At 43.7% G+C, this 72,089-nt stretch overlaps 1 protein-coding gene across 1 annotated transcript; it reads left to right on the top strand.

The window, feature by feature from the left end:
• Positions 1-41,238: 41,238 nt before the first annotated feature.
• On the top strand, positions 41,239-46,344 carry LOC119932093 (cystatin-C-like). The gene is made up of 3 exons (XM_038750905.1): positions 41,239-41,652; positions 46,097-46,131; positions 46,254-46,344. The coding sequence occupies exons 1-3, from the start codon at positions 41,239-41,241 to the stop codon at positions 46,342-46,344; spliced, it is 540 nt and encodes a 179-aa protein (XP_038606833.1).
• The last annotated feature ends 25,745 nt before the right edge of the window (positions 46,345-72,089 follow it).

Here is a 72,089-nt window from a genome sequence, read left to right as displayed (position 1 = left end):
GATTGCAATACAATAGAATTGGTAGATGAGATCCCTATCCACAAATAGCTTACAATCTAGAAGGGGGGACAGACATTAAAATAAATTATATATGAAGGAAAATGTCAGAGTGTAAGGATATGGATATAAGTGCTGTGGGACTAAGGGTAGGGAAGACTATCAAGTGCTTGGAGGGTACAGATCCCCAAGTGTATATCCACAGGTTGTTCCTCAGCTTGCAGAAGGACGTAAGAGGAGGTGGTTTTCTTTCCAGTGAATATTTTCCCGCTGTAACATCTCACCTGATGTTTCTTCAGCAGGCATAGTTAGATGGTGATTGCTAACTTGTATAAACTAATATTGCAGAATTATTGCAAACAGAAATGTGAAGCTGAGGAAATGAGAAGCAATTTACAGAAAAGATTGAATTATTATTCAGTGTCAATCAGTGGTATTTATTGAGCTTTGGCATTTACTGTGTGCTTTGACTTCTGTATGATTGACTTTTTCTAAAGCTATTTGGCTTCATGTACACAGATGAAGAACTAGGAAGTATTACAAGCAATAGTTATCTACTTGTTCACTTACCTCATTTGCTGACAAAGTATGATACCATTTATTGTTATCACTGAGCTCCTTGAGGAAAGTACGCCACCGAGTTTAATGTATTTCATTTTATTAGGACATTTGTCACTTTGAGCATGTGTAATGCCAAAGTTTCATGCATGGGTAGTTACACCAAAAGAGTTAGAAATTGAAAAATCTGGATTTACCAGACTCATTTAGATGTTAAAGTGACCAACCTTTTCAATTTCGGAGAGACAGTCATGAAATTCAAGGTACACATTTGGGTCCCACAAAACAGACTTTAGTGGTGCGACTGTGGTCTTAGCAACAAAAATGGATAAGATATTTGGGCATGTCAGTTAGAGGGTAGGAATAAAAAAAGATGGCCAAGATGAGTATTTTATTGAGATTGGGGTGGGAAGGTGGGAACACAGGGAAAATGGGAGAAGGAAGAATGGTAAGTCTTAGGGAGTGGTAGTTTTGGTCTGCTGACGTGGCTAAAAAAAACACTGGGAACAAAAGCAGCCTGGGGCCCAGGCCTCTATAATCACTGGGCCAGGAAAAAAGCAGAAAGTGGGACCCAATCCAATTATGGCTATGTGTGTCTGAGTATATGCTTAAATGTGTGTGTATGATTCCTGTGAGTTTTACCTGCATTTCCGCATTCCATGCCCTCCCTAACCCCACCTTCTTTTTGTTTTTAATGGATTTTGTTAAGCCCTTATTATGTACCAGGCAGTTTCTAAGCGCTGCTGTACATACAAGGAAATTGGTTTGGACACAGTCCCTGTCTCCAATAGGTATGCTGCTCACGGTCTTAATCCCCATTATACAAATTAAGTAACTGAGGCCCAGAGAAGTGAAGTGACTTGCTGAAAGTCACACAGAAGACAAGTGGTAGAGCTGGTATTAGAACTCAGGTCTTCCAACTCCCAGGCCTGTGCTCTTTCCACTAGGCCATGCTCCTTCCCCTTTGTCCCTCTTTGTCCCTCTGCCCTCCTCTTTTGGGGGCCTTCTTTCTTTAGCCCCTCCTTACTCTCCTTATGTCTCCATATGCTTTTGGATATGAATTGTTTTGTCATTTCTGCTTTCAAGGCTCTCCCCTCACCTCTGATCATGCCCCTTGCCTCCTGTTCAGCTTGAAAAATTTGGGTTCCTTTCAATCAGTCAAGTCCAGAGAGCTGAATTTTTTGGATAAGCATACCTGGATGAGCACATATAACGTATCTCAATGGGGCCTGACTATATAATTATAATTATTATTGCTACTATTATTATTGATCATATTATTATATTTCATTCAATCGTATTTGTTGAGCGCTTACTGTGTGCAGAGCACTTTACTAAGCTCTTGGGAAGTACAAGTTGGCAACATAGAGAGATGGTCCCTACCCAACAGTGGGCTCACAGTCTAGAAGGGGGAGACAGAGAACAAAACAAAACATGTTAACAAAATAAAATAAGTAGAATAAATATGTACAAGTAAAATAAATAAATAGAGTAATAAATATGTACAAGTAAAATAAATAAATAAATAGAGTAATAAATATGTACAAACATATATACATATATGCAGGTGCTATGGGGAAGGAAAGGAGGTTAGACGGGGGGATGGAGAAGGGGAGGAGGGGAGAGGAAGGAGGAGGCTTAGTGTGGGAAGGCCTCCTGGAGGAGGTGAGCTCTCAGTAGGACCTTGAAGGGAGGAAGAGAGCTAGCTTGGCGGATGGGCAGAGGGAGGGCATTCCAGGCTCGGGGGATGATGTGGGCCGGGGGTCTACGGCAGCACAGGCGAGAACGAGGCACGGTGAGGAGATTAGCGGCAGAGGAGTAGAGGGTGCGGGCTGGGCTGTAGAAGGAGAGAAGGGAGGTGAGGTAAGGGGGGCGAGGTGATGGAGAGCCTTGAAACCAAGGGTGAGGAGTTTGGTTTTTTTTTTTTTGCTAAACCTTTGCTATACATCAAGCACTGTTCTAAGTTCTGGGGTAGATATGAATTAATCACAATCCCTGTCCCAAATTGGGTTCCCGATCTAAGTAGGAGGGGGAATGGGCATGAAATCTCCATTTTACAGTTGAGGAAACTGAAGCACAGAAACGTAGGTTACTTCCACAAGGTCACACAGCAAGCCATTGCCAGAGCCAGGAATAGGACCCAGATCTTCTGACTCCCAGGCCTGTGCTTTTTCATTCATTCAATTCATTCATTTGATCATATTTATTGAGCGCTTACTGTGTGCAGAGCACTGTACTAAGCACTTGGGAAGTACAACTTGGCAACATATAGAGACAGTCCCTACCCAACAGTAAGCTCACAGTCTAGACATGGGAGACAGACAACAAAACAAAACATATTAACAAAATAAAATAAATAGAATAGTAAATATGTATAAGTAAAATAAATGGAGTAATAAATCTGTACAAACATATACACAGGTGCTGTGGGGAGGGGAAGGAGGTAGGGCGGTGGGGATGGGGAGGAGGTGAGAAAGGAGCGGGCTCAGTCTTCACCGGATCATGCTACTGCTCCCAATTGAGACTAATCCATCCCAATATGATTGATTGAGACTTCCCTTTGAGTGATCATGTCTACCAATTCTGTGGTTTTGTACTTTCCCAAGTATTTACTACAGTGCTGTGCACACATTAAGCACTCAGTGAACATCATTGTTTGAAATACCAAAATGAAACTGTGACAGGATACCTCATTTTTCTTTCTCACCATCTTCACTAACCAACCACCCCCCGATTAGTGCCTGTTGACCCCCTCATTCCAATCCCCGCTTTACATGACACTATTCATTCATTTATTCATTCATTCAATCATATTTATTGAGTGCTGACTGTGTGCAGAGCACTGTGCTAACCATTTGGGAGAATACAACAAAAAACAGACACACTCCCTTCCTGCAACTACACAATTCAGCTCTGCTTTCTTCAGTTCCACCCCTCATTGGTTATACACACTGATGAACATGTTATGATACATCACAACTGCCAGGTACTGGACCAGCTTTGATTTCAAACATTCTGCCTCTTCCACCTCCAATTCAAAAATTCCACTTCCTGGCCAAAAGCTTCTAACCTGTCACCTCACTCACATTCCCTCTCCTTTTAAAACACTCCATTGCCTGCATTGAGACTTCTGGGCTTTTTGACCCTTTCTACCCATCCTAAATGCAAATGCCTCTCCGGGATTCCCTAACAATTCTTCCCTCCAGAGGCACAAAGGTCCACACCTTCAAATCCAGTCATCCCTCTCTTCTAAACTCATCTTCCTCGTTTCCTCACATCCCCACTTATCACCCCTGAATTACCCCCATTGATGATGATGGCATTTGTTAAGCACTTACTATGTGCAAAGAACTATTCTAAGCACTGGGGAGGATACAAGGTGATCAGATTGTCCCACGTGGGGCTCACAGTCTTCATCCCCATTTTACAGATGAAGTAACTGAGGCACAGAGAAGTTAAGTGACTTGCCCAAAATCACACAGCTGACAACTGGCAGAGCTGGGATTTGAACTCATGACCTCTGACTCTCAAGCCCATGCTCTTTCCATTGAGCCATGCTGCTTCTCTGGTTCTCCGTTGTCTTTCAGGGAGTCACTCATTAGCCCTTACTCATCATTTATATTTCCTCCTGAAGCCCCCACAATCACCACCTCTGCTCTCTCTAAACTCTGATGAACATGTTACTTTGTTGGCAAGGTAGCATCAGACTGTGAATACTCGAGGGCTGGAATCCTGTCTATTAATTGTACTATAGTCTACCAAGCACTTGAAGAGTCTTTACACACAGTGAGCATTCAATAAATACCATGGAGTGATTGTTAATTGACTGACTGAGCATCAAAGTGTGGACCCAGGGACTAGAAGTCAGGAGACCTGGGTTCTATTCCTGGATCTACCACATGTCTGCTTCGTGAATTTAGTAGAAATAGAAATGACAACAATTATAATGTTTACTCAGCACTTACTATGTACCAAGCATTAGGGTAGATACAAGATAATCAGGCCAGACAAAAGTCTCTGTCCCACATGGAACTCACAGTCTAAGTAGAAGGGAGAATGTTTTGTGCATGAGGGAACTGAGGCACAGAGAAGTTTACTGACTTGCCCAAAGTAGGCAACTGTCAGAGCTGGGATTAGAGCTCAAGTTCTCTGATGCTGGGGCCAGTGGTTGTCCCACTAGACCACACTGTTATACACCCTGGGAAAGAATACAGAGGTGGGAATTAGACAGTGTCCCTGGCCCACAAGAGGCTCACAATCCAAGCATATAAGTCGGGGAGAAGGGGCTGAAGACGGATAGAACAGGAACAATGAAACAATACGATTATGAAACAGCGTAGAAGACAAGGACAAATACACACAATACACAAAATGTAAACAAATGCTAGGCTAGAGGAGAATAATTTCGGTCTCCTCAGTGCTAAGAGTAATCTCCCCCTCTAGACTGTGAGCCTGTTGTTGGGTAGGGACCCTATATATAGGGTCTCTATATGTTGCCGACTTGTACTTCCCAAGTGCTTAGTACAGTGCTCTGCACACAGTAAGCACTCAATAAGCACTCACAAGCCTGCAACCTTGGTGTCATCCTCGACTCTGCTCTCTCATTCGCCCCTCACATCCAAGCCATCACCAAAACCTGCCGGTCTCAGCTCCACAACATTGCCAAGATCCGCCCTTTCCTCTCCATCCATACCGCTACCCTGCTCATTCAAGCTCTCATCCTATCCCGTCTGGACTACTGCATCAGCCTTCTCTCTGATCTCCCATCCTCGTGTCTCTCCCCACTTCAAACCATACTTCATGCTGCTGCCCGGATTGTCTTTGTCCAGAAACGCTCTGGGCATGTTACTCCCCTCCTCAAAAATCTCCAGTGGCTACCAATCAATCTGCGCATCAGGCAGAAACTCCTCACCCTGGGCTTCAAGGCTGTCCATCACCTCACCCCCTCCTACCTCACCTCCCTTCTCTCCTTTTACAGCCCACCCTGCACCCTCCACTCCTCTGCCGCTAATCTCCTCACCGTACCTCGTTCTCACCTGTCCCGCCATCGACCCCCGGCCCACGTCATCCCCCGAGCCTGGAATGCCCTCCCTCTGCCCTTCCGCCAAGCTAGCTCTCTTCCTCCCTTCAAGGCCCTACTGAGAGCTCACCTCCTCCAGGAGGCCTTCCCAGACTGAGCCCCTTCCTTCCTCTCCCCCTCGTCCCCCTCTCCATCCCCCACATCTTACCTCCTTCCCTTCCCCACAGCACCTGTATATATGTATATATGTTTGTACATATTTATTACTCCATTTATTTATTTATATATTTTACTTGTACATATCTATTCTATTTATTTTATTTTGTTAGTATGTTTGGTTTTGTTCTCTGTCTCCCCCTTTTAGACTGTGAGCCCACTGTTGGGTAGGGACTGTCTCTATATGTTGCCAACTTGTACTTCCCAAGTGCTTAGTACAGTGCTCTGCACACAGCAAGTGCTCAATAAATACGATTGATTGATTGATTGATTGATTGAATAAATACAATTGAATGAATGAATGAACAGTACAAGGCGCAAATGTAGCCACAGCAACTGCTGCAGCAGGCACCAGTCTTTCCAATGTTTTGTGGAGGCAGATACTTTTCTCTTTTCCCCCAGGGTAGAGGAAGTTAGGATGGGATGGCACAGAAGAGGAAAATCAGTGCTAGTTCCCTGAGAGGTATTTTGCCTGTAGCACACTAGCATCTTATATAATAATAATAATTATTATGGTATTTGTTAACTATGTTACTATGTGCCAAGCACTGTTCTAAACACTGGGGTAGATACAAGGTATGGTGAGCAAGAGTGACACCATTTATATTATTTGACCCCTGGAACAACAAGGTAAAAGTGACTCCCATCTTGTATTATTTGACTCCTGAAGCAACAAGACCAAAGGATGATTTAGGGGAGAAACTGTATTATCTCTCTGGGGAGTTTTGAGGGGAGGAACTGAACTGCCTTGCTGAGGGCTTAAGGAGGGTCTGAATTGATCTGCTGGGCAGAAAAGGAACTTTGGGGCTATGCCCATGGGGGCATAAGCCTGGGGGAGCAGTGGCCTTCCTCTTTGGCTTACCAGGTAACAAGCTAATGAGAGGAAGACAACCCACAATCCTGAGCAGCCCCTCTTCTGCAATCCCCCTGAAATCCCAAGAACAATAAATAAAAGGGGGAATGAACTGGCCCTCTTTGCCCCATCTGCTCGTTGGCCCAGTTGTTCTGCTTGGCCCAGTTTGCCCAGCTTGCCCGGCATGGAACCACCTAAGCCATGCACTAAGACACCTACAGCTGCCATGGCCCAGCATCTAAGACTTCAAGCAGAATGTCCAAGAGCTGCAGGTAGTCTGATTCTTTGAAACTCCTCCAACGTGAGATAATCTTCACTAAGACTTGGGACAAATAAATTGGATTGGTAGCTATAGGTGTGCTTTGTGTGTGTTTGTGTGTGTGTGTGTGTGTGCATATGTGCCTAACCCCTGTTTTAGTTTTAAAATAAAGCTTTCCACGGAAACCGTGGTGTTTGGTTTTACTTTTTGACAAGTCATTTGAGCACCTGAAATGATGAGAGTCAAATCCCTGATTAAGGGCTGCTGGGTTGAGCTCCTGATAATGGGGGGGAGTGATCCCCAGGCAGGGTTAGAGACACAAGGTAATCAGGTTGTCCCACGTGGGGCTCACAGTCTTAATCCCCATTTTATAGATGAAGTCACTGAGGCACAGAGAAGTGAAGTGGTTTGCCCAAGGTCACACAGCAGACAAGTGGCTGGGACTAGAACCCATGTCCTCTGAATCTCTAGCTCATGCTCTTTCCTCTAAGCCAAGCTGCTGATCTCTGCAGCACCATAGCCTGGTGAGCACAGAGCATTTCATGAGCAGGGACTTTGGGTAATGAGAGAGAAGGCAGTAGTTACCGCTTGATTTGCTTGGCCATGGTTAGTGATCAAGAATCACCGAGTAGATAGCGTTTATTTTGAGTCCTGTGCTCCAAAGGAAGGCAACAGCTACTGGATTCTTTGCTTGGCCATAGTAGGTGGGTAATCATTTAACTTCTCTGTGCCTCAGTTCTTCATCTATAAAATGGAATTCCAATACTTGTTCTCTCTCCCTCTAAGACTCTGAGCCCATTGTAGAACAGGGACTGCATCTCATCTGCTATTATTGCATTTACCATCTCATCTGCTAATACTGCATCTTCAGCACTTAGAACAGTGCTTTGCACATAGTAAGCGCTTAACAAATACCATCATTATTATCTACTCCAGCACTTGGCATATAGTAAGTACTTGACAAATGCTACTTCTCCTATTGTCTCCATTAACACCATTGCTATTTGTTGAGTCCCAACATAAGCAGAGCCCTGGGCCAGGAATGAAGCCAGTGGATTTTGCAAGTTGTGAAATAGTTGCTTTGCATTAGAGTTTGCTTATGCTTGTGCACTTGAAAACAAACCAGGACAAAATTTAGGTCATTTTACGCAGTCTTTTCTTTTGAACCATGGACATCCCAGTTTAAATAATCACTCAGTCTGTCAATCAGAGAAGCAGCATGGGTCAGTGGAAAGAGCCTGGGCTTGGGAGTCAGAGGTCATGGGTTCAAATCCTGGCTCTGCCAGTTGTCAGCTGTGTGACTTTGGGCAAGTCACTTAACTTCTCTGGGCCTCAGTTACCTCATCTGTAAAATGGGGATTAAGATTGTGAGCCCCCCGTGGGACAACCTGACCACCTTGTAACCTCCCCAGCACTTAGAACAGTACTTTGCACATAGTAAGCGCTTAATAAATGCCATTAAAAATTTTAAAAAATCAGTCAATGGTATTTATTAAGTGCTCACTTTCTGCAGCACATTGTACCAAGTGCTTTGGAGAGCACAATACAGTGGGTACATATGATTCATGCTCTCAAGAAGGTTACAGGTTAAGGAGGAAGACAAGTATCAAAATAAATTACAGGTAAGGGAAGCAACTGAGTATAACTATTGTATTTATTTTATTTTGTTAATATGTTAATATGTTTTGTTTTGTTGTCTGTCTCCCCCTTCTAGACTGTGAGCCCGTTGTTGGGTAGGGACCATCTCTATATGTTGCCAACTTGTAGTTCCCAAGCACTTAGTACAGTGCTCTGCACACAGTAAACACTCAATAAATATGATTGAATGAATGAATGAAGGATATGTAGATAACTGCTCTGGGGGTTGGGGAGAATACCTAGGTGCTTAGTGGGGGGGACTGAGGGCTTGGGAAGGAATATGAGGTGGGGGTGATGAGAGTTTTGTCCTGGAAGGCTTCCTGGGGGACTTAAAATTTCAGTAGGGCTTTGATGATGGGAAGAGTGCTGGTCTGTCAGATATATAGGGGAAGGAATTTCCAAGCAGAAGGGAGGATGTGAGCAAACGGTTGATTGTAGGTGATGCTACAGTGGGGGACAGTGAATAGTTGATATTAAGGGAGCCAAGTATGCAGGCTGGGATGTAATGAGAGAGAAGCAAAGATAATTAAGGAGGAAATAGCCAATTGAGTCCTTTAAATCTGATGATAAGGAATTTCTTCTTGATGCAGAGTTGGATGGGTAACTACTGGAGGTACTTGAAGAATGGGGAGACATGCACAGAATGATTTTTTATAAAAATGTCCCAGGCAGCAGTGTGAAGTATAGACTGGAGAGGGGAGGTACTGTAAACTGGGAGGTTAGTGAGGAGGCTGATGCACTAGTGCTTGATAAGTTTGGTAGCAATTTGGTTGGAGAGGAAGGAGTGGATTTTGTAGCTATTGTGCAGATAGAATTGAGACAATTTAGTGACTGGTTCCCTCACTAAGGAGAGGTAAGAGGAGGCCAGGAGTCATTCCCTGGTGCTCAGCCCTGAAACGTTAAGATGAACAAATCCTAGAGACAGATTGTGTTGGAAAAACAGGGGCCAGGTTGGGGAAGAGGGAGACCATAGACCATCTTGAGGTGAGGGGAAGTGAACTGAGGGTGTGGGAGAAGAAGACACAGGGCACAAGGACGGATTAAAGAGTATTCTGGAGGTTCAGAATCAGAGAGGATCCTTGGAGGATCAGAGTCCAGTGGCTAGGACTCCAGAAGAGCAATGCTCCTGCCCCTAAGGAGAAGAAGAGTTCAAGTCCTGGGACATCAACAGGGAAGTACAGCAGGTCCTGGAGAGTGAAAATATTAGATCAAGGGAAAGGCGGTTTAACCTGGGTTTGCTTTATATAATAAAATAGAATATATATAATAATAATAATTGTACGCCATCATCATCATCATCATCATCATCATCATCATTATTATTGTGGTATTTGTTAAGTGCTTAAAATGTGCTTGGGTAGATACAAGATCATCGGTTTGGACACAGTCCCTGTCCCACATGGGGCTCCCAGCCTTAATCCCCATTTTACAGATGAGGGAACTGAGGCACAGAGAAGTTAAGTGACTTGTTGAAGACAAGGGGCAGAAGCAGGATTATAACCTAGGTCCTTTTGACTCCCAGGGCCATGCTCTATCCACTATGGACTGCAGTCAGATACGGACTGTGTTTTCTATTCAGCTGTATGTACCAAGCACTGTGCTAAACTCTGGGGTAGAAATAAGATAAGCAGAGATGCAGTCATCTGCATTCTCAAGCTGGGCCCCTAGCTCCTCCTCTTTTCCTGCCCGTGATGTACCATTTTGTGATGCCCAGCACCCTTCCCTCCAATCTTTCACCCCTCCAGGGCCACCTGCTTACTTGTTAAGTCCTTACTACATGCCAAGCACTGTACTAAGTGCTAGGATAGATGAAAGATAATCAGGTTGGACATAGTCCCTGTCCCATACAGGGTTCATAGGGTTACAGTCTAAGTATATGATATATTGAAAAGATCCCCAATCTTAATAACAATAATATGGTATTTGTTAAGCACTAGTATGACTATCAGGTCCCACATGGGGGTCACAATCTAAGTAGGAAGGGAGAACAGGTAATTAATCTCCATTTTTCAGAGGAAGGAACTGAGACATACAGAAATTAAGACTTGCCCTAGATCCCACAGCAGGTGTGAAAAGCCTTGAGAAGCAGCATTGCCTAGTGGATACAGCACAGGCCTGAGAGTCAGAAGGACCTGGATTCTAATCCCAGCTCTGCCACATGTCTGCTGTGTGACCTTGAGCAAGTCACCTAACTTCTCCATCCCTCAGTTACATCATCTGAAAAATGGGGATTAAGACTGTGAACCCCAGGTGGAACTTGGACTCTGTTCAACCTAATTATCTTGTACCCACCCCAGTGCTTAGTACAGTGCCTGGCACATATTAAGTGCTTAAAACATCCCCCCAAAAAGATCCCAACAAAAAAGGGCATATGGTGGTTAGAATTAGAACCCAGGTCCTCTGACTCCCAAGCCTGTGCTCTTTCCACTAAGCCATACTGCTTCTCTGAGAAGCATGCTTAGTGGATAGAGCACCAGTCTGGGAGTGAGAAGTATCTGAATTCTAATCCTGGCTCCGCCACATGTCTGCTGTGTGATCCTGGGTAAGTCACTTTACTTCCCTGTGCCTCAGTTAACTCATCTGTAAAATGTGGATTAAGAGTGTGAGCACTTTGTGGGACAGGGACTGTGTCCAACCAGATTAACTTGTATCTACCCCAGCACTTAGAATAGTGCTTGGCACATAGTAAGAGCTTAACAAGTACCAAAATCATTATTATTATTTAGGGCTGGGAGAGTAGCTCTGGTTGCCTAGGAGACACGTGACTGGGGAGACGTAGGCATAAGCATTTTTCAGCAGACTTCCCGCAGCCAGCCCCGGGAAGAGAGTGATGAACTTTACCTCATGGGGAGATGCCTGGACTTCAGTTATAAAGTGATGGCAGCAATAGGGGTATGAGAACCTGTGGAGCAGTGACTAAGTTGCCTCCAAACCTGAGGTAGAAGAATAAGATTTCTGATGGGCTTCAGGATGAAATGGAGGCTGACTAGATCTGGTAGCTCCTAAAGTGACTCCTGGCAGTCTTGTGACTGAGATTTAGAGCTGAAAATCCCCCGGTAATGTTGAAGGAGAGAGGTGAGTCAAGGATAATGACAAAATTGAGGGCTTGGATGGATAATGACGTTGTCCATAATGATGAGAAAGTTTGGTGGAGGAGAGAATTTACCAGGGATGAAAAGAAATGCAGTTTTGGACTTATTGAGTTTGAGGGCACAGTGTCAGTGAAACGAGTGTTTCATTCATTCAAACTTTTTTTATTGAGTGCTTTCTGTGTGCAGAACACTATACTAAGCACTTGGGAAAGTACCCTACAACAATATACACATTCCCTGCCCACAAGGAGCTTACATTCTAGAGTTTCCTGGAGAGAGGGGTGGTCTAGAGTGTCAAAGGCAGCTGTAAGGTCAAAGGAAAATTAGAATGCAATAGAGCTTTTTAGATTTACCAAGGAGAAGATCATTGGAAACTTTAGAAAGAGCAGTTTCATTGGATTGGAGAGGGCAGAAGCCAGATTGCAGGAGGTCTAGAAGAGATTTGGAGGAGATAAAGTGGTGGCAATGGGAGTAAGAGAAAATTGAAGCAGTGTGTAAGCAACTCATTTAAGGAGAATGGAGGAGGGATGGAAGGAGGGCTATGGGGTGGTATCTAGAAGGAGCAGTGGGGTTAAAGGAGGGTATTTTTAGCACATGGAATACTTGCGCATGTTTGAAAGTAGAAGGGAAAGAGCAGTTAGAAATTTTAATGAGGGAGGAAAAAAGGTGGGTACAAGTGCTAAGGGATGAGGTCTGAGGTGCATATCTAGGGGGTAGATTTTGAAAGGAGATGGGAGATCTCCTTCTTGAGAAATGGCTGGGAAAGATGAGAGAATGAATGTGAGGTCATGATGTGGAGGTAAGCGGGACTATCCCCACCTTCAAAGCCTTATTGAAGGCACGTCTCTTCCAAGAGGCCTTCCCTAAGACCTCCTTTCCTCTTCTCCCGCTCCCTTCTGTGTCACCCTGACTTGCTCCCTTCATTCATTCCCCCACCTTCCAGCCCCAAAGCATGTACATACATATCTGTAATTATTTTACTTATATTATTAATAATAATAATAATAATAATGGCATTTTTAAGCACTTATACTCTGTGCCAAGCACTGTTCTAAGTGCTGAGGTAGATACAAGGTAATTGGGTTGTCCTGCGTGGGGCTCACAGTCTTAATCCCCATTTTACAGATGAGGTAACTGAGGCACAGTGAGGTTAAGTGGCTTACCCAAAGTCACACAACGGATAAGTGGTGGAGCCTCTGTTAGAACCCATGACCTCTGACTCCCTGTTCTGTCCTCTAGACCGTAAGCTCACAGGGGGCGGGGAATATGTTAGTTTATTGTTATATAGTACTCTCCCAAATGCTTACTACAGTGCTCAGTAGACAGTAAGCAGTTAATAATTACAATTAAATTAATGAATGTTTATCCCTCCTTCCAGCCCCACAACCCTTAAATACATGTAAATATCTGTCATTTAATTTATTTATTTCATTTGTATACAAACAACCTTCGTTATGCTGATGATACTACCCTACTAGGAGAAAGCGAAGGAGATTTGAAGGGCTTATTATTAAAAGCTAAGGAACAGAGCAAAAAGATGGGCCTACATTTGAATGTCAAGGAAACAAAAATCACTCAGAAGATTAAAGTTAGGAAGACTTGCTATGAAGAGCCTGGAAAAAGTAATGAAATGTGCTGATGTTACAATTGTCACAAAAATACAAACTGTCAATTCTATGGTGTTTCCAGTGATAATGTATGGATCAGAAAGCTGGATGGTGAAAAAACAGGATAGAAAGAATATCAATTATTTTGAAATGTGGTGTTGGAGAAGGCTTTTGCAAACACCATAGATGGCCCAAAAAACGAACAAATGTATGTTGGAGCAAATTAAACCAAAGTGGCCTTTGAAGGCCAAATGACTCAATTTAGACTAGCATATTTTGGACACATAATCAGGAGGACTAATTCTCTGGAGAAGACACTAATGCTAGGAAAAGTCCAGGGAAAAGTGGAAGAGGCAACTAGATGGTAGTGACCATAACAACGATAATGGAAGAAACTTTAGAAAGATTGAAGATTATGGCAAAGGACAGGATGTTCTGGAGAAAGTATATCCATGGAGTAGCTATTAATTTGAAATGACTAGATGATACTTAATAATTATAATTATTCATTTATTTATATTAATATCTGTCTTCCCCTCTAGACTGTAAGCTTGATGTAGGCAGGGAATGTGCCTATTTGTTGTTATAAAGTACTCTCCCAAGCGCTTAGTACATTGGTTTGCACACAGTAAGCGCTCAGTAAATATGACTGAATGAGGAGTTTATATCCTATGAGGTTGATGCCAACTTTGTCAAAGTTACTGGCAAGGTCACTGAGGGTGAAAGAAATAGGAGACAGAGGTACTGGAAGTTGAGGGAGTTGAAAAGTAAGAAATTGTTGGTATGGACAATGGGCATGGGACTCAACAAGAATGGAGAAGTATTGTCACTAGGTGGAGGAGGGGCCAGAGTTGTAGTTAGCGAGGATTAGCTTGAGATGGATAAGATCGGCCTGATGCTTAGATTTCAATCAGCAGTCCTCTGCAACTCAAGCACAGGAGCAGAGGAAGCATACTGTAGAAGTGATCTAGGTCTGTGAATTGGTGGTATGAGATTGATGGATTGACAAGAGCATGAGAAAGTTGCATTCAGAGGAGAGGTCAGCATTGAAAGCCTGGTTTTGCCTGGTGAGCTAGGGTTGGTAACCTGATGCTTTTGGCCGATTGTGGGATGATCTTTGATCAGATTGGCTGGCTTGCTCAAGGCCTCTGATTTTGGTCTGCACTCCTCAAAGCAAAACTGAATTCCTTCTCTCTGTCTTAAAGTTCAGAAAACTCCACTGAAAATTCTAGTGTTATTGAAATTAATATGAAATTGATTTTCATTTATCAGTCACCAGAGGGAGTCAGTGTTCTGTGTAAAATTTAGGAATTTCCTTTCTTTTCTAGTACTTGTCATCCTTCACTAGATCTGGTCCCTCAATGGGGGTAGAGGGCTGGCGTGGGTTGAGGCGGGGGGGGGGGGAATACTGAATCCAAATTCCTCAGATCTATACAAAGTTTATTCATTCCTCAGTCATAAACCCTTAACAAGAAATGAGAAAATATTGGGACTGAGAAGCTGGGTTTGAGCTCAAACCACCCTTATTTCAAAATAGTGTGTCTTACCTAATGACAATAAGAGCAGAAATGGAAGACTAAATAAATGATGGAAATCAGCAGAATCACTAAATTTAAAAAGTGATTGAAACATTATTCACCAGCAGAGTGCTCTAACTGAACTACTCTCAGTTATAGGGAAAGGTCTCTTTAGTGGAAAGTCACCTAGACTTGAAATGAGAAGCAGATGTTATTTCCTTTTGTTTGTATTTAAAAAGAAACCTGAAACTGTCCATCCTCTGAGATTAGGAAAAGCTTGTTTACATCATCACCAAGTATTTGCATTTTCTTAAATGTTTTTTTCCCAAATTGCTATCTGTCAAAGTGAATTCAGTCATTTCGTTTGTTGATATCCTTCAGTCAATTCTGTAGGTATCTGGTGAGTAAGACCACCTCATTCTAGACATTTAGATAGCAGGTCACAGAATGCAAACTTCAGGGGTGGAGTCAGCATGGATAACTTGCAGTGGAGTCCTTGGCTGCTGAGATTCTGCTAAGCCTGCCACTCCTCAGTGCTGTGGATGTGGGATGGAAACAGTTGTCCTGGTCAGGTTAATGGGGGCAGCAGCAATGCAAGAGGTGAGGCTGCATCTGGGGGTGAGGGAATTCCCCTGCCATCCCCCTCCAAGGTCTGCTGCTGCCCACCTTCACCTCCACCTTGTTTCTGCTGTGACCTCCAGTAGTGGCGAGCCTGGTAGTGGTTTGGAAGACTGTACCCCATTAACCATGGCTTCTTCTTACTGTGGTTGCTGCTGCTGCCACTGCCTTGCCCTGCCCTGGTTCTGTTGACTTAATGAAGGAGACCCATGGGCCCTTGGGTGAGACTGAGATAGGACCAAGAGGGCAAGGCCAGAGAGGTAGAGAGGAAGGGAGAGAGGGAGAAGAGATAAGAAGAAATGGGATAAAGAGGATACTCAATCTCTACATCCACTAAACTCAGCCCGCATCTTCCAAATACGACTCCCTAAGAGGCAGTGGCTCTCAGGGCCACCAGTATTGTCTGGCTTTGAAAGGGTTCCAGGGCCATATGGTTCCAGGGAAAGGGAGAGCAGTAACAGGGGGAGGGGATGAGGACGACAAGGGCCAGCTTCAGGGCAACATTCTCCTCCTGTTTGCCCCAGTACACCCCACCTTTTTCTGCTCCTTCTCCTACTCCTCTGTCTGGTCCACCCCAGAGAGGGAGAAATGTATTGGTATGAATGGATCCACATTTCTCTCCATATGGCATCTCTTCTGTTCACTGAAGAGCATGGGTAACCAGGTTTGCATGTGTGTTTATGTGTGTGGGGGCCCATGTGGGTATGGATTTGAGCATAACAGGGTCTGTAAACCTGAAGTGGGAACGAACCTCACTTGTCCCTCTCAAATCAGGCTTTCTGATCACTGCTTGCCATGACTGTGGCCATCAGTGATGACATAATACGAATGAGCAATGAATACTGTATTGCTGATTGTTTATATCTACATGCTGCATATGTGCCGTAGTTGGTGCATCTGCCTTGCCAGTGAATAGGGATATAATGAAAATCAAAATGCTTACTTCCTCCCTTGCTGTACACTCTCTTCAACATTTCCCTTCCCAATGGCTTGATCCCCATAGCTTTTAAACATGTTCATGTATCTCTTATACTAAAGAAACCCTCCTTGATCCCACAGCTTCCTCCAGTTATCAGCCCATCTCCTTATCATTCTCCAAACTCCTTGAGCTACATGTCTACACCAGTTGCCTCCACTTACTTTCCTCCAATTCTCTTCTTCACCTTCTGATTGAAAACCAATCTGATTTTCACCCCTTTAACTCCACAGAAGCCACACTCTCTAAGGCCACCAATGACCTTCTTCTTGACAAACTCCATCTTAATCCTCTTCAACCTCTCAGTTGCCTTTGACACTGTGGATGACCTCCTTCTCTTTGAAACATTTACCAATCTTGGATTCACTGACACTGTCCGTTCCTGGTGCTCCTATCTCTCTGACTGCTCATTTTCAAACTCTTTTGAAGGCTCCTTCTCTGCCTTTTTTTTAAATGGGTATTTTTTTATGTGCTCACTATGCGCCAGGCACTGAACTAAGCACTGTGGTAGATACAGGTTTCATCAAGTTGGACGCAGACCAAGTCCCACATAGCAAGCACAGTATTAATCCCCATTTTACAGATGAGGTAACTAAGGCACAGAGAAGTTAGGTGACTTGCCCAAGGTCATACAGTGGACAAGTGGCAAAGCTGGAATTAGAACTCAGGTCCTCCTGGCTTCCAGGCCCAATAGGCCTCACTGCTTCTTAGTGCCGTTCCACCTTCTAACTGTAGGGATGCCTCAAAGTTTAACTCTGGGTCCACATCTATTCTCCATCTACACTCATTCCCTAGGAAAACAAATTTGTTCCCATGGCTTCAACTACCACATCTATGCAGATGATTCCCAAATTTATCTCTCCAGTTCTGACCTTTCTCCTTCTCACGTTTAGTCTCACATTTGCTCCTGTCTTCAGGACATCTCTATTTAGATGACTCGCTGACACCTCAAACTTAACATGTTCGAAACAAAACTCCTCACCTTCCCACCAAAAACCTGTCCTCCCCCTGTATTTCATACCTCTGTAGACAGCACTGCTAATCCTTCCTGTCACACAAGCTATCCTCCCTGTCTCACAAGCCTGTAACCTGGCATTATCGTTTATTCATCTCTATTATTCAAGTCATATGTTCAATCTGTCTTCAAATCTGTTGGTTCTACCTTCACAGTATCGCTAAAATCCATCCTTTCCTCTCCATCCAAACTACTACTAGCCTTATCCAAACACTAATCATATCCTATCTTGACTACTGCATCAGCCTCCTCACTGATCTTCCTGCCTCTCACCTCTCACTACTCCAGTCAATACCTTATCCTGATGCCCAGATCATTTTTCTTAAAAAAAATTCTGCCCATGTTTCCTCAATCCTAAAGAACCTCCAGTGATGGTCCACCCCCCCACCCCCCATCAATCAGAAACTCCTTACTATTGATTTTAAAGCACTCAATCAACTTGCCCCCGCCTATTTTACCTCTCTCATTTCTTACTACAACCCTGCTTGCACACTTCGCTCCTCTAATGTCAAGCTACTCACTGTACCTCAATCTTGTCCATCTCACCATCCTCTCTATGTCCTGGAACTCCATCTCAGTGCATATATGTCTCACCACTGCATTCCTCACCTTCAAAACCTCATTAAAATCACATTTACTCCAAGAGGCCTCCATGATTATGGCTTCATTTTCCCTGCTGCCTCTCCCTTCAGTATCACTTAAGCACTTTAATCTGTACCCTATGAACACTGGATATTCACCAACACCTTCATACCCACAGCACCTATGTACATATCCATATATTCATTTTAATGTCTCCTTCTCTAATCTGTAAGCTTCTTTCAGGTAGGGAACATGTCTACTACAGTGTTCTTCCAAGTACACTGTGAAGCAGCATGGTGAAGTGGATAGAGCACGGGCCTAGAAATCAGAAGGTCATGAGTTCTAATTCCTGCTCTGCCACTTGTATGCTGTGTGACTTTGGGTAAGTCACTTCACTTCCCTGTTCCTCAGTTACCTCATCTGTAAAATGGAGATTGAGACTGTGAGTCCCATGTGAAACAGGGACTGTGTCGAAACCGATTAACTGGTTTCCACCCCAGCACTTAGTACAGTGCTTGGCATAGCGTAAACACTTAACAAATATCATTATTATTGCTCTGTTCATAGTAAACACTCTATAAATACCATTGACTAATTGATTCTCTTTTTCCTGCTTCCTTTCTCTCACTTATTTTTTCCTTCTCTTTCCCTTACCTTTTCTTCAGTCAGAAAAGTGCTTACTGCATGCAAAGCACAGTATTAAGCCTTTGGGAGAGTACCATACAACCATAATCGGACACATTCCTTGCCCAAGATGAACTTACAGTATAAAGGGGAGGTTACCCTCCCATTTTCCCAATATATTCTTCCTCCATTTTGCTTCACCTTTACACCTGGCACTTTGAAATTCACCTGACCCAACCCTCCAAAGCATTTATATACATACCTATTTTCTTTATTACTTCTCCATCTGTCATTATTTAAATGTCTGTCATTAAGAGGCAGTATGGTCTAGTGGATAAAACACAGGCCTGGGGTTCATTTCATCATGTGTTCTAATTTCGGTTCCATCACTTGTCTTCTGTGTGAACTTGGGCAAGTCACTTAAATTCTTTGTACCTCAGTTTCCTTATATTTAAAATGGAGATTAAGACCATGAGCCCTTTGTGGGAAAAGGGCTGTGTCCAACCAGATTATCTTATATCTACCCCAGCACTTAGAACAGTGCCTGGAACCTAGTAAGTGCTTAACAAATACCATAATTATAATAATAATAATTATTATTATTAACATAATTTTAATGTCTTTCTTACCGCAAGCTCACTGTAGGGAGGGATCATGTGTAGCAACTCAGCTGTACTCTCTCAATTGCTTAGTACGATATTCTGCATAAAGTAAACATGTAAAAAAATCACTGATTGATCAATTACTGTATCAGCCTCTTTGCTGACCTCCCAACCTCCTGTCTCTCCCCACTTCAGCCCATACTTGACTCTGCTGCCCGGATCATTTTTCTACAAAAACATACAAACCATGTTTTCCCACTCTTCAAGAACCTTAAGTGGTTACCATCAACCTCCTCATCGAGCAGAAACTTCTCACCATTAGCTTTAAAGAACTCAGTCATCTTGCCCCCTCCTACCTCACCTCACTACTCTCCTACTACAACCCAGACTGCACATTTACTTTTCTTCAGCTTCTTCCTACATCATCCTGATTTTCTCCCTTTATTCATCCCCACCACCAGCCCCACAACACTTATATACATATCTGTAATTTGTTTATTTATATTAATGTCTGCCTCCCCCTCTAGACTGTAAACTCAATGTGGGCAGGAATTGTATCTGTTATAGAGTTATATTGTACTCTCCCAAGTGCTTAGTACAGTGCTCTGCACAAAGAGAAGGTTCTATTCCTGGCACCACCATTTGTCTGCTGTGGGACCTTGGGCAAATCACTTAACTTCTCTGTGCCTCAGTTACCTCATCTGTAAAAATTGGGACTAAGAGTGTGAGCCCAGTCTGGGTCATGGACTGTGTCCAGCCTGATTAACTTGTATCTACCTCAGTGCTTAGAACAGTGCTTGGCACATAGTAAGTGCCTAGCAAGTACCCTTATCATTATTATTATTATTACAGTAAGTGCTTGATAAATGCAATTGACTGACTGACTGACCGACTGACTTTTCTCTCTTTCTCTTTTCCTCTCCTTGCCTCCTTTCAACTCTCTCTCTTCTCTCGCTTCCCTCAACTTCACCTCCCCAGAGCCCCTGCTATCTATTTCTTTCTACCTTGCCTTCTTGGGTCCCTTCCCTTACCCATTTTAAACCCTGAAAAATATGATCACCTTAACTTAGTCCATATGATTCCTTTAATTGGAGAAATCCCTGAGGGTTGTCTCTAGGAGAGGGGGTTATGAGGTTTTTTTTTATAATTCCCATGTGAAAAGAGTTCTTCTCATGGAAGCTTATTTATTTTTTGAAGAACTTCATGTGATTTAATGTCAGGAAAGAAACATTTAGGATGCTTTTTACAAAATGCAACTACTGTACCCTCATTTCTCTGACTTTAAAGACAGTAGTTTCATTTATTGTGATATTTCTTCCCCCCCTTACCTAAGTTTTCAAGATTAGAAAATTGAATAACAAATTGAAATAAAGTTAAAGAAACAAAAATTAAATACAACATTAAGTTATTTAATAGATGTTATTTTATGTTGGTTAGTGTCGATATTTTAATGCCTTTCAAAATCCGCATTTGAATGTGGTCTATTATTTGTAGTAGTTAAATACCAAAGGAAGTGCTTATTTTTAAAATGCTGCAGTGGTTACATGTTCCAACTCCTTTCATCCTGGTTTCTGGGAATTCTGGAAAAAGCTCAACAAATTTCTGACCCCACCCCCTGGATTTTCCCATACTTTTGCTTAGTTGAATTTGCTTTTACATATTAAAAATACAAAGCCATTTGTCATTTCTTAAAATTCAAAAGAAATGGCTTTTAATAAATCAAATCACTTGTGCTTATATGTTGATGGTAAGGCATTACTTTATTGCTTTGGTCTTTAATACCTCAGTTTGTTTCAAATCACAAATAAAATCTGTTTCTGTTTATTACATCAGTTATTGCTCTGGAAGTTATTACATGATTGGAATGTCTCTCTGAAAATATTGTCATGTCTTTTATTTCTAGCATTATCTGTATTCATGACCCAATGAACTTTCCTGATAAACAATTAATTTATTTAGCATTTACTAAGTGCTAAGCCTTTGGAAGAGTACAATAGAGTTGGTAAACACAATTCCTGCCCACAAGGAATTTACGATTTAGTTGGGAAAACAGACAATAAAATACATTAAGGGTAGGGGGAGCAACACAGTAGAAGTACTGGTACATGAGTGTTCTGGAGTTATAGGTGGGGTGAGAATCAAAATACTTGGGGGGCATGGAACAAATCTAAGTATTTTGATTCTCACCCCACCTATAACTCCAGAACACTCATGTACCAATACTTCTACTGTTTTGCATGGAACAAATGCAAAGGTGATGCAGAAAGGAAGGAAAATAAGGGTGTGGGGATGTGCTAAGATTATGAAGAGTATTTTAAAGCAACAATCTCAAATCAGCTCTGTATTGTAGTGTTACATTTTCTCTATTAACTCTATGGAAAATGAATAGATTCTAAATACTGAATGAATACTATTAAATACTATCAGAACACATTCTCTGATCTGGTTACTGTAATGTCCATCCACCTATACTACTTCGGGATGGACCATCCAACACTCCAAATTTTCTTTCTGTTAACTCAGCCCAGATTAGTTGTCTTTGGCTGCACAATTTCCTTTTTTTGATAAATGCATGCTAACTGCAAATAATTTCCTTTCATTTGGTGTACACCTGCACCCTTGAGATTTCATGGGTGCTGCTTGGTTGTGGCAGAATGTTATCTACATCCTGTATTGGTTCCACACATGCCAATCAAAACCTGCCCATCTAAGACATCTTGTTAAATAAAGAATTATCTGTCTTTCAGTCTCCCCTCAGAAACAAGGCAAAATTTCAATTGAAAAACAATAGAATATTTAATTTAATTGTAAATTTATCTATGAAATGAGGCAATTCAGAATTTCCACACTTTTTTTCAAACTTTTAAAATTCTGCCAGTAAAATGTGTTTCTAGGTCATAGAATTCCCATCCTGAACTCTCCTGTGCTTTTCCTCAACTGGTCAAATAATGCAGTTTGCCCTTTAATCTCTCTGCTGAGAAGCCATTTTTCATGTTTAAAGATGCAGATACTGTATTTTTCCTTGAAAGTTTCTCTCCCCTTGATTGATTGAGGGATCCATGGTGATGATCATGACTACTTTTGTTTTCAGCAGGAGCTACTGTCTGCAAACTGTCTCAAGAGGGTTATGTCAGCAGTGGCATCAGGCCCCTTTCAAATTAAACAATAATGGGGAGCAACTGGGGGGAAAGAGAAGCTGAATTCAGGATGGAGGTGGCCAGATTACTGATATATATATATATATATATATATATATATATATGTGTGTGTGTGTGTGTGTGTGTGTGTGTGTGTGTGTGTGTATATATGTGTGTATATATATAGTGTGTATATATATATACACACATATATATACACATATATATACACACACACACATATATATATGTGTGTGTGTGTGTATATATGTGTATATATATATGTATATATATGTGTGTATATATATATGTGTATATATATATACACACATATATATATATACACACATATATACACACACACACACACACACACACACACATATATATATATATATATATATATATATATATATATATATATATATATATATAAAGTGCTGTGGGACTCAGGGTGAGGTGAATATCAATTGCTTAAGGGTACAGATCCAAGTACATAGGTGACACAGAAGAGAGAGGGAGTAAGAGAAATGAGCACTTAATCAGGGAAGGCTTCTGATTTTAATGTAGCTTTGAAGGGAGACTGGTGATGAAGGGGGAGGGAGTTACAAGCCAGAGGGAGTAGGTGGACAAGGGGTCAGTGGTGAGACAGACAAGATTGAGGAACAGTGAATAAGTTGGTGTAAGAGGGATGAAATGTGTGGGATGGGATGTAGTAAGAAATCAGCGAGATAAGGCAGACAGGGTGAGCCGATTGAGTGTTTAAAACTGATAGTTAAGAATGTCTTTTGTGGAGGTGGATGGGCAATCACTGGAGGTTCTTGATGGGTGGGGGAACACATGGGCAGAATGTTTTCACAGAAAAATGATCCAGGTAGCAGAGTGAACTATGGACTAGAGCAGGGAGAGATTGTAGCCAGGGAAATGAACAAGGAGGTTAATGCAGTAATCTAGACAAGGAGGGATAGCAGTAGCATGTTAGTAGTTTGGATGGAGAGAAAATGGTGGATTTTAATGATGCTGTGAAGGTAGAGCTGGCAGGATTTGGTGGCAGATTGAATATGAGGGCTGAATGAGAGAGATTAATCTAGGATAATGCCGAGGTGATGGGCTAGTGTGTAAGGGAGGAGAGTGGTGATGAGAGGCCATCTCTACTTGGATGTCCTCCCATCATCTCAAGCTTAACATTTCCAAAACAGAACTACTTATCTTCCCACACAAACCCTGTCCTCCCCCTGACTTTCCCATCACTGTAGACAGCATAACCATTCTTTCTGTCTTATGAGCCCATAACCTTGGCATTATCCTTGAGTCATCTCTCTCATTCAACCCACACATTCAATTCATCACTAAATCCTGTCAGTCCCACCCTAACAAAATCACTAAAATCTTCCCTTTACTCTCCATCCAAACTGCTAGCGCATAAATACAATCACTCATCCTATCGTATCTGGATTACTGCATCAGCCTTCTTGCTGACCTCCCAGCCTTCTATCTCTTCCCACTCCAGTCCATACTTTACTCTGCAGACTGGATCATTTTTCTATAGTGATTTATGCTCAGGACATGTTTCCCCACTTCTCAAGAAACTCTAGTGGTTGCACATCCATCTCCACATCAAACAAAAACTCCTCACCATTGGCTTTAAAGCATTCAATTACCTTGTCCTTTTCTACCTCATCTCAGTACTCGCCTACTACAACCCAGACCTACACTTCACTCCTCTACTGCTAACCTTCTCACTATGCCTTAATCTTGTCTATCTCACTGCTGACCCCTCTCTCACATTCTGCCTCTGGTCTGGAACACCCTCCCTCCTCAAATACAATGGATAAGTACTATCTCCCCCAATTCAAAGCCTTATTGAGGGCACATCTCCTCCAATAGACTTCCCCTGATTAAGCCCCCCTTTCCTCTTCTCCCACTTCCTCCCTCCCATATTTAAAGGGTGGGAGGCAGATGAATAGCCTGAAAAAGAGACAGAAAAGGAGCATTCAGAGATCTAGAAGGAGAAACAGGCATGGACAGTGTAATTGAAGCCAAAGTTGTATAATGTTTCCAGTAGAAAGTGGTGCTCCACAGTGTCTAAGGCAACTGAGAAGTCAAGGAGGATGAGGATGGAGTAAAGGCCATTGTATCTGACAAGAAGAAGGTTGTTTGTGACTTTAGAGAGGGCAGTTTTTGTGGAGGGAAGGGGAGTGGGAACCAGAATGAAGGGGGTCAAGGAGAGAATCAAAGAAGAGGAAATGAAGACAGTAGATGTACACAATTCGCTTGTAAAGAAATAGTTAGAGGGAGATGGGAAGATAACTGGAGGGAACTGTGGGACTAGGGAAAGTTTTTTTTTGGGGGGAGGGGGTACATGAGAAGCAGCATGACTTAATGGAAAGAGTCCAGGCTGGGGCGTCAGATGACCTGGGTTCTAATCCCAGCCCCGCCACTTCCTTGCTGTGTGACCTTGGGCAAGTCACTTAATAATAATAATAATGGTATTTGTTAAGTGCTTACTATGTGCAAAGCACTGTTCTGAGTACTGGGGAGGATACAAGGTGATCAAATTGTCCCACGTGGGGCTCACAGTCTTAATGCCCATTTAACAGATGAGGTAACCAAGGCACAGAGAAGTTAAGTGACTTGCCCAAAGTCACACAGCTGAAAAGCGGCAGAGCTGGGATTTGAACCCATGACCTCTGACTTCCACGCCCGTGCTCTTTCCACTGAGCCACGCTGCTTCTCTGTGCCTCAGTTACCTCAACTGCAAAATGGGGATTATAACTGTGGGCCCCACATGGAACAACCTGATAACCTTGAATCTTCCCCAGCACTTAGAACAGTGCTGGCATGTAGTAAGTGCTTAACAAATACCATAATTATCGTTATTATTATTATTATGAGCATGCTGAAATCAGTGAGGAAGAAGTGTTTGAAAAGTGAGTGGTAGAAGATGGCTGTAAGGGAGGGAAGAAATAAAGGGGAAAGTGTTTTGCTAAGATGTGAAGGGATGGGGTCAGAAGTGTGGGTGGGGATGTTGATTTTTAGAAGTGGGGGAGCTCTTCTCTGGTGATACTGTTGGGAAAGACTTGAGAATCAAAGACTGGGCAGAGGAGAGAGGGGCTGGAGAGGAGCACATGGTGCAATGGATAGAGCACAGGCCTGGGAGTTGGAAGGTCATGGGTTCTAATCTCAGGTCCACCACTTGTCTGCTCTGTGACTTTTGGCAAGTCACTCTACTTCTCTGGGATCCAGTTCCCTCAAATGTAAAATGGGACTTAAACCTGTGAGCCCTATGTGGGTCAGGGACTGTGTCCAATCCGACTATCAGCTCAGCACTTAGTACAGTGCCCAGCACCTAGGGAAACAGCATGGGATAGTGTCTAGAGCCCAGGCCTGGGAATCAGAAGATCATGGGTTCTAATCCCAGCTCTGCCACTTATCAGCTATGTGACATTGGGCAAGTCACTTCATTTCTCTCGGCCTCAGTTACCTCAACTGGAAAATTGGGATTGAGACTGTGAGCCCTACATGGGACAGGGACTGTGTCCAACCCGATTTCTTCTAGACTGTGAGCCTGTTGTGAACAGGGATTGTCTCTGTTGCTGAATTATACTTTCCAAGCATTTAGTACAGTGCTCTGCACATAGTAAGCACTTAATAAATATGATTGAATGAATGAATGTTAAATACCATTATTGATATTATTGATTTATTATTAATTTTTGGGAGATCACGTCTTAAGGTTTCAACTTTATCAAAAAGTATGTGGGTAGGTCATTAAGGGAAAGGTGATGTAGTTTAAGGAGGGAGTTAAACATGATGCCGATAGAGAGTATGGGAGTTAATAAGGATGGTGTAATAATATTGTCAGGCAGAGGATAAGGCAGAATTAAAGCAGGTGAGGATAAATTGGAGGTTGACATGGTCAGTTTAGTGTCTGGATTTCCAGCAGTTCAAGCACAGGAACAAATGAAGTCTATTGTGGAGGTGATCCTGGGTTGTGGGTTAGTGGTATGAGATTGGTGGAGGGACAATGGAGAAAGGGAGTAGAGTTCCTGGAGATGATGATGTTGAAGTGTTAAGAGAAGATAGGTTGGGTTTAGAGAGCAGATGGGGCATGATGTCTTTAGGGAATTGGAGGGGGTCAAAAGACTAGAGGACTTTGTCAGGGTTCAGGACAGGTTTGTGGGGAATGGGTGTATGTGAGAGAGAAGGCAGGTGAGGGGGTTGTGGTTGTGGGGTTGTGGTTACAACTTCTCCAAGAGGCCTTCACTGATTAAGCCCTCTTTTCCCTGGCTCCCTCTCCCTCCTGAATCATCTATGCACGTGGATCTGTGATATTTGGACATCAGATATTTGCCCCACCCTCAACCCCACAGCACTTAGGTATATATCTTTCCATTGTATATTATAAATGATTCATTTTCATTAATGTCTGTCTCCCCTTCTAGACTGTAAGCTTACTGTGGGCAGGAGACATATCTGCCAACTCTATTGTATTGTACCCTCCCAAGTGCTTAGAAAAGTGTTCTTGGCATAGTTAGTGACAGATAAAAACCATTGATGATGAGAGTTGGTTGGAGTAGAGATTAGAGAGTAGAGAGTAGAGATGGTTAGATCAGGGTTGGTTGGAGGGGGAATGAGGGTGGTGCTGGGCCGGAAGGACAAGGATGCGATGATTAGAAGGAAGGGATTGAGGGGACATGGTGAGATCAGATAAACTGAGGGTTATAGGTGACATTTAAAACAGCATTAACTGCTTAACTGGATGGTTTGTTGACAAACTACTGACTTGAATGCAGGTACTTGGGTCACTGAAAGCGTAGGTTCAGATGAAAACAGGCCATTAAGATGATGTGAAAGTAGGTACTTGCTGACATGTCCTCACATTCTTAGCTTGCCCAGGCCTTGGCCTAGCCCCTTGGCCCCTTCATAGGTTTTAAGAAGTGAAAAACAAGGTGGAAGGTACAACCTCTTTCCCTCAATAAGAATATTCAATTATTTTCTCTTTCACATTCTTTTTATCAGCACCTTTATTTTGAACCTTCTCTCAGGTAAACGCCAAGGAAGCTTGGCTTCAAACAGATCTGGGAGATTTTGTTCAGAGGCAGCATCACGAGGAATTGGGGAGTTGGTCCAGGGAGCTTCTCTTGGCACGCAGCTGGGTGGGCAGAAGAGACCCTGAGTAAAGGACTGCCAGAACCCCATCTGTGGAATGCTCCCCTCCCCTTGTCATGTAGAGAACAGTCATATAGGGATTGGGAAGCAGTGGGGAACAGCTATCCCTGCTCCAGGATGAAGTGAGATGGGAAGGGGCCAAGGGTGGGAGAAAGTTTCTCTGCTTTTCCCTCTCACCCTACTTCTCTCTCACCCCCCATTCTCAACATCCACAACCCACCACATTGTGGCAGCCTCCAACTCCACATGAAACCAAGCAACTACTCAATGAAATTTGACCCTCCTAAAGAAACTCACCAAGATCTTTAGGCCATCCTGTGAAGGAATGATTGCTTGAGGTAGACCTCAAAGAATCCTAAGCAGCTTGTCCCCACCACTGTCGGAGTGAAGCAGGGTTGGTTGGTAGGTCTAAGGTGTTCAACCTGTTCTATGCTGCTATTCTTAAGGGTGTGATGAAGAGCCTGGAAGGTGGTGTCAGTATCCTCATTCAATCTACCAGGAAACTTTTCCAATAGAAAAGGATTCAGAGTCTCAGTGCAGATGGTTGTCTTTTGAGGGTCCACTCACCCTCACAAATACACACCTTGTCTTGTCTTATGCACCGGAATCATCTCCAACCCATAGTGATGCCATGGACACATCTCTCCCAGAATGCCCCACGCCCATCTGCAATCATTCTGGTAGTGTATCCATATAGTTTTCTTGGTAGAAAATACAGAAGTGGTTTACCATTGCCTCCTTCTGCATAGTTCATTCATTCAATCATATTTATTGAGTGCTTACTGTGTGCAGAGCACTGTACTAAGCACTTGGGAAGTACAAGTTGGCAAAATATAGAGACGGTCCCTACCCAACAGCGGGCTCACAGGCTAGAAGGGGGAGGCAGACAACAAAACAAAACATATTAACAAAATAAAATAAATAGAATAAATATGTACAAGTAAAATAAATAAATAAATAGAGTAATAAATATGTACAAACATATATACATATATACAGGTGCTGTGGGGAGGGGAAGGGGGTAAGGCAAGGGATGGGGAGGGGGAGGAGCGGGAAAGGAAGGAGGGGGCTCAGTCTGGGAAGGCCTCCTGGGGGAGGTGAGCTCTCAGTAGGGGTTTGAAGGGAGGAAGAGAGCTAGCTTGGCAGATGTGCGGAGGGAGGGCATTCCAGGCCAGGGGGAGGACATGGGCCGGGGGTCGATGGTGGGACAGGTGAGAACAAGGCACAGTGAGGAGGTTAGCAGCAGAGGAGCAGAGGGTGTGGGCTGGGCTGTAGAAGGAAAGAAGGGAGGTGAGGTAGGAGGGGGCGAGGTAATGGAGAGTCTTGAAGCTGAGAGTGAGGAGTTTTTGCCTGATGTGTAGGTTGATTGGTAGCCACTGGAGATTTTTGAGGAGGGGAGTAACATGCCCAGAGTGTTTCTGCACAAAGACGGTCTGGGCAGCAGCATGAAGTATAGATTGAAGTGGGGAGAGACAGGAGGATGGGAGATCAGAGAGGAGGCTGATGCAGTAATCCAGTAGGGATAGGATGAGCGACTGAATGAGCAGGGTAGCGGTTTGGATGGGGAGGAAGGGGCAGATCTTGGCGATGTTGCAGAGGTGAGACTGGCAGGTTTTGGTTACAGATTCGATGTGAGGGGTGAAAGAGAGAGCAGAGTCAAGGATGACACCAAGGTTGTGGGCTTGCGAGATGGGAAGGATGGTAGTGCCATCAACAGTGATGGGAAAGTCAGGGAGAGGGCAGGGTTTGGGAGGGAAGATAAGGAGTTCAGTCTTGGACATGTTGAGTTTTAGATGGCGGACAGACATCCAGATGGAGATGTCCTGAAGGCAGGAGACGGAGGAAGCCTGGAAGGAGGGAGAGAGAGCAGAGGCAGAGATGTAGATTTGGGTGTCATCAGCGTAGAGATGATAATTGAAGCCATGGGAGCAAATGAGTTCACCAAGTGAGTGAGTGTAGATAGAGAACAGAAGGGGACCAAGAACTGACCCTTAAGGAACTCGAGTCTCTGCCCTCGACTCTCTCCCATGCTGCTGCTGCCCAGCACAGGGGAGTTTTGAATTCTAGCAGATTGCCTTCCATTTGCTAGCCACAGCCCAATCTAGGAATGAAATGGATATGCTCTGCTTGACTCTCCCTCCCATAGTCAAGACTGGTAGAGTACTGGAACCTGGAAACTCTCCAGGTGTGACCCTGAGAAGGGTAAATACACACCTAAATTCATAAATATACATACACTTATACCCACACACTCACAAAAACTCACACACACACACACATCAGTAGATCAGACTGCTTTGCAAAATCAGCACAATTCTATGGATTAATGATAAGAATGAAGAAAATTGAGGTTATTTATGTACAAGTCTGGAGGCCTTCCCAGACTGAGCCTCCTCCTTCCTCTCCCCCTCCTCCCCCCTCCATCGCCCCCACCTTACCTCCTTCCCCTAATCACAGCACCTGTATATATGTATATATGTTTGTATGTATTTATTACTCTATTTATTTATTTAGTTTATTTGTGCATATTTATTCTATTTTATTTTGTTACTATGGTTTGTTTTGTTCTCTGTCTCCCCCTTCTAGACTGTGAGCCCACTGTTGGGGAGGGATCGTCTCTATGTGTTGCTAACTTGTACTTCCCAAGTACTTAGTACAGTGCTCTGCACACAGTAAGTGCTCAATAAATACGATTGAATGAATGAATGAAAAGCCTAGGAAGGTAAATTCTAGGAACAGACAAAGGTGTTCACTGATTAAACTGACCTTAATGTTCTCCCTGAATTCTGCCCCATTGGCAAGAATACATGAACAAAGAAGTGGAAAATGGAATCAAAATGACCGGTATGTCCTTGAAGATACTGACAGGTGGAGTTTGAGAAAAGCAAAATTTTTCCAAAAAAAATTTGTTTTCATTTTTCTTTTCAATTTTCTTGAGAACTTTTTATTGACATTTTTAAACAAGCATCACTTTGTCCCTTGCAAACTCAGTCCATAATTAGAATTCTACAGTTCCATTTTATGTACAAGGAAGCAGCTTGTCCTAGTGAATGGCCTGGAAGTCAGAAGGACCTGAGTTCTAATCCTGGCTCTGTGTGACCTCCAAAGTTTCCCTGTTCTCTGACACTGGAAACAGAAAGGAATTTTGTTTATGGTATTTGTTAAGCACTTACTATGTTCCAGGCACTGGTGTTGATATAAGCTAATCAGGTTGGACATAGTCCATGGACATGAGGCTCACAGTTTTAATCCCCATTTTACAGATGAGTTAACAAGCAGAGAGAAGTTAAGTGACTTGTCCAAGACCACACAGCAGACAGGAGGTGGAGCTGAAGAAGCCACTTCATGTCTCTGGGCATCTGTTATCTTATCTATAAAATGGGGCTTGAGACTACGAGCCCCACATGAGATGGGGACTGTGTCCAACTAGGTTTGCTTGTATCCACCCCACCACTTAGTACAATGCCTGGAGCATAATAATAATAATAATAATAATAATAATGATAATAATAATAATGTTGGTATTTGTTAAGTGCTTACTAGGTGCCAAGCACTGGTTTAAACGCTGGGGGGATACAAGGTAATCAAGGTTGTCCCACGTGGGGCTCACAGTCTTAATCCCCATTTTACGTATGAGGGAACTGAGGCACAGAGAAGTTATGTGACTTGCCCAAAGTCACACAGCTGACAAGTGGTGGACCGGGATTAGAACTCATGACCTCTGACTCCCAAGCCTTTGCTCGTTCCACTGAGTCATGCTGATTCTCCTAATAAGCCCTTAACAAATGCCATCATTATCATCATCATCAGAAGGTCAGAAGAAGTCATGATCTTTGCACTCCCAGGCCCATGCTCTCTCCACTGTGCCATGTTGTTGGACAGGGATTGTTTTGAACCTGACAAGCTTGTATCTACCCCACTGCTTAGTATAGTGCTTGGCATATAGTAAGTTCATGATAATCATAATCATAATAGTTATGGTACTTGTTAAGCACTTACTATGTTCTAAGCATTGGGGTAGATACAAGTTAATCAGGTTGGACAAATTGATTAACAAATAACATAATAAAGTTTCCTAGTGAGAGCGCTCATTAAATATAAATGAATGAATTCTTTTGATATATCTACTCTAAAAATAGCCTGCCATTGACTTTGTTCACTTTTTTCTTTCAAACACACTGGTTTTTCTGTTTTTATCTTGAAAACATACTGTTAATATGGTTAGAGCTGCTTACCCTATCTGTAAATTTAAAGTTCAGATTTTAGATACACTTCCATAATCCATATCTTCCTTCCTACCATAGAAATTCTGAGAAAGGATTCACAATGATATTTCTGCCAATTACTTACTTATAGCCTCTTCCAAGAGGACACACCCTTTAAGGGTGGGGATTAGGCTCTTCTCGGCAGAAGTTTCAACACTGTAATCATCCCTGATGAGGCTCTAGGTTGGCTTGATTTCTCCAGAGAATTTAGTAATTCAGAGAGAGGAAAGTTCCTTCTCCTGTAATACTCCTGGCTGTAATTGTTTTTCCAGCATTATACTTCATTGTATTTGTATCACCTCTAACATTTCAATCATAGAAGCCCACTAGTTCTGAATCATCTTTGAAATAGTTCTAGAAATACTTTAAGAATTTTGCAATCACCTTGTACAATACATTTAGACTGTGAGCCCTATGTGGACAGTGACTGTGTCTAACCTGATTACCTTGCTATCTATACCAGCTTAGTGCAAGTTTTGGACATAGTAAGTGCTTAACAAATATCACAGTATTAAGTATTGTAAGTCAAAATCCATGCTTCAGAAAAATCCACATTTCAGAGAAATGGCATGGCCTAGATAGAGAGAGCACTGCTCTGGGCATCAGAAGGACCTGAGTTCTAAATCCAGGTCCACCTCTTGTCTGCTGTGTGGTCTTGGGCAAGTCATTTAACTTCTCTGTGCTTGTTAACTCATCTTTAAAAAGAGGATTTAGACAGTGAGCCCCATTCCCTCCTAGACGGTGAGCCCATTGTTGGGCAGGGTCTGTCTCTATATGTTGCCAACTTGTACTTCCCAAGCGCTTAGTACGGTGCTCTGCACTCAGTAAGCACTCAATAAATACGATTGAATGAATGAATGAATGTCCATGGACTTTGTCCAACCTGATTAGCTTGTATCCACCCCAGTGCCTGGCACATAGTAAGCACCTAATACCATAAAAAGCAAAAGAAAAAAAAAAGAAAAGATTCATTTCTGTTTCCAGTGTCAGAGACCAGGGAAAGTTTAGAGGAAATGAAGTTGTTCCAATGGAGTCTTGTTAGTCCATAAACTGGAACATCAGTCAATCAATCAATCAATGAATGGTATTTATTGAGTGTTTCCTGGGTGCAAAACATTGTATTAATCAGTTGGGAGAGGATAATACATGAGAGTTGGTAGATACAATTCCTGCCCTCAAGGAACATATAGTCTACAGGAACATATGGGCTGGTTTTACATTATAGGAAAATACAATATAGAGCTCAAAAGATCTACATCACTCACCTAGGGGATGTTAGACATTTTCATAATCCAACATTATTCTTGGGAAATAGTGGAAAAGCCAATAGAGCAAAATCCAGACAGAGAACGGTGCCAAAGGGCCAGATGTGACAAGCAGCATCCTCAGTGCAACATGACTAATATCATCTCTGAACTGAGAACTTGGAAATGAACATTAGCATTAGTAATAAGGATCCCTGCCCACATGAAGTTTATAGCCACAATATGTCCTAGAAGCAAAGCCCCACGCAAAACCACACTGCAAAATAGAGCAAACCAAATTGTACAATTTCAGGCCAATAAACAAAGCTATCCATAATTTAATTAAATGTTTCCCCTCTACATCAAGTAGAAATTCCTCATCATTGAGAGGCAGCATAACCTGTGGAGAAAGCTTGGGTTTGGGAGTCAGGACCTGCATTCTAATCTAGCTCCAGCACTCACCAGCTGTGTGAACTTGGGAAAGTCCCTTAACTTTTCAGTGTCTCAGTTTCCTCTCCCTCCCCTTTATTCTGTGAGCCCTATGTTGGACAGGCATTATGTGATTATTTTGATTTTAACCCAATACTTAGTACAGTGCTTGGCAGATACCACTATTATTATTGTTAGTGTTAATGCTCTCCTTGAGGTTTCTCTAGTTACAACTCAGCATTCTTCATTTGCCATTCAACAGATAAGACTTTGCATTCCTCCCAAGCTAACCTTACAGTTGTACCTCACTCTCAACTCTCCTACCAGTGGCCCTTTGCTCACACTCTTCTCCGAGGAGGGAAACTCTTCCCTGGCAAATGCAACAAATCCTACTACTCCCCACTTCAAAGCCCTTCTGAACATCTTCCTCCTCCCCTGCTTCCCCTTCCTTCTCCTTCCCCTCTTCCTCTTCCTTCTCCTCCTTCTCAATCAATCAATTAATCAAATTTACTGAGTTCCTACTATGCACAGAGCACTGTACTTAACATTGGGGAGAGTATAATTTAACAATATAACAGGCGGTAGACACATTTCCTGTCCACTACAGGTTTTCAGTCTAGAGGAGGGAGACAGACATTGGTATAGATGAATAAATTACAGATATGAACTGAAGTGCTGTGGGGCGGGGTATGTGTGTGGGGGGAGATGGTAAATAAGGGAGCAAACAAATCAGGGTGATGCAGAAGGGAGTGGGAGAAGAGGAAATGAGAGCTTAGTCAGGGAAGGCCCCTTGGAGGAGATGTGCCTTCAATAAGGCTTTGAACTGGGGTAAGTAATTGTCAAATATGTAGGTAGGGCATAGCTGAGAGGTCATTGGTGACATAGATGAGATCGAGGTTGGCAATAGAGCAGTGAAGTATGAGGGCTGGGTTGTAGGAGTGTGTTGAGGTGAGGTAGGAGGGGGCAAGGTGATTGAGTGTTTTATAGCCAACAGTAAGGAGTTTCTATTTGATGCAGAGGTGGGCAACCTCTGGAGGTACCTGATGAGTGGGGAAATGTGGACTGAACGTTTTTGTAGGGAAGTGGTCTGGGCAGCAGAGTGAGGTACAGACTGTATTGTGGAGGGACAGGAGGCAGGGAGATCATCCAGGAGACTGAGACAGAAATCAAGGAGGGGTAGGATATGTGTTTGGATTAACGTGGTAACAACTTGGGTGCAAAGGAAAGGACAGATTTTAGAGATGTTGTGAAGACTGAACCGACAGAATTTAGTGATAGATTGAATACATAGGTTGAATGATAGAGGAGTCAAGGGTAGCACTCCTACAGTGATGGAAAAGTAACAGGCAGGGCAGGGTTTCGGTGGGGAGATAAGTAGTTCGGTTTTGGACATGTTAAGCTTGAGCTGATGTACATCTAAGTGGAGATATCTCGAATTTAGGAGAAAATGCGAGACTGCAGAGAGGCAGAGAGATCAGGGTTTGAGATGTAGATTTGGGTATCATGTGCATAGAGGAGGTAAGTTGAAGCCACGGGAGCAAATAAGTTCTCCAAGTGAGTGGGTGTAGATGGAAAATAGAAGGGGATCTAGTAATAATAATAATAATAGTAATGGCGTTTATTAAGCACTTACTAAGTGCAAAGCACTGTTCTAAGTGCTGGGGAGGTTACAAGGTGATCAGGTTGTCCCCGGGGGGGCTCACAGTCTTCATCCCCATTTTACAGATGAGGTAACTGAGGCACAGAGAAGTTAAGTGACTTGCCCAAAGTCACACAGCTGACAGTTGGCAGAGCCGGGATTTGAACCCATGACCTCTGACTCCAAAGCCCGTGCTCTTTCCACTGAACCACGCTGCTTCTCTAACCTTGAGAGCCTTTGAGCAACTGCCACAATTAAGGGGTAAGAGTCAGAGGAGGAGCCCATGAAAGAGATTAAGGGTGAATGGCCAGAGAGATAGGAAGAGAAGCCAGAGAGGACAATATGAGTGAAGCTGAGGTTGTATGATGGTTCCTGGAAAAGAGGGTGGTCCACAGTGTTGAAGGCAACTGAGACGTCAAGGAGGATTAGGATGGAGTAGATGCAGGTGGATTTGGAAGGAAGGAGATCATTTGTGAACCTTGAGCGGGCAGTTTCTGGGAAGTGAAGGGATTGGAAAGAAGATTGGAGATGGTCAAGGGGTGAATTGGAGGACAGGAACTTGAGGCAGCTCTTGTAGACAACTCACTCAAGGATTTTGGAGTGGAATGGGAAGAGCAAAGTAAGGTGATATCTAGAGGGAGCCATGGGGCCAAGGTGGGGGGGATATGAAGAGGGAGGATCAGAGGAAAGATATGGGAAAGAGATTCGTGGCAAGAAAAATGAGATCAAGGTACTGTGAGTAGTTTATCAGTATTAGAGCAAAGTGTATGGGCTGGGGTTTAGTAGGAAATCAATAACCTGAGGTACGAGGAGGAGCTGATTGAGTGCCTTAGAGCAGAGGGTGGTTTTTCTGTTTGTTGTGGAATTTCTGTTTGGTTCTGTAGGTTCTACGTTCACAATTTCCTTAGAATCCACCCCTTCTTTCCAAGAAAACTGCTTCCATGCTGATTATAATAATAATAATGATGATGATATTTGTTAAGCGCTTACTATGTGCCAAGCACTGATCTAAGCACTGGGATAGATAGAAGGTAATTAGGTTGCCCCATGTGGGGCTTATAGTCTTCATCCCCGTTTTGCAGATGGGGGAACTGAGGCAGAGAGAAGCTAAGTGATAGGAGAGTGAGGGTCCCATCCTGCTGGACACTTATGGGGCTGAAGCCAGGCACTTCACCATGGGTATGTAACGAATGAATGGATTCCTCCCAAATGAGAAAATACTCGTGGGTGGGAGCCAGGGGCTTTCCCATGGGTTTGTAACTCCGGAGATTCCTCCTTAGTGGGAAGTGCACATGAGGGCAAACAAACTGTAAGGGAATTCTGCCTGGGTGAGACCTGGGGGTTCTGCCACATGTGAGTAATGCATATGTGTGTTCCTCCTATTAGGAAAGCTCTAATATTACTAATTGATTACATTCCTCCTGAAAGGGAAATTCATTCAATCCATTACGCCTAAACAGTTCATTCAATTCACCTCGTGGAATAAATTTTATATAAAACTCAGGCTTTCCATCCCTGCCCCCCCCCCCCCCCGACGTTGATTACTGAACGAACCCGTCCCTGGATGATGGATAACAAGTGACTTGCCCAAAGTCACAGCTGACAGTGGTGGAGTCAGGATTAGAACCTCTGCCTCCCAAGCCCAGGCTCTTGCCACTAAGCCACTCTGTTTCCAATCACTTGTCATATGTTACTACAACTGTTGCAACAGCCTCCTCTCTGACCTCCCTGCCCGCATCCTCGGTACCCTCCAGTCCAAACTTGACTCTCCCCCCGGAACAATTTTCTAAATAAAAATTTTTTTTTGCAAGTCTCCCCACCCCTCAAAAACTTCTGATTGCTGCCCATCTATACCCACACCAGTCATCAACTCCTTACCATCAGCTTTAGTTCATTCATTCATTCAATTGTATTTATTGAGCGCTTACTGTGTGCAGAGCACTGTACTAAGCACTTGGGAAGTACAAGTTGGCAACATTGAGAGACAGTCCCTACCCAACAGTGGGCTCACAGTCTAGAAGGGGGAAGGCAATCAATCAGCTCTCCCCATCATACCTAACCTCACTCCTCTCTCACTACAACTCAGCCCACACAATTTACTCCTGTAACACTGAACTACTTACTGAATCTCAGTTTCTTCTCTCTTGCTTTGCACACAGTCTCCCTCCTGCCCAGATCTCCCTAACCCTCCATATTTGACAGACCACCACTCTTCCCATCTTCAAAACCCTACTAAAACCATATTTCCTCCAAGAGGCTTCATGACCAACCTCTCATTTCCATGTTCTATTGGCCTCCCTTTCCTCATTGAGCATGCCTTTAGCACTATGATACTCAACCCATCCCCATTCCCATTAATTCTTTCAATCGTATTTATTGTGGACTTACTGTGTGCAGAGCGTTGTACTAAGTGCTTGGGAAGTACAAGTTAGCTGCATATAGAGATGGTCCTTATCGAACAATGGGCTCATAGTCTAGAAGGGGGAGACAGACAACAAAACAAAGCATGTGGACAGGTGTCAAGTCATCAGAACAAAAAGAATTAAAGCTAAATGCACATCATTAACGAAATAAATAAAATATACACGTGTGCATATTCTTAAACTCTGCTGTTTCTCTTATATGTCATTTCTTTTGCTGTCTGACTCTCTCGCTGTTAGCTCCTTGAAGGCAGCGATCACATATACTAAATCTGCGATAGTGTACCCTCTGAAGTGGTTGCTCTGCACACTGATTGTTTGATTTGTTGGAGTTAAACTCTGTGAGGAGGAAGCTTGTGTCAGGAAATGGCAGGCCCTAGGATAGTTTCTCCCGTCACTTCTAGCCAGGGACCTGGGCTTTCCCTGAACAATGAGTTACATGGGGGAGGGGCACACGTCTGTCCTGCTTACCTCAGCACTCCGTTCCCCTGATACCTCATTTATTGAGCCAGAGTCAGGTCAAAACTGCAGTGAGCTCTTGGCGGAGGAAGCCAAGGAGTCCCAAACCATTGTTCACCTCCTTCCTTCTCACAGTCCTCCTCACAGTGTGCTGGCCACTCTAATCCCACCACTGCCATGGCACTTTTTGAATGGGGCTGCTAGCCAGGAAGACAGCAGAACACTAAGAACAGAGTACTCAATCAAGAGACAGTAGCGTGAACTCTCTATCATCCCATTAAACCTAACTTCCAGGGCCCAATGCAGGAGAGATGCTGCCCCACTCCCCATGCTACTGAAACTTCTATAGGTCCCTGCTCCAGCTAGGATGGAGTCCAACAGTGGCAGCACTGTGGTCCGTCTCCCACTGCCCTGCACCTGAACTCCAGGCCCACTGCACAGGAACCAGATGGGCCCGCCCCCATTCATTCATTAATTCAATCATATTTATTGAGTGCTTACTGCATGCAGGGCACTGTACTAAGCGCTTGGGAAGTACATGTTGGCAAAATATAGAGATGGTCCCTACCCAACAATGGGCTCACAGTCTAGAGGGGGGAGACAGGCAGCAAAACAAAACATGTGGACAGGTGTCAAGTCCTCAGAACAAATAGAATTAAAGCTAAATGCACACCATTAACAAAATAAATAGAATAGTAAATATGTACAAGTAAAATAAACAGAGTAATAAATCTGTACAAACATATATAGAGGTGCTGTGGGGAGGGGAAGGAGGTAGGGTGGGGGGATGGGGAGGAGGAGAGGAAAAAGGGGGCTCAGTCTGGGAAGGCCTCTTGGAGAAGGTGTGCTCTCAGTAGGGCTTTGAAGGAAGGAAGAGAGCTAGCTTGGCAGATGTGTGGAGGGAGGGCATTCCAGTCCAGACGGGGGATGTGGGCCGGGGGTTGATGGCGGGACAGGCGAGAATGAGGTACAGTGAGGAGGTTAGTGGCAGAGGAGCGGAGGATGTGGGCTGGGCTGTAGAAGGAGAGAAGGGAGGTGACGTAGGAGGGGGCGAGGTGATGGACAGCCTTGAAGCCTAGCATGAGGAGTTTAACTGGAACTCCCATCAGTCCCCATTCCAACCAGGGAAAGACACCAGCAGAAGCGGTGTAAGGCCTTTTCAACTTTAAGGAGGTTGGGAGCGCCAGGACTATGTCGGCAGTTGGGACTTCAGTGACTGTCTCAACCAGAGAGAGCTTGCAGTCCTGCTGCATCTGTCACATTTATTGTCCTTCTGCCGTCTGTATTTTCATTTAGTCTTTCCTCACGTGCCTGTCACCAACTCCTTCCGCCCATAATAACTCTTAGATTTTGAGCCCCAACTCCGTATTTTTCCCAGCATTCAGTGCAGTGTTTTTCACACAGTAAGCATTGACTTCATGCTGCTACTGCTACTATTACCTAAATTACATCAGTCCAAACCATCCTGACCTCTTATAATAATGATGGCATTTATTAAGCCCTTACTATGTGCAAAGCTCTGTTCTGAGCGCTGGGGAGATTACAAGGTGATCAGGTTGTCCCACAGGGGGGACTCACAGTCAATTCCCATTTTACAGATGAGGTAACTGAGGCACAGAGAAGTTAAGTGACTTGCCCAAAGTCACCCAGCTGACAACTGGCAGAGCTGGGATTTGAACACATGACCACTGGCACCAAAGCTCTTGCTCTTTCCACTGAGCCACTCCACATCTCTTATGCATTCATACCCATCCTCAACACAGTTGTATGTATATTCAATTGTACATTCACGTATCTCAAAAAGTACCTCAAAAATCTCCAGTGGCTACCAATCAACCTATGTATCAGGCAGAAACTCCTCAGCCTCAGCTTCAAGGCTTTCCATCACTTCGTCCCCTCCTACTTCACCTCCCTTTTCTCCTTCTACAGCCCAGCCCGCACCCTCTGCTCCTTGGCTGCTAATCTCCTCACCGTCCCTCGTTCTCGCCTGTCCTGCCGTCAACCCCCAGCCCACGTCCTCCCCATGGCCCGGAATGCCCTCCCTCTGCTCATCCGCCAAGCTAGCTCTCTTCCTCCCTTCAAGGCCCTCTGAGAGCTCATCTCCTCCAGGAGGCCTTCCCAGACTGAGCCCCCTCCTTCCTCTCCCCCTCCTCCCCCTCTACATCCCCCTGCCTTACTTCCTTCCCTTCCCCACAGCACCCGTATATACGTATATATGTTTGTACGTATTTATTACTCTATTCATTCATTTATTTTTCTTGTACATTTTTATTCTATTTATTTTATTTTGTTAATATGTTTTGTTTTGTTCTCTGTCTCCCCCTTCTAGACTGTGAGCCCACTGTTGGGTAGGGACCATCTCTATATGTTACCAACTTGTACTTCTCAAGCACTTAGTACAGTGCTCTGCACACAATAAGCACTCAATAAATACAATTTTATGAATGAATGAATGAATGAAGTATTTATTCGAATATTTCAAACCATTATTTCCAGTATAATTCTATATGAAACTGTCCACCAGTAGACACATTAGAGACATTTATTCATTCATTCATTTATTTATTCATTCATTCAAGCATATTTATTGAGCACTTACTGTATACAGAACACTGTACTAAGCGCTTGGGAAGTGCAAATTGGCAAGAGATAGAGATGGTCCCCACCCAACCACAGGCTCACAGTCTAGAAGTGGGAAACAGACAACAAAACAAAACAAGTAGACAGGTGTCAATACCATCAGAATAAATAGAATTATAGCTAAATACTTGTATTTATTGAGTGCTCACCATGGGCGGAACACTGTACTAAGCACTAGGAAAATAAAGTTCGGCCACAGATAGAGGCAATCCCTACCCAACAGGTTCACAGTCTAGACGGGGGAGACAGACAACAGAACAAAACAAGTAGATAGGCATCAATAGCATCAACATAAATAAATAGAATTATAGGTACATACACATAATTAATTAATTAATTAATTCAGTCATCTAATCATATTTATTCAGCGCTTACTGTGTGCAGAGCACTGAACTAAGCGCTTGGGAAGTAAAGTCGGCAACATATAGAGACGGTCCCTACCCAACAACGGGCTCACAGTCTAAAAGGGGGAGACAGACAACAAAACGAAACATGTGGACAGGTGTCAAGTCATCAGAATAAATAGAAATAAAGCTAGAAGCACATCATTAAGAAAATAAACAGAATAGTAAATATGTACAAGTAAAATGAATAGAGTAATAAATCTGTGCAAATATATATATGAACGGGGCCTGTGGTTCGAGCCGTGCCTGGGCGTCATGGGGGCTGTGCCTCTGCTTACCACCTTCTCCCTGCTGCTGGCCCTGCCCTCCACCTCCTGGGTGCAGGAGGTTCCCGCCACCGATCCGGGCACCATCCGACCCAACCTCCTGGGCGGCCGGCGGGACCTGGCCGTCACCGACCCGGAGGTGCAGAAGCTGGCCCACGACGTCCTGACCAAGTACAACCAGGCCAGCGACAGGCTCTACTATTTCAGACCGGTCAAAGTGCTCAAGACCCAGAGCCCGCTGGTGGCCGGTGTCAAATACTACTTGACGGTGGAGCTGGGGCACACATCCTGTCTGAAGAACCAAGTCTTTGAGAACCATATGGATCTCACCACCTGTCCCTTCGCCCTGGGCTCGGACCAGGGGAACGCACTCCAGGATCCCCTGACTTCGAGGGAATCGCGGGTGGTGGATCAATGGAGATCACATTCCTCTTCTCCCTTCCAACCCCCAAGACTGTACGCTCCTTGTGACTGACCTGGTGATGTATCTGCTCCAATGCTTGGCACCTAATGAGGGAACTGAGGCACAGAGGAATGAAGTGCCTTGCCCAAGGTCACCCAGCTGACAAGTGGCGGAACTGGGATTCGAACCCATGACCTCTGACTCCCAAGCCAGGGCTCTTTCCACTGAGCCACACTGCTTCTCAAGAGACTGAATGAATGAATTGTACGTATTTATTACTCTGTTTATTTTACTTGTACATATTTATTCCATTTATTTTATTATGTTAATATGTTTTGTTTTGTTGTCTGTCTCCTCCTTCTAGACTGTGAGCCTGCTGTTGGGTAGGGACCATCTCTCTATGTTGCCAACTTGTACTTCTCAAGCACTTAGTACAGTGCTCTGCACACAGTAAGCATGCAATAAATACGATTGAATGAATGGATGAAATACAAGTGCTGTGGGGAGGGGAAGGAGATAGGGCAGAGGTGGGGATGGAAAGGAGGAGAGGAAAAAGGGGGCTCAGTCTGGGAAGGCTTCCTGGAGGAGGTGAGCTCTCAGTAGGGCTTTGAAGGAGGAAGAGAGCTAGTTTGATTAATGTGTGGAGGGAGGGCATTCCAAGTCAGGAGTAGGCCGTGGGCCTTGGGTTGATAGCAGGACAAGCGAGAGCGAGGCACAGGGAGGAGATTAGCAGCAGAGGAGCGGAGGGTGCGGGCTGGGCTGTAGAAGGAGAGAAGGGAAGTGAGGTAGGAGGGGGCAAGGTGATGGAGAGCCTTGAAGCCGAGAGTGAGGAATTAATAAAATCAATAGAATGATAAATACGTACATATACAGAGAAGCAGCATGGCCTAGGGCAAGAGAGCAGGTTTGGGAGTCAGGGGTCATGGGTTCTAATCCTGCCTCTGCCACTTATCAGCTGTGTGACTTTGGGTCCGTCACTTCACTTCTCTGGGCCTCGGAGACCTCATCTTTAAAAGGGGGATGAAGTCTGTGAGCCCCACGTGGGACAACCTGATTCCCTTCTGTCTCCTCCAGCACTTAGAACAGTGCTGGGCACATAGTAAGTGCTTAACAAATACTATTATTGTTATTATTATTATTATTATATACACAAGGACTTCAGGGCGGGGAAGGGGGTAGAGCAGAGGGAGGTTGTCGGGGCAATGGGGAGGGAGGAGCAGAGGACCCCCAAAAAACAAACACACACACACACACACACACACACACACACACACACACACACACACACACAGAGACATACACCCCCCCCCCCCCCACACACACACACGCAATCTCAATCAGCTCCGCGTTGGACAGCCAACCAGTGTGTGGAAAATTGCATAGATTTTCATCCAGGGAACATAGAAAACGTTGATATTCAAGCTCAGTGGAAGTCAATTGCCTACTCTCTCTGGTATGAGTGTGGGGGGTAAGAAATGCAATTATCCTGTTCTGTGAATGTGTGATCTCTGTAATCTTAATAAGAGCTGGCTTTTATCACTGGAACTGGAATTTCTGGCATCATTCTTGAGTCCTTAGTATAGGGTTCTGCCCACGATAGGCACTTAATAAATACTGATGGTGCTGAGGGTTCCTATGTGATTTTTCTTAAATAAAATTAGACAGCATCTAATTTTGTGCTTTTACTTTGTTTTCCAAGTCTCAGCAATTCATCCAAACTGCCTCCACCACCAAAATTCAGGTGTATATGCATCATAGACTTTAGGGTCATGGTTAAGCTAAGCTGTTTTTGCCAAGTGAGATAAGATGCACCTGTGAGTACCCCGAAAATAGTTTGGGTGTGTGTTAAGTGCTTACCAGATGCCAACACTGAACTAAGCTTTTGGGGTAGATGAAAGATAATTAGGTTAGACATAGTCCCTCTGCATTAAGAGGCTCACAATCCAAAGGAAGGGAGAACAGGTATTGAATCCTCATTTTACAGATGAGAAAACTGAGGCACAGAGAAGTTAAGTGCTCTGCACACAGTAAGTTCTCAAAAATTACAACTGATTGACTAAGGGAATTGTCCAACGTCAAACAGCAAACAAATGGCAGAGTCGAGATTACTACAGAGGCCTCTTGACTTACAGGCCCTTGCTCTTTCTACTAGGGCACGGTGCTTCTCAAAATCAAACTAAACTTCTAATTGAGGACTGTGGCATCTTGGAGACCCTGTGCTTTCCATTGGGATTACTTCCTGTCAATGCCAGGAAGCAGAGCAAACCCTCTGGAACACCTCTAGCAGCCTCCCTTCAACGTGGACTTGGGCTAGCTCCAAGGATCAATTGATAGCCAAACCAAATATTTCATGGTGCAGCACCTAGGCCATTGAAATGGAGCAGAGGGGAGGAAAGGGTTTTGAACCTTCAAATAGAACACTGTTAGAAATGAGTCCTTCCGTCAATGTGGCCTCAATTATCAAACCAGAGGGCTTGAAGAAACCACTGGTAACTACGTATTTTAAATAAAAAGATGGGAAATTTGAATCTTATAAAGAGTCCAGGGCCATTGTTAGTACCAAGTTTAGGAATGTAAACTCTCTGTCACCTATTGTTTGTAGTTGGACTCGTGGGAAGGGAATGTTTCTGTTTATTGTTATATCGTTATAATGTTCTCTCCCAAGAGCTTAGTACAGGGCTCTGCAGACAGTAGGCACTCACTAAATACAGCTGAATGATTAGTTCATTAGTTCACCTAATAATGAATGTAGTTGGACACCTTCATCTGGAATTCCCAGATCCAGGGGCTAATCATAATGCCAGTTTTAGAGGAATTCATGAGCAGAGATCTAGGAAGGCTGAGCAACTGGTCTTCAAAACCTGAGCAACTCAAGGTGATCTATGTCATTCGTTCCTGGGGAAACATTATTCAAGGTTTAGCTCTCTTGCCCTGGCCCCTTGAACCTTCCTCCTGCTCTGAAGACTGCCAAGAAACACACTCCTGAGGGGTTGTTTCTAACACTGAAAAGCTACACCAACAAAACCTTCACCCTAAGCACATGGGAATTCAAAATGAAGACAAGCAGCGTGGCCTAGTGGATAAGGCATAGGCCTGGGAATCAGAGGATATGGGTTTTAATCCTTCCTCTGACACCTGTCTGCTGTGTGACCTTGGGCAAGTCACTTCAGTTCCTCTTTTACTTCATCTGAAAAGGGTGGATTAAGACTGTGAGCCCCAAGTTGGGCAGTATCCAACCTGATTAGCTTGTTATCTAACCCAGAGTTTAGTACAATGCCTGTCATATAGTAAGCACTTTACAAATGCCATTAAAAAAGATGAGAGCTTAGTCCTTAAATCCAAAAATCAGTTGAAAAAATAAAATTTGCTTTCGAAAATGGGGGTCTGTGGCATACATTGACAACAGTTTAGAGTGGATCTATGAAATTTAATCTATTTCACAGATTGTCATGAGAGTGTTTTAGAAAGAGGGAAAAGTGACAATCCCCTCTCCCCCTTCGGCTCCTTCCCCTAGGATGGTTTGGAATACTCTGGGAGGGCAATGGCTATTGGCAGGGAACCATATAGGGAGAAAATTTCACCTTCTTTGGAGGTGGAACCTAACAGTCCCGAGACTCTGAGACTCAGCCAGAGAAGATAGAAGATCTATATGTGGTAATTCATTTCTCTCCACCTTAGCCACATCTGGGTAACAAGGAAACTAGAGAGGGTTGTAGTCTAACTATAAAATTCCTTTTTTAATGGTATTTCTTAAACGCTTACAATGTGTCAGGCACAGCATATTGGATACAACATGGGCCTGACAGTCGGAAGATCACAGGTTCAAATCCCAGCTCTGCCACTTGTCTGCTGTGATCCTGGGCAAGTCACTTCACTTCTCTGTGCCTCACTTATCTCATCTGTAAAATGGGACGTGAGACTCTGAGCCCCATGTGATCAGAGACTGTGTCCAACTTGATTTGCTTGTATCCTCCCCAGAGCTTAGTACAGTGCCTGGCACATAGTAAGTGCTTAACAAATACCATCATCATCATCATCTCACTAAACGAAGCACTGCAGTAGATACATGCTAATCAGGTTGGACACAGTCTCTGTCCCACTTAGGCTCACAGTCTTAATCCCCATTTTACAGATGAAGTAACTGAGTCACAGAAAAGTTAGGTAACTCGTCCAAGATCATACAGCAGACATGTGGTGCCCCTGGGATTAGACCCAGATCCTCTAAATCCCAGGCCCATGTTCTTACCACTAGACACACTGCTTCTCTGCATCTCTGTTTCCTTATGCACAGGGCTAGTGTCTACAAACTCTCAAACCAAACACTTAGTACCCTGCTCTGTTCACAATAAATGCTCAATAAATACTAGAATTATTTAATTGGTTGGGTTAATTTAATTTGGGGGTTATTTAAGATCAAACCCTGTTTCCTGGTCTTTTTCCCAAGCAGAGATCTCAGGCAGCCATGTGGACCATCCACAGGTTAATCAGATCCTTCACTTAGCCCTGACAGTCTAAAAACTCAGTGGCTTTGAACCTGGTCTTTAGTATTTTCTGTTGTGATGTTTCCCATTTGTGCTACTCTTTAAATGATCTAATTTAAGGGTCCGATTCAGTTTTGGCTACCGCTCCCAAAACAAAACTCTCAACTGGATCCTGGATACAGTTCTTAAATTCCTTATCTTTCTACAGTAGTTCTAAATTCAGGATGGCTAACTCTTACCCTCATTTGTGGTTATACAGTATATAACATTATACATATAGTATATGGAGCCCAAATTTTGATCCAACAAGAAAAAAAGAACATCATCAGAGATGAATGCAGTATGGCAAAATTCATTTGGTGATGTGATGATGATGACATTTGTTAAGCACTTAGTATGTGCCAAGCACTGTTCTAAGCACTGTGGTAATCAGGTTTTTCCTACATGGGGCTTACAGTCTTAATCCCCATTTTACAGATGAGGTAACTGAGCCACAGACAGGTTACGTGACTTGCCCAAAGTCACACAGCTGACAAGTGGTGGAGGCAGGATTAGAACTCATGACCTCTGACTCCCTCGCCCGTGCTCTTTCCACTGAGGCACGCTGCTTCTCTGAAATGTGCTGAAATGTTCTGGACACAGCATTCCTATCATACCTGATCTGTTTTTCCCTGTCTTAGATCAGGACCATGAGCCTCCCTGTCCCTCATTATCCCACCTTCCCACAGCTCTTGGAAACCAGTTCACGTCCACCCTCCTTTCAACAAGTTTTCCCAGTGACTGGAGCCCCAGTTACTGCCCCTACTTCATAGCTTTTTAGTTTTATTATTTTCTCCAGTAGAGAAAGTATTGTCTGGGGTGCAAGAGTGGTAAAACTATACTTTGTATTCTTTCCCAGGGCTTAGTACAATGCCCAGTAAACACTTAATAAATACTGTTTATTATTACTAAATGCTGTCAAGTCATTTTCAATTCATAGACTCTCCATGGATATACTTTCTCCAGAACGTCCTGTCCTCTACCGTAATCCACAACCTTTATAATGGTTCTTCCATTATTGTTTTTATGGTCTCTATCCATATGTGTCCTTTTGCTAGCATATGGACTTTTCCTAGCATTAGTGCCTTCTCCAAAGAATTAGTCCTCTTGATTATGTGTCCAAATTAGGCTAGTCTAAGTTGTGTTATTTGGCCTTCCAAAGACCACTTTGGTTTTATTTGCTCCAAACTCCATTTGCAGTCCATTGTATTCACCTGGATTATCTTTCTCCAGAAAAATTCTGGGTATGTCACCCTCCTCCTCAAAAATCTCCAGTAGTTGCCTATCAACCTCTATCAAGTGAAAACTCCTTATTTCTGGCTTCAAAGCTCTCCTTGTCCCCTCTTACCTCATCTCCCTTCTCTCCTTCTACATCCCAGCCCACACACTCTGCTCCTCTGGTGCTAACCTTCTCACTGTGCCTTTTTCGCACCTGTCCTGCTGTTGACCCCTGACCTACATGCTACCTCTGTCCTGGAACACCCTCCCTCCTCAAATCCACTAAACTAGCACACTTTCCCCCTTCAAAGCCCTACTGAAGGCTCACCTCCTCCAAGAGGCCTTCCCAGACTAAGCCCCCCTTTTCCTCAGCTCCCCATCCCTCAGCATTGCCCCAACTTACTCCCTTTGCTTTATTCCCCCTCCCCACCCAACAGCACTTGTGCACATATCTATAATTCTATTTATTTATGTTGGTGCCTGTTTACTTGTTTAGATGTCTGTCTCCCCCCACCCCCCGCTAGACTGTAAGCCCAATGTGGGCAGGGATTGTCTCTCTTTAGTTGCTGAGTTGTACTTCCCAAGCGCTTAGTACAGTGTTATGTACACAGTAAGTGCTGTATAAATACGATTTTATGAATGAGTAAATGAATGACTGAATGAATGAATTCACAAAAGCCTTCTCCAACACCACATTTCAAAAGAATCGATGTCTTTCTCTCTTGTTTTTTCACCATCCCGCTTTCAGAGTCACACAAATCATAATAATAATAATAATAATAATAATAATAATAATAATAATAATAATGTTGGTATTTGTCAAGTGCTTACTATGTCCCAAGCACTGTTCTAAGTGCTGGGGTAGATACAAGGTAATCAGGTTGTCCTATGTGGGGCTCACATGGACTATCTTTCTTAATCCCCATTTTACACATGTGGTAACTGAGGCGCAGAGAAGTTAAGTGACTTGCACAAGGTCACACAGCTGAAAAGTGGTGGAGCCAGGTTTAGCACTCACGACTTCTGACTCTCCAGCCCGTGTTCTTTCCACTAAGCCACGGTGCTTCTCTATTGTAACTGAAAATACCATAGAGTTGACAATTTGTATTTCATTTCATTCATGCAATCATATTTATTGAGCGCTTACTGGGTGCAGAGCACTGTACTAAGTGCTTATTTTCGTGGCAATTGTTCTGTCAGCACATTTCATGACTTTTTCCAGGCTCTTCCTAGCAAGTCTTCCTAACATTAATCTTCAGCGTATTTCTTGGCTACTAGTTGCTTTATTATTGATTATTGATCCCAGGAGAGAAAAATTGTCAACTATTTCAATCTTCTCTCCATCTAGTAAAAGTGTGGTAAAACTTCCAGTTGTCTTTGTTTTCTTGACATTCAAATATAGGCCCATCTTTTTGTTCTGTTCCTTAACTTTTAATAATAAGCCCTTCAAATCTTCTTCACTTTCTGCAAGTAGGGTTGTTTCATCAGCATAATGAAGATTCCTTCCTCCAGTCTCTACTCCCTGTTTGTCTTCATCCAATCCGGCTTCTCCTCATTACTATTACTAATCATTTGTGACTGCAAGATTTTTTTCTAATCAATACATCTTCCATCTTCCACTGAGACACATAACATTCATTTCCGGATTGTTTGGTTTAGGTTATTCTCCCAGGCACTTGAGATCTTTTATGACTTTCATGGCACCAGTGCACCAGTCTGTATTTTCTCCAACATTGCTCTGTGAGTGAGGAAACCATACTTTGGAAGTGATCCAAGGCAGGGATTTGCTGGTTTGGGATTGATGAAGAAATGGGAAGATTGGGTGTTGAGTTCAATGGGAAAGGCAGTATTGAGTGTTTGGATCTGGGCACCAAAGGCAGGGAGAGGAGCAAGGGAATCCAGGTAGGGTTTGTTACACTGGGTTAAATGTGCTGGGGGGTAGATTCTAAAGATCAGAGGCCTCAATGGAGAGGGAGAACAATTTGGGGGATTGGGAAGTGTGGGTGAGGTGGTGGCAGGTTAGAAGGTGGTGGTAAGAGAGAAGCAGTTCTGAGGTAAGGCAGCCAGGGTATTATGACCATTTTTGAAGAGATCCAGTGAATATCCATTTTGCTGTGAGGGCTAGGCCTGGTGGCGAGACCATCTGCCAGGCTGGGGAGTGAGAGGAAGCAGGCAACTGGAAGATCACTGGGAGCAACCATGTGGATGCTGAATTCCATGAGGATGTGTGTAGGAGAGAACGTCAATATCACTCAGAAAAACAGAGGGGGCCAATTGGGCAATAGATGACTGCATCTAGGAGTAATTGTGGGTGGTAGAGCAGATGACGGGTTTCAAAGGAAAAGAAAGTGACTCACTCTTGCCTCCTCCACAGCTGCTCTTAATACAAGCCAGCTTGATGAGGGGACCACATATGACCTATCTTATGCTGAGCCCTATGGCACTTAGAGAAGAAGTTTGGCCTAGTGGATAGAGCATGGCCCTGGGAATCAGAAGGACCTGACTTCTAATCCTGGCTCTGCCACTTGCCTGTTGTGTGACCCTGTGCAAGTCACTTAACTTTTCTGTGCCTCAGTTACCTCATCTTTAAAATGGGGATGAAGACTGTGAGTCCCATGTGGGATAGGGACTCTGATCAATCCAATTTGCTTGTAATAATAATTATAATTTCCGCATTTGTTAAGCGCTTTCTATGTGCCAAGCCCTGCTTTATGCACTGGGGTAAATACAGTGTAATCAGGTTGTCCCTCATTCATGCATTCATTCAATCGTATTTATTGAGTGCTTATTGTGTGCAGAGCATGGTATTATATATATGTATATACCTGTATATATGTATATATGGTTGTACATATTTATTACTCTATTTATTTATTTATTTATTTATTTATTTTACTTGTACATTTCTATCCTACTTATTTTATTTTGTTGGTATGTTTGGTTCTGCTCTCTGTCTCCCCCTTTTAGACTGTGAGCCCACTGTTGGGTAGGGACTGTCTCTATGTGATGCCAATTTGTACTTCCCAAGCGCTTAGTACAGTGCTCTGCACATAGTAAGTGCTCAATAAATACGATTGATTGATTGATTATTAAGCGCTTAGAAAATACAATTCGGCAACAGATAGACACAATCCCTACCCAACAATGGGCTCACAGTCTAGAAGGGGGAGACAGACAACAAAACAAAACAAGTAGACAGCCATCAGTAGCATGAAAATAGATAAATAGAATTATAGATATATACACATCGTTAATAAAATAAATAGAAAAATAAATATGTACAAATGTACACAAGTACTGTGAGGCAAGGAGGGGGGCAGAGCAGAGGAGGGAGTAGGGGCAATGAAGAGGGGAGGGGGAGCAGAGAAAGGGGGGGGGCCCAGTCTGGGAAGGCCTCCTGGAGGAGGTGAGATTTCAGTAGGGCTCCGAAGAGGGGAAGGGTGCTAGTTTGGTAGATGTGAGGAGGGAGGACGTTCCAGGCCAGAGGTAGGACATGGGCCAGGGGTCGATGGCAGAACAGATGAGAATGAGGCACAGTGAGGAGGCTAGCAGCAGAGGAGCAGAGGGTGTGGACTGGGCTGTAGGAGGAGAGAAGGGAGGTGAGGTAGGAGGGGGCAAATGATGGAGAGCTTTGAAGCCAATAGTGAGGAGTTTTTGCTTCATACAAAGGTTGATAGGCAACCACTGTAGATTTTTCAGGAGGGGATGACATGCCCAGAGCGTTTTGAGGTTCACAGTCTTAATCCCCATTTGACAGATGAGGTAACTGAGGCACAGAGAAGTTAAGTGGCTTGCCCAAGGTCACACAGTAGACAAGTGGCAGAGTCAGGATTAGAACTCACATCCTCTGACTCCTAAGCCCATGCTATTTCCATTAAGCCACGCTGCTTATATCCATCCTGGAACTTTGCACAGTGCCTGGAACATATTAAGCACTTTACAAATACCAAAATTGTTATGATTGTTATTATTATTATCACATATCCATACTTCATTTATATTAATGTTTGTTTCACCTTTTAGACTGCAAGCTCCTTGTGATCAGGAAACATGTCTACCAACTCTGTTTATTGCACTCTCCCAAGTGCTTAGTACAGTGTCCTGCACATGGTAAGCACTCAATAAATATAATTCATTGATTGATCACCCACTGCTTTCAAGCATGACATGCAACCCAATCTTAAAAAAAAAAACCTTCCTTTGAACCCACAGCTCCCTCCTACCTCCCTCACCCCAAATCCCTCCTACCATTCTTCACCCACTTATTTGGAAGAGTTGTTTACACCTACTGTCTCCACTTCTTCTCATCCAGTTCTCTCCTTGATCCCTTTCAATCTAGTTTCCACCCCCTTCACTTCTCAGAAACTGCCTTCTCTAAGGTCATTAGTGGCCTTCTCACCAAGTCCGGTGGTTTCTACTCTATCCTAACCCTCGTAGAATTCCCAGCTGCCTTCAATACTGTGGACCTCTAGGCTGTAAGATCCTTGTGGGTGGGGAACTGGCCCACCAACTTTGTTATATTGTATTCTTACAAGCACTTAGTATAGTTCTCTGCACACAGTAAGTGCTCAATAAATATAATTAATTGATTATCACTGACACTGACCCTAATTAACACTGACATTGCCTTCTCCTGGTTTCCCTCCAACTTTCTGACTGTTTATTCTCAGTCTCTGTCAGTATCTCCCTCTGCCTTCCACCCTCAACTAGTGAGGGCCCTTCAGGGCTCATTTCCGGGCTCCCTTCTATTCTCCATCTACACCTACTCCCTTGGAGAACTCATTAACTCCTATGGCTTCAACTACCATCTTTACGCTGCTTCTCTTTACACGAGAAGTAGCGTGGTTTAATGGAAAGAGTCTGGGCTTGGGAGTCAGAGGTCATGGGTTCCAATCCTGGCTCTGCCACTAGTCTGTTATGTGACCTTGGGCAAGTCACTTACCTACTCTGTGCCTCAGTTCCCTCATCTGTAAAATAAGGATTAAGTCTGTGAGCCCCATGTGGGGCAACCTGATTCCCTTGTAGCTACCCCAGCTCTTAGAACAGTGTTTGGCACATAGTAAGCACATACAAATACTATTATTATTATTATTATTATTACACAGATGATTCCCAAATTTACCTGACCTCTCTCCTTCTCTGCAGTCTCTCCCTTCCTCCAGTATTCTGGACATCTCTACCTGGATGTCCCACAGACACCTCAAACTAAAAAAGCCCAACACAGAACTCCTTTATATTTCCACCCCAAGCCTGTCCTCCCTCTGAATTTCCCATCACCACAGACAACCCCACTATCTTCCCTATCACACAAGTCCATGACCTTGACTTTATCCTTGATTCATCTTCCTCATACAACCCATATATTTAATGTGCCAGCAAATTCTGCAGGTTCTACCTTCACATCAATGCTAAAATCTGCCCTTTCCTCTCCATCCAAACTGCTACTATGTTGATCCAAACACTTATCCTATCCCACCTTGATTACTGCATCAGCCTCCTTCCTAGCAGACCTCTTTGACTCCTGGTTCTCTTCACTCTAGATCATACTTTATTCTGCTACCTGGATCATTTTTCTAAAAAAAAAGTTCAGTCCTCACTCTTTGAGGACCTTCAGTGGTTGCCCCTTCACCCCTGCATCAAACAGAAACTCTTTACCATTGGCTTTAAAGCACTCAATAAGTTTTCCCCCTTCTTCCTTACCTCATGGGTCTCCTACTACAAACCAGCCCTCATGCTTCACTCCTCTAATGCCAACCTACTCACTGTGCCTCGATTTTATCTATTTCACCACTGAACCCTTTCTTATGGCCTCCCTCTCTTCTGGAACTCCCTCCCTCTTCATATATACCAGATCATCACACTCCCCACCTTCAAAGCCTTATGAAGATCATATCTCCTCCAAGAGGTCTTCCTCAATTAGACTCTCCTTTTCCCAACTCCTCCTCCCTTTTGTGATGTCTCTTCTCTAAATCTGTACCTTTTTGGCCACCCTCAACCCCACACTGCTTTATGCACATATCCACACCTTCTTTATTTATACTGATATCTGCTTCCCCTTCTAGACTGTATGGGCAGGTAATAGATCTACCAAACTGCTGTTTCATACTTTCCCAAGTACTTAGTACAGTGCTCTGCACACAATAAGTGCTCAATAAATGCCATTAATTGATTGAAGAAGAAAAAAAGAGACACAGTGTGGCCTAATGGAAAGAGCATGAGCCTGGGAGCCAGAAGATCTAATCACAGCTCTTCCATTTGTCTGCTTTGTGACCTTGGGCAAGTCACTTAACTTCTCTGTGCCTCAGTTTCTTCAATTGCAAAATGGGGTTTGAGACTGTGTCCAATCTGGTTATGTTGTGTCCACTCCACTGCTTAATGCAGCCCTGGGCACATAGTAAGCAGTTAACACACACTATTTTTAAAAAAGGAGAAAAAAAAGAAAACTGAATCAAGAAGGCCAGAACATCCTCCTGGAAAAAGTCGAGCAGAGTGTGGCAGCAGTACGGTATCATGTTCCAAACCAAACTAAAGGTTTATGGAGCTGCAGTGTTGTCCAAACTTCTCCTCGTCTGTGAGACCTGAACTTCACATGAACACTGCATCCGGCTTCTTGACTACTTCCATTAGCATATGAATGGGACATATTCAATACCTAATGTCCTGACAGGATTATGAAAAATGAAGTTCTGGAACATAGTCAAAGCTCTGTTCAGTTATTTGCAACTAAGCTGAGTGGGACATGTGAAGAGAATAAGCCCAGCATGATATCCAAAAAACTACCGAAACTGAACTCTCCTTTTCCTCTGCTTCTCTTCCCCTCCCCATTGCTCCTACTCCCTTCTTCTGCTTTCCCCGTCCCTACCCCACAGCACTTGTATATATATGTACATATTTATTATTCTATTTATTTTATTAATGATGTGTATATATCTATAATTCTATTTATGTTGATGCTATTGATGCCTGTCTACTTGATTTGTTTTGCTTTAATAATAATAATGTTAGTATTTGTTAAGCACTTACTATGTGCCGTGCACTGTTCTAAGCGCTGGGGTAGATACAAGGTAATTGGGTTGTCCCATGTGGAGCTCACAGACTTCAATCCCATTTTACAGATGAGGTAACTGAGACACAGAGAAGTTAAGTGACTTGCCCAAGGTCACACAGCTGACAAGCATTGGAGCCGGGATTAGAACCTATGACCTCTGACTCTGTGCTCTTTCCACTAAGCCACGCTGTTTCATTGTCTACCTCCCCGCTTCTAGACTGTGAGCCTGTCTTTGGGTAAGGATTGTCTCTATCTGTTGCCCAATTGCATTTTCCAAGCTCTTAACACAGTGCTCTGCACACAAGTGCTCAATAAATCTCATTGAATGAATGAATGAATGTATGAAAAGCTGAACTCAGGAAATCAAAAGATTTGGTTTAGTAGGGGAAACTTTGAAGGTCCCTGTAAAATCTGATTATGTTATATCCACCCCACTGCTTAATGCAGCCCTTGGCACATAGTAAGCGGTAACACATACTATTTTTTAAAAAAGGGGGAAAAAAAGAAAACCACATCAAGAAGGCCAGAGCATCCTCCTGGAGAAAGTCAAGCAGAGTGTGGCAGCAGTGTGGTATCAGGTAGGGATTGGGTATGCTATATTCAGCTGAAAACTCGGAGTCAATAGCTGACTATCTGCATGGCACAGTGCCACCAAGGAATAGAGTGACTCCCTTCAAGCCAAAAGCTTCCCAAGGAACAAAAAACAAGGAGTTAAAAGAAAAAAACAATGCCAGATTCTGCAAACATTAACTGCAACAATACAAGTGACAGGCTTTTCATGTGCATAATGCTCATGTTGCACATGTGCAACAATACACTCACTCATAGGTAAATTGTTTGGGAAGCAGCATGGCTTGGTGGAAACAGCACGGGCTTGGGAGTTAGAGGAAATGGGCTCTAATTCCGGCTCCACCACTTGTCTGCTGTGTGACCATAGGCAAGTCATTTCACTTCTCTAGGACTCAGTTACCTCATCTATAAAATGGGGATTAATACTGTGAGCCCCACTAGGGACAACCTGATTACCTTGTGTCTACCCCAGAGCTGAGAACAGTGCTTGGCCCATAGTAAGTGCTTAGCAAATACTATTATTATTATTATTATTATTATTAATAAACTTCACTGTCAGCTGTGTCCTCTTCAATTATGAGACAATGATTTAGATTGTGAACCTCAGAAGGATAAGGTGATTTGATCATCTTCAAGAAAAGAAAAACAGAAGGCTGAAGTGGATCATCATCATCATCAATCGTATTTATTGAGCGCTTACTATGTGCAGAGCACTGTACTAAGTGCTTGGGAAGTAGAAATTGGCAACATATAGAGACAGTCCCTACCTAACAGTGGGCTCACAGTCTAAAAGGGGGAGACAGAGAACAAAACCAAACATACTAACAAAATAAAATAAATAGAATAGATACGTACAAGTAAAATAAATAAATAAATAAATAAATAGAGTAATAAATATGTACAAAAATATATACATATATACAGGTGCTGTGGGGAAGGGAAGGAGGTAAGATGGGGGGATGGAGAGGGGAACGAGGGGGAGAGGAAGGAAGGGGCTCAGTCTGGGAAGGTCTCCTGGAGGAGATGAGCTCTCAGCAGGGCCTTGAAGGGAAGAAGAGAGCTAGCTTGGCGGATGGGCAGAGGGAGGGCATTCCAGGCCCGGGGGATGACGTGGGCCGGGGGGTCGATGGCGGGAAAGGCGAGAGCAAGGTACGGTGAGAAGATTAGCGGCGGAGGAGCAGAGGGTGCGGGCTGGGCTGGAGAAGGAGAGAAGGGAGGTGAGGTAGGAGGGGGCGAGGTGATGGACAGCCTTGAAGCCCAGGGTGAGGAGTTTCTGCCTGATGCACAGATTGATTGGTAGTCACTGGAGATTTTTGAGGATCCTTTCCCCTCCTTGGTAATTATGCAAAATATATTTGGTGGTGATGGGGAGGGGAAGAAAGTGACAATGGACCCTGTCCCTCAACAAGTGGCTCAGGAATAACCCAATTTATTCAGACATGGCTCAGAATATGCAGAGATATCCCTGATTACAAACAAAGTAATGTTGGAAATGGGAGAGTCACTTCTGGAGTGGAACTAAGGAGAATTGTGATATATTAGCTCGTTGTGGCAGGGAATGTGTCTGTTTATTGTTGCATTGTACTCTCCCAAGCATTTAGTACGGTTTTCTGCACAGAGTAAGCACTCGATAAATATGATTCTGTGAATGAATGAATGTTGGAAAAGGTAGAGTTGGGGATTTAGTGGATAGTTTGAGGATCAATTCTGTGGAAGCAGCACAACCTAGTGGAAAGAGCCCAGGCCTGGGAATCCGAGCCATGGGTTCTAATAATGGTACTGCTACTTACCTGTTGAGTGGCCTTGGGCATGCCACTTAACTTCTCTGTGTTCAGTTCCCTCATCCACAAAATGGCAGTTCAAGCACTTGTTCTCCCTCCCACTTTAGGCTATGAGCCCCATGTGTTATATGGTTATCTTCTACCTACCCCAAAGCTTAGTACAGTGCTTTGTACATAGTAAGCACTTAATCAATAAATCAGTTGTAGTTATTGAGTGCTTACTGTTTGCAGAGCACTGAACTAACCACTTGGGAGAGTGCAATATAATAGAGTTTGGAAGACACAGTCCCAGCCCCCAGTGAGCTTACAGTCAAGAGCGGGAGGCAGTCATTAATGTAAATAATAATTTTACAAGTATATACAAAAGTGCTATGGGACTGAGGGTTGTGGGGGTGAATAAATGGTGCTATTCCAAATGCAAAGGTGACACAGAAGGGAATAGGAAAAGAGGAAATATGAGAAATGGTAGGAGGGAGTTGGAGTGATAACTAGAGGGAGCTTTGGGTTCAAGGCAGGGTTTTTTTAGGGAAGGGGAGATATGAGTATGTTTGAAAGCAGTGGGAAAGAACTCACTGGAGAGTGAGCAGTTGAAGATGGTAGTCAGGGCCAGAAGAAGGGAGGGGTAAGCGTTCTGATAAGGTGTGAAGGGATGGGGTTGGAGTCGCAGGTGGAGGGGTTGCATTTTGAGATGAGGCAGGAGATCTTCTATTGAGATATTGCTGGGAAAGATGGAAGAGTTGAAAAAGGGTCAGGAGGAGGGAGGGCCTGGAGAGAAGCAGGGGAGATTTTAGGGAGATCATCCCTGTTAGTTTCAATTTTCTCAATGGAGTATTTGGCCAAGTCAGTAGAGGTAAGAGATGAGGTGGAATAGGGCACAGGGGGGTTGCAGAAGGATTTAGACATCTGAAACAATTGGAAAAGGCAACTGTCATGGGAGTCAATGGGAGCCTGCATAAGGGAGAGAAGGCAGATGAGGAGCTAGTGGTAGGATAGAGGGATTTCCAAGTTGGTGAGGGGAAAGATTGTACAATGACTAGAGATGATGAGGCCAAGCGTGTTTCCAATTTGGTGAGTGGGTGAGGCAGGAAGGAACAGGAAATCAGTGGATTTGAGGGGTATGAGAAAGTGGGCAGTGGAAGAGTAGTCAAGAACACAGTGCAGCTCAGTGGAAAAAGCCCGGGCTTGGGAGTCAGAGGTCACGGGTTCTAATCCCGGCTCCACGACTTGTCTGCTATGTGACCTTGGGCAAGTCACTTTACTTCTCTGTGCCTCAGTTACCTCATCTGTAAAATGGGGATTAAGACTGTGAGCCCCACGTGGGACAACCTGATCAACTTGTATCCCCCCAGCGCTTAGAACAGTGTTTTGCACATAGTAAGCACTTAACAAATACCAACATTATTATTATCCACATGGATATTGAAGTCCCCAAGGATCAATGTCCCCTCTCAGGATGGCACCTGGAGAGTTTCCAGTACTCTACCAGTCTTGACTATGGGGGGGGAGGGTCAAGCAGAGGTCTACCTATTCCATTCGTAGCTTGGGCAGTGGCTAGAGAGTGGAAGGCAACCTGCTACAAGTAAAACTCTACTGCGCTGGGCAGCAGTGATGTGGGAGAGAGTCTGGGGCAGAGGCTCAAGTTTACTGTGCCGAAGAAGGCAATGGTAAACCATTCCTGTATTTAACCAAAAAAACTCAATGGATACACTACCAGAATGATTGCAGATGGAGATGGGGCATTTTGGGAGGGATGTGTCTATGAAGTCACAATGGGTAGGAGATGGCTTGACAGCATAAGACAAGGAACAATGCAGGGATGGAGAAAGGGGGAAAGAATTTGTGAAAAGGAACCAAGAATTTGTGAAAGGAATGTGAGAAAGGGACCGAAATGGTTTGCAGCAGTGGAGGTGGGGCCTAGGGTGCAGTAGATGACTGTGACTAGTAACTGGATTGGGTGGTTGAGGTGGATGAGATTTGCTTCGAAGGAAGGGAAAGAGAGGGATGGGGAAGGTGGAATGGTGAGAAAGTGGCATTGGGAGCAAGAAGGAAACCCACTTCTCCCAGTGATTTTCAGGGAATGGGAGACAGTGGCTGGGGAGACAGTGTCATCTGGAGTAGAGTTTAAGTACCACAATTATTACTAATTATTATTCTTTTTCCAAGAGTCAAATGGCCTACTGGTTGGAGGGGAAAGTGTGGGACAGCCATGATGTACAACTGTCTTCAGACCCCTTTACTTATTATTTCAATCTTCGTTTTTCCAGGATGCTGGGACAAGGGAGGTTATGATTTTGTGGGCAGGGTGGGGTTCTCTTACCAGGACCCCTAGAATATTGTCAGTGGAAGGCAGTTGTTGGCAATAAAAGGGGAAAGAGCTAACTGCAAAATTCCAGGTGAATTTCCCTGCTCTTCATTGCTGTCAAGATTCTAGCCAGAATTTCTTTAATTAATAATAATAGTGGTATTTGTTAAGCATTTACTGTGTGCTTAGTACTGTACACTTAGAGAAGCAGCATGGCTCAATGGAAAGGGCATGGGCTTGGGAGTCAGAGGTCATCGGTTCAAATCCCGGCTCTGCCAATTGTCAGCTGTCTGCCTTTGGGCTAGTCACTTCACTTCTCTGTGTGTCAGTTTCCTCATCTGTAAAACGGGGATGAAGACTGTGAGCCCTACGTGGGACAACCTGATCACTTTGTATCCTCCCCAGTGCTTACAGCAGTGCTTTGCACTGAGTAAGCGCTTAACAAATGCCATCATTATTTATTACTGTACTTTTATTTGTTGTGATATTAGTTAAGCGTTTAATATGTGCCAAGCACATAGTTTAATATGTTTAATATGTGCTCTGCACATAGTAAGCGCTCAATAAATACGATTGATGAATATGTGCCAAGCACTGTTCTAAGACCTGGGGAGGATAGAAAGTGATCAGGTTGTCCCACGTAGGGCTCACAGTCTTCATCCCCATTTTACAGTTGAGGGAACTGAGGCACATAGAAGATAAGTGACTTGCCTAAGGTCACAGAGCAGACATGTGACAGAGTTGGCATTAGAATCCATGTGCTCTGAGTACAAAGCCCATGCTCTTTCCACTAGGCCACACTGCTCCTGCTTCTGTAGTACAGTACTGTACTAAGCACTGGGATACATAGATAATGATAATCATGTCAGTACAGTCACAGTCTAAGTAGGAGGGAGAGCAGGTATTTAATCCCTATTTTACAGATGAGGAAACTGAGGCACAGAGAATCAATCAATCACTGGTATTTATGAACACTTGCTGTGTGCAGAACACTAAACTAACCATTGGGAAGACTACAATACAATATAGTTGGCAAACATGTTCCCTGCCCAAATTATGGATAAGTACATAAATGCCATGGGGTTGAGGGTGGGGTGAATAGCATGTGTTTAAAGGGTTCAGATCCAGATGCATAGATGATGCAGAAGAGAGAGGGAGTAGGAGAAATGAGGGCTTAGTTGGGGAAGTCCTCTTGGAGGAGATGTGATTTTATTAAGGCTTTAATTTGGGGGAGAGTGGGGGTCTGTAGAGCAGCTGAGCTCTCATCCCCCTCACCCAACCAAGGAGGGAATGGGGAGAGCGTGGGGCAGAACTGGGTTGGTTTTGTGACTTGTCCGAGGTCACACAGTGAACAAATGGTCGAACTGGAATTGGCACACAAGCCTCCTGACTTCCAGTCTCTTGTTCTTTCCACTAGGCCAGGCTGCTTCTCCAGTATTCAGTATATTTGAACAGAACAGTGAAGAGCATAATCGACTGGGCTCTACCTGAGTAAACACTGTGACTTCAGACCAAAATACAATATAGCTATGCTTACTTATGCTAACATTTTTATTGTTTGCAGCACCTATAGGAGATTTTAATTTTGTTTCCTGTCCCTTCTATTGCATCCTTAAATTGTTTTATATGAATATCTTGTTTCTGATTATGTATCTTTATGGTATTTATTAAGCATCAGGCACTGTGCTAAGTATGGGGGTAGATACAAGCCATTCAGGTTGGATACAGTCCATTTCCCACCTGGGGCTCACAGTCTTAATCCCCGTTTTACAGAAGATGTAACTGAGGCACAGAGAAGTCAAGTGACTTGCCCAAGGTCACCCAGGAGACAAATCATGGGGGCAGAAAGTGATCCCAGGTCCTTCTGATCCCCAGGCCCATACTCTATCCACCAGACCATGCTATCTAGGTTGCCTAATTTCAGTTCACCATACAATAGCTGGTTTTGTATCCTCCTAACTCCATTCTCCACACCCGTCACACCTAGGGCAGTTATGTTGGGGTGAGCCTATCTTCTATATTAGGACACTGACTTGCTGTCAATATTTCATTGTTAGTGATTCTGTTTTGCCACTTAAAGGACAGTATGTGAAACTGATGAAACTGCTTAAGGACTCTGATATGCTATTCGTGTGCTGGGGAGCAGAGGGTCAAAATTCTGTTGCTACAAAGTAGGTTTCTAGTCATGTAGCAAAACAGGTATAAGACAGAGTATGATATCAATGGGGCATTGAACTTCATTCATTCATTCAATCATATTTTTAATAGCATTCATTAAGTGCCTACTATGTGCAAAGCACTGTTCTAAGCACTGGGGCGGTTACAAGATGATCAGGTTGTCCCATGGGGGGCTCACAGTCTTAATTCCCATTTTACAGATGAGGTAATTGAGGCACAGAGAAGATAAGTGACTTGCCCAAAGTCACACAGCTGACAATTGGCAGAGCTGGGATTTGAACCCATGACCTCTGGGTTAGGATGAGAGATTGAACCAGAAGGGTAGCGGTTTGCATGGAGAGGTTAGGGCAGATCTTGGTGCTCTTTTCACTGAGCCAGGCTGCTTCTCGTTAGCCATGCTGCTTCTCATTGAGTGCTTACTGTTACTTAACTTCTCATTGAGTGCTTATTGAGTGCTTACTGTGTGGAGAGCATTGTACTAAGCGCTTGGAAAGTACAGACTGAACCAGGGTGTTGTGGTGTCCAACTTCCAAAATGCCTGTGAGATCTGGACCTACTACAAAAGATGCAACCGATTAACATTTTTACCAGGGGGACCTATGAACCACAGTTAACATCAAATGTCAGGAATGGGATTACCAAAGACAAGATCCTGGAACACAGTTAGCTCACCAGGTTTGAAATTTTGTTTACAGTAACACAGCTCCAGGGAACTGGTCCTGCACAGAAAATGCATGAAACCCAAGCAGCTAGTGGATGGGGAATTGAAAGGGTGCACATGCAAGCTGGGAGGATAGAATAACCAACTTAGAGACGTGGTGAAACACAGTTACAAACCATGCTATGGAATAAGAAACTGCTGGATGACCAGTTCAGTAGACAAGCTGGCCTGGCAAGCAGCAATTGGGAGAATTTGGGCAAAGCTTCATAAGGATCTGTATGCTGCCAAACCTATTTGGGTCTTCTCCTGGTTCTCCTCTTATCTCTCTGGCCATTCATTTTCAGTCTCCTTTGTGGGCTCCTCCTCTCCCTCCCATCCTCTAAATGTGGGGGTCCCTCAAGGTTCAGTTCTCAGTCCCCTTCTATTCTCCATCTACACTCATTCCCTTAGAGAACTCAATCACTCCCATGGCTTCAACTACCAGCTCTATGCATATGATAGATACCCAAACCTACATCTCCTCCCCTGATCTCTCTCCCTCTCTCCAAGCTCGCATTTCCTCAGGTCTTCAAGGCATCTCTATTTGGATGTCCTCCTGTCACCTCAAACCTAACATGTCCAAAACAGAGCTCCTTATCTTCCCTCCCAAACCCTGTCCACTCACAAACTTTCCCATCACTGTAGATGGCAGAGACATCCCTCCGTCTCACAAGCCCATAACCGTGGTGTTATCCTTGACTCTGCTCTCTCATTCAACCTGCATATCCAATCTGTCACCAAATCCTGTTGATCTCACCTTCGCAACATTACTTAAATCCATCCTTTCCTCTCTATCTAAACTGCTACCATGTTAGTACAATCTCTCATTGTATCCCACCGATATAACTGCATCAGCCTCCTTGCTGACCTCCCAAGCTCCTGTTTCTCCCCACTACAGTCCATACTTCACTCTACTGCTTCACTCTGCTCTACAGAAATGCTCAAAGCATGTTACCCCCTCCTCAAAAACCTCCAGTGATAGCCTATCCACTTCCGTATCAAACAGAAACTCCTCACTATTGGCTTTAAAGCTCTCCATCACCTTACCCCTTCCTGCTTCACCTCCCTTCTCTCCTTTACTTTCCTCCCCTGGTGCTAACCTTCTCACTGTGCCTCGATCTCACCTGTCTCACCACCAACCCCAGGCCCGAGCTCTACCTCTAACCTGAAATTCCCTCCCTCCCTCCCCAAATCCACCAGACAATCACTCTCCCCCACTTCAAAGCCTTACTGAAGGCACATCTCCTCCAAGAAGCCTTCCCAGACTAAGCCCCACTTTTCCTCATCTCCCACTCCCTTCCATGTCACCCTGACTTGCTCCCTTTGCTCTTTTTTTGATGGTATTTGTTAAGCTCTTACTATGTGCAAAGCACTGTTCAAGCACAGGGGATGTTCCAAGGTGATCAGGTTGTCTCACCGGGGGCTCACAGTTTTAATCCCCATTTTACAGATGAGGTAACTGAGGCACAGAGAAGTTAAGTGGCTTGCCCAGAGTCAAACAGCTGACAGTTGGTGGAGCCAGGATTTGAACCCAGGACCTCTGACTCCAAAGCCCAGGCTCTTTCCACTGAGCCACGCTGCTTCTCTTCTCCCACTCCCTGCCACGCAGCAATTATATATAATAGTAAATACGGTCGAGTGAATGAATGAATGAATAATCAGCTTGACTATTGCATCAGCCTTCTCACTGGTCTCCCTACCTCCAACCCCTCCCCTCTCCACTCTCCAGTCTATATTGCCACCTACTGTGCAGATCATCTTTCTAAAATGTTGTGCCATGTGAATCTTTGCACAACTCAAATGGTATCCATTTGTCTCTGCCTCAAGCAGAAACTCCTAAACACTGGCCTTAAGATTGGTCAGTTTATTTTAGAGTTATAACAACCACTGAGATATATAAATATTAAGAAGAAACTGTTGCTCTAACATCTAAGTTCAAAGCATAAACTAGAAAGAGATCTTATGTTCCTTCTGCTGGCAGTCATGTCCTCCCTCAAGAGATAGTCAGTGGATGTGTCACAGTTGGGAGGGGGCACCAGGTATCTGAGGCTGAAGCTCATCCTTAAATAGGCAACAGTCTGTATCCAAATTTATGAGGGATGCAGAGATTACACATTCCAGTCCTTAACAGGACACTCAAAATAGTCCAGTACTCTTCTCATCTTCAAAACCCTACTGAAATAATATCTCTTCAAGGAAGCCTTCCCTGACTAAACTCTCATATCCCCCCCAACCCTACCTCTTCCCCCACGACTTCCTCATCTATGCATTTAACTCCACCCCCACAGCCCTTATGTACACACCCATAAGCTTGGTTGCTTCCCTTACCCCTACTTTATTTTAATAGCCATTTCCCCTGTGAGACTGTCAGTTCTTTGAGGGCAGGGATTATGTCTACCACTTTTATGGTACTCTCTCAAGAACTTAGTACAGTGTTCTGCACAAAGTGCTCAATAAATTCCATGGATTGATTATCACATGAAAATTAGTTCCCATACTCATAGGTCCAAGTATCATATTCTTCTCTTTCCTTCTAAGGACCTCTCTCCTGCTTGGCCCAGACATGATCGTTATTGATTATTTGCAGCTGTTGGTCATGTTTGTATTTTTTTGACTTTCAATATATCATAACCATCATGCAACCTTCCCTCTTTACTATCTATTCTCCTTCCACTCCAGTCCAGCTCACGTTTTCCAAACTCAACTTCTCATTGTCCCTCATTTTCTACTCTCCTGCCTCCAACTTACCTTCTACTGCTCTTCCTCCTGCCTGTAAGTCCCTCTCTCTTCAAATTCATTCATTCATTCAATCGTATTTATTGAACACTTACTGTGTGCAGAGCACTGTACTAAGTGCTTGGGAAGTACAAGTTGGCAACATATAGAGATGGCCCCTACCCAACAACGGGCTCACAGTCTAGAAGGGGGAGACAGACAACAAAACAAAATATATTAACAAAATAAAATTAATAGAATAGTAAATATGTACAAGTAAAATTTACTTGTCCTGAGCATTTACTATGTCCTGAGCATGGTACTAAGTGTTTGAGAAAGTGCAATTCAAGAGAGTTGGTAGATACTAGCCCTGTGCATAAAGAAGCAGAGAAGAAGCATGGCCTAGGGGAGAGAGCATGGGCCTGGATCTCAGAGAACCTGGGTTTTAATCCAAGCTTCACTACATGTCTGCTGTGAGACCTGGTGCAAATCACTTAACTTCTCTGTAAAATTCAGATGAAGACTGTGAGCGCCACTTGGGACATGGACTGTGTCCAACCTGATTAACTTGTATCTACTGCTATGCTTAGTACAGTGCCTCGTACATAGTAAGCACTTAACAAATATCATCGTTTTTTTAAAAAGGAACTGATAGTTAAACCGTAACACTTTCTCGTGTGACTAAGGTAGAGAGAAATAAATTACCACATGAAGATCTTATATCTTCTCTGACTTAGTCTCAGAATCTCAGGACTGTTAGGTTCCACCACCAAGGAAAGTGAAATTTTCTCCCTATAGGGCTCTCAGACAATAGCCAGTGCTCTTCCAGAGTATTCCAAACCATCCGAGGGGCAGGAGTCAAAGTGGGGAGAGGGGATTGACTCTCTTCCCTACTGCCAGAACTCTTTCCTGACAATCTATGAAATTGATTAAATTTCATAGATCCACTCTAAGCTGTTGTCAAAGTATGCCACGGACTCCTATTTTCAAAAGCAGATTTTAGTTTTTCAATTGATTTTTGGATTTAAAGACTAAGCTATCATATTTTTAATGGTATTTATTAAGTGCTTACTATGTGCCAGGCATTGTACTAAGCTCTGGGATGGATACAGCCCATGGCTTACATGGGGCCCCCAGTCTTAATCCACATTTTCCAGATGAGGTAACAGAGCAAGTTAAGTGACTTGTCCATTATCACACAGCAGATAAGTGAAGGTAGGACTAGAATCCATGTTGTTTGATTCCCAGGCCTATGCTTTATCCACTAGGCCACACTGCTTGTCTTTGTGCTGTGCTTATGGTGAACATTTTGTGTCTAGCTTTTCAGTGTTAGAAACAACCCCTTAAGAGGGTTTGCAGAGAATGAGGAAGGTTCAATGGGCCTTGAACCTTGAACAGTATTTCCCTAGGGATGAATGACATAGATCACATTGAGTTCCTCAGTGTTCAAAGAGCAGATGCTTAGCCTTCCCATGTCTTTGACACTGTCGACCATCCCCTTCTCCTCAACATATTTTCCAACTTTGGCTTCACAAACTCCATCATCTCCTGGTTCTCCTCTTATCTCTCTGGCTGTTCATTCACAGTCTCCTTCGCGGGCTTCTCCTCCCCTTCCAATCTCCTAACTGTGGGGGTTCTTCAAGGGTCTGTTCTTGGTCCCCTTCTATTCTCCATCTACACTCACCCCCTAGGTGAACTCATTCACTCCCACAACTTCAACTACCATCTCTATACAGATGATATCCAAATCTATATCTCCTCCTCTCATCTCTCTCCCTCCTTCCAGGCTCACATCTCCTCTTGCATTCAGGATATCTCTCCTTGGCTGTCCTCCCGCCACCTAAAACTCAATATGTCCATGACAGAGCTCCTTATCTTCCCTCCCAAACCCTGTCTTCTCCCTGACTTTCCTGTCACTGTGGACGGCACTACCATCCTTCCCGTCTCACCAGCCCACAACCTTGGTGTCATTCTTGACTCCACTCTCTCATTCATCCCACATATCCAGTCCGTCACCAAAGCCTGCCGGTTTCACCTTCACAACATCGACAAGATCTGTCCTTTCCTCTCCATCCAAACCGCTACCACATTAGTACAATCACTCATCCTAACCCGACTGGATTACTGCATCAATCAATCAATCAATCAATCATATTTATTGAGCACTTATTGTGTGCAGAGCACTGTGCTAAGCGCTTGGGAAGTACAAGTTGGCAACATATAGAGACGGTCCCTACCCAACAGTGGGCTCACAGTCTAGAAGGGGGAGACAGAGAACAAAACCAAACATATTAACAAAATAAAATAAATAGAATAGATATGTACAAGTAAAATAAATAAATAAATAGAGTAATAAATATGTACAAACATCTATGCATATATACAGGTCATCAGCATCAGCATCCCCTCCCTAACCTCCCAACCTCTTGTCTCTCCCCACTTCAGTCTATACTTCACTCTGCTGCCTGGATTATCTTTCTACAAAAATATTCTGAGCATGTCAGCCCCCTCCTCAAAAATCTCTGGTGGTTGCCCATCAACCTCTAGATCAAGCAAAAACTCCTCACGATTGACTTCAAAGCTCTCCATCACCTTGCCCCATCCTACTTCACCTCCCTTCTCTCCTTCTACAGCCCAACCTGCACACTCCGCTCCTCTGGTGCTACTAACCTTCTCACTGTGCCTCGTTCTCGCCTGTCCTGCCATCAACCCCTGGCCCATGTCCTACCTCTGGCCTGGAATGCCCTCCCTACTCAAATCCACCAAACAATCACACTTCCCCCCTTCAAAGCCCTACTGAAGGTTCACCTCCTCCAAGAGGCCTTTCCAGACTAAGCCCCACTTTTCCTCAGCTTGCCCTCCCCTCCCCATTGCCCAACTCACTCTCTTTGCTCTACCCCCCTGCCCCACAGCACTTGTGTATATATGTACATACCCATGATTCTATTTATTTCTATTAATGCCTGTTTACTTGCTTTGATGTGTATATATCTACAATTCTATTTATATATGTTGAAGCTATTGATGCCTGTTTACTTGTTTTGATGTCTGTCTCTTCCCTTCTTGACTGTAAGCCTGTTGTGGGCAGGGATTCCTTCTCTTTACTGTTGAACTGTACTTTCCAAGCTCTGCACACAGTAGGCACACATTAAACATGATTGAATGAATGAATGAATGAATATCTCTGTTGATGAATTCCTTTAAAACTGGCATTATGATTAGTCCCTGGATCTGGGAATTCCAGAAGATGTCCAAGAACATTAATTAGTTGCTATTCACTTTACTAGTCCAGCTACAAACAATAGACAATGGTGAAGGGCTCATCACATTCCTAAACTTGATACTGCCTTTGGCCCTGGAATCTTTATAGGATTTAGATTTCCCTTCTTTTTATTTAAAATATGTAATTCCCAGTGGTTTGGTCAAGCCCTCTGGTTTGATAATTGAGGCCACCCTGATGGAAAGACTCATTGCTAACAATGTTCTATTTGGGGGTTCAAAACTCTTTTTGCCCCTCTGCTTCATTTCAGTGGCCTAGGGGCTGCATAGTGAAATATTTGGGTTCGCTATTTGGTGACCCTTGGAGACAGTCCATGGCCAGTTTGAAGGGATGTTGCTTGGGGTGTTCCATAGGGTTTTCCCCATCTGGTAAGGATCCTGAGACTAGAAGATAAAATGTGTGTGTGTGTGTGTGTGTGTGTGTGTGTGTTAAATAGAGGAAATCAGTCTTAATAAACTGAGAACCACACTTTGAAGACTATAACATTATATTCAGCTCTGACATTAACACCTAATTTGGAATTCATTACTTCAGTGGAACTTTGACTTTTGTAAATGAGAAGAAACTGTTATCTGTTTAAATAAAATCAGCAGGTAAATGCAGCTTTTTCCACATCTCTTCTCAGAGTGTGAGAGAGGAAGGTCTCAAAGGATAAGATCATGAAATAGAATCTCATGGAGAGGTATGTCAAACAGTCACTACAAAATAACATTGCTGAGCCTTAGAATGAAGATGTCCTTGTTGTTGGGTGAGATTCCTGTTGAAAATGTGAACTTCCAGCTCTCCACCCCGAGACTGCAGTCTTTACTAATACAAAGAGGCTTTTTTTCTCAAGTAGAACACGATTTAGAGGTTGCTCTGAATGAGCTGCTTTTCATAACATCTTATCCAAGCTTTTCTATACAAATTCAGGTTGGCTTTTTTGTGCTGTCTGCTGGCTCTTTGATGGAGTGAAGTCCAGGCCGTGCGATCGCTGTAATTAATTAATCAATCAATGGTTTTTCTTGAGCACTCATTGTGTATAGAGCATGACATTAAGCCCTTGGGAGAGTACAAAGTTAGTAGACATGCTCTCTGTCCACAGTGAGTTTACTAGTAGTAGAGAGAGAGCTCTGTCCCTCCCATGGCCTTTGTGATGAAGACTAAATCAGATACCCAATGAAAAAACACTCAGTAGAATCAAAGTACTGGGTAAATCCAAAGAGGGGTTATGATTATGATTATGACTATATTTTGGATGGCTGTGGGGGTTTTAAAGGGTAGCTGGAGAGACTTCCAGGGGCTGAGAGACCTTCAAGTCTTCCCTTCATCTTGGACTGCCTCTATGTGTTGCCAACTTGTACTTCCCAAGTGCTTAGTACAGTGCTTTGCACACAGTAAGTGCTCAATAAATATAATTGAATGAATGAATTCAACTCTGGGGCAACATATGAGGTTATAGAGTGAGACTTGGACAGGGCAAAGTTGCAACACATAAAGAGCTGGGCTGAAATTGTTAGAGAAACCAGGGTGAAATAGCCCAGTGAAGATACGCTAACAATGAGAATCAGTGTGTTCTAGTGTAAAGAGCACGGGACTGGGAATCAAAGGACTTGGGTTCTAATCCTGGCTTAACCACTTACTTGCTATGGGATCTTGAGTAAATCACTTAACTTCTCTCTGACTCAGTTTCCTTACCTATACTATGAACCTCATATGGACAAAAACAGTGTCCTTCTTATTTGTCTTATACCACTTAGAACAATGTATGACATATAATAAGTGCTTAACAAGGACACAATTATTATTATTATGATTACATCCATTAGAAACTCTGTGTGTGTGTGTGTGTGTGTGTGTGTGTGTGTGTGTGTGTGTGATGTATTTGTGGAATTCCTAAATCAGACACTACTTGGCACAATGATTCCAAATAGCTTGAAAAACTGAACAAATTAAGAATGCAGGAATGTTTATCATTATTATTTTTAATAATAATAAATGTCATCACCAATGGTATTTATTGAGTGCTTACTATATGCAGAGCACTGTATTAAGTGCTTGGGAGAGTACAGTGCAATAGTAGTAAATGTTCAGTGCTTTCATGTGTTAAGCATTGCACTAAGTGCTGGAGTGCTCTTTGTGCAGAAACGCTCTGGGCATGTTACTCCCCTCCTCAAACATCTCCAGTGGCTGTGAGTCAACCTGCGCATCAAGCAAAAACTTCTCATTCTCGGCTTCAAGGCTGTCCATCACCTTGCCCCCGCCTGCCTCACCTCCCTTCTCTCCTTCTACAGCCCAGCCCGCACCCTCCAATCCTCTGCCGCTAACCTCCTCACTGTACCTCGGTCTCGCCTGTCCCACTGTCAACCCCCGGCCCGGGAATGCCTGGAATGCCCTCCCTCCACACATCTGCCAAGCTACCTCGCTTCCTCCCTTCAAAGCCCTTCTATGAGCTCACCTCCTCCAGGAGGCCTTCCCAGAGTGAGCTCCCTTTTTCCTCTCCTCCTCCCCATCCCCTCACCCTACCTCCTTCCCCTCCCCACAGCACCTTTATATATGTTTGTACAGAGTTATTACTCTATTTATTTTACTTGTACATATTTACTATTCTATTTATTTTGTTAATGATGTGCATCTAGCATTATTTCTATTTATTCTGATGATTTGACACCTGTCCACATGTTTTGTTTTGTTTTCGGTCTCCCCTTTCTAGACTGTGAGCCCGTTGTTGGGTAGGGACCGTCTCTATATGCTGACAACTTGTACTTCCCAAGTGCTTAATACAGTGCTCTGCACACAGTTAGTGCTCAATAAATATGATTGAATGAATGAATGAATGAGTAGCGGCAAGAAAATCAGGTAAAACACAGTCCCTGTTCCTCAATGGGCTCACAATCTATGTTACTTCCATGTTATTAGTAATCATAGTTGTATTTGTTAAGTATTTACTATGTGCCAAGCATTGTGCTAAACACAGGGACAAATGCAGAGACATATCTGCCCGCCACCTAAAACTCAACATGTCTAAGACTGAGCTCCTTATCTTTTTTTTTTTTGGATGGCATTTATTAAGCACTTACTCTGCGCAAAGCACTGTTCTAAGTGCTGGGGAGGATGCAAGGTGTCCTCTCCCTGACTTTCCTGTCACTGGGAATGGCACTACCATCCTTCTCATCTCACAAGCCCACAACCTTGGTGTCATCCTTGACTCCAATCTTTCATTCACCTAAGATATCCAATCTGTCACCAAAACCTGCCGGTCTCACCTTCACAACATTGCCAAGATCTGCCCTTTCCTCTCTATCCAAACTGCTACCACATTAGTACTCTCACTCATCCTATCCCGACTGGATTACTGCATTGGTCTCCTGTCTGACCCCCCAACCTTCTGTCTCTCCCCACTTCAGTCTATACTTCACTCTGCTGCCCAGATTATCTTTCTACAGAAGTGTTCTGAGCATGTCACTTCCCTCCTCAAGAATCTCCAGGGGTTGCCTATCAACCTCTGGATCAAGCAAAAACTCCTCACTATTGGCTTCAAAGCTCTCCATCACCTCACCCCCTCCTATCTCACCTCCCTTCTCTCCTACAACTCAGCCCACACACTCTGCTCCTCTGCCACTAACCTCCTCACTGTGCCTCATTCTTGCCTGCCCCTCCATCAATCCCTGGCCCACGTCCTACCTCTGGCCTGAATGCTCTCCCTCCTCACATCCGCCCAACTAGCTTTCTTCCCCCCTTCAAAGCCCTATTGAGAGTTCACCTCCTCCAGGAGACCTTCCAAGAAGCAGCCCCCCTTTTCCTCTGCCCCTCCTCCCCTCCCCATCTCCCCTACTCCCTCCACCTGCTCTACCCCCTTCCCTGCCCCACAGCACATGTGTATATTTGCACATATTTACGATTCTATTGATTTTATTAATGATGTGTATATATCTATAATTCTGTTTATCTATTTTGATGCTATTGATGCCTATCTACTTGTTTCTTTTGTTGTCTGTCTCCCCCTTCTAGACTGTGATCCTGTTGTTGGTAAGGGTAGTCTCTATCTGTTGCCAAATTGTACTTCCCAAGAGCTTAGTACAGTGCTCTGCACACAGTAAGCACTCAATAAATACAATTGAATGAATTAATGAATACAGGATAATC

Source organism: Tachyglossus aculeatus, chromosome 9 (genome assembly GCF_015852505.1).
Source record: "Tachyglossus aculeatus isolate mTacAcu1 chromosome 9, mTacAcu1.pri, whole genome shotgun sequence".
Lineage (NCBI taxonomy): Eukaryota > Metazoa > Chordata > Mammalia > Monotremata > Tachyglossidae > Tachyglossus > Tachyglossus aculeatus.
This window is presented reverse-complemented; position numbering and strand designations above follow the sequence as displayed.

Coding starts and splice junctions, on each gene's coding strand:
- LOC119932093 (XM_038750905.1), top strand. CDS start 41,239: ATGGGGGCTGTGCCTCTGCTTACCACCTTCTCCCTGCTGCTGGCCCTG. Junction 41,653..46,096: donor TGACTTCGAGGGAATCGCGG/GTGGTGGATCAA, acceptor CTTTTTCCCAAG/CAGAGATCTCAGGCAGCCAT. Junction 46,132..46,253: donor GCCATGTGGACCATCCACAG/GTTAATCAGATC, acceptor ATCTAATTTAAG/GGTCCGATTCAGTTTTGGCT.